The following is a 53183-nucleotide window of genomic DNA, read 5'->3' as shown; positions in this document are numbered from 1 at the left end:
GTTATGCAAACATAATTTATCAAACCATGTTTCCAGCACTGGGGTTTTTGTCGCATGTACTGGCTGTGTTCACGGCCAGTGCTGTGGAAGGCCTGTGCTGTGTCTTTGGAGCTGTGTCTGGGCTGTTGAGAGCAGAGTGGGTGGCTAATGAATGACCTGTCAGAGGTAATGAGGTCCGAGCGCTGGACGCCTCATGGCTTCCTCCTCCCAACTCCGTTGACTCACTGCCTTGCCTCCATCGCCCTCTCCCCACTGGATGACTGGAGAAATCTGTCTTCCTGTTATCCCAGTGCTGCACTAAATATTGTGTTGAACACACTTTGTGTGTGTGTTACTTTGTGTATGTGGAAAGACTGGACATCTGCTGATAAGAGAAAGCGGAAGATGATATCAGTAATCTCTGACATTTATGATCCTTGCTCTTGCTCCATGTGTTTTTAATACGTCCAGCACCTGACTATGCTCTGCTGTCCACTTTTCCAGTTCTTAATTTCATAACCATAACAAATCTTCCTCTTGCCATGCCACACATTCCTGTATGTGAAGCTTTAAGTCACCTAGCTGTGAGTCTACTCAACTGCAACACCCAGCCTCTCTCCTGTGTGCACCTGGAATGTAAATATGGGCGATAAGGTGTGGCTCTGTGAGCTGGTTTCTTGGGCTTCCTGGTTGCAACTCAGGAGGTGACGTAGCTTTTAGGAAGCCAATAATTTCGTGTGTCTCATCTTGTGTCAGATTGTTATTTACAAAAGGCACCATGTCCATTCATTTGTTTGTTTCATTTCCTTGTTAAACATTTGTTTACAAAGGGTAAGGGTTAATCAAGGGTAAATCTATATTCAATTTTGTAAATGTAACATTCCTTTACACTATACTACTATTATGCAAACATGAACAACTTGCTAATTCATTCATTATTCTTCTTACAGAAAAAGAGCAGAGAAGAGAGCTGTGGTGAAGGTAGTGGGTGGAGATTCTAGAGAACAAGCCCTACACAGATGGACCCGTGGGGCGGGCCAGTACACCCACAAGGTTTACCATATTGGCATGCACATTTCCCAGCTGGTTCCGCTCCATCCTGCCCAAAGCACTGAGGGTTGAAGGGTCCTGGAACGCCTACCCTTACTTACCCGCATTCAGGTGAGGTTTAGAGGAAGGCCACCTCCACACTTCTTCAGAGCAGGGTGAGTGTGCATACAGCTCTGCCAAGGCTGCACAAAACTACATTTGTTATTTTAAGAAAAATAAATGTTTGTGCCTGGGGTATCTAACTGCTGCAGCTGGTAGGTGTACCACAGTTATAGACAAAATTCATCCCCACCTGTTTAGGGGTTAATAATTCAAGCCCTTCTTATATTCAGTTTATTATACATAGAAAATGTGATGCATGTTGAGTGTAATCATGCCTAGTTTGAAGTTTTGCTCTAGCTGCTGTGTCAGGTGTCAGTGTGTTTGTCTGTGTGGGGCCTGACAAACAGAGATGTGAAGGTGCTGAACAGAGATGTGCTCTTGACTATACTGTCAGGATATTGACAGACTGCAAGTGCCTCCAGATGCAACAGGTGGGCATGGCTCACACGTTTCCTATCCTCAGCAGTGAGAGGGTGTTCTCACTCTTAATAAAATAGTAGTAGATCTTGAGCCATTGAGTTGAGAACTAAGTCTCTTAATAAAGGCAGAGGCCAACCCATAATGCAATCTTGCTTTATTTGGACATTTGTTCTGTTCCGTTGATTTTGTTGCCTTTTTTTTCCTTCAGATACACCTGCCCCTTTGTTGAGAGAAGTTCTCCATTGACATTGAGACCTACTACAAATCTGACACAGGCAATCAAGATGTCTTCAACATGTCTGCAACAGAGAAGAGGCAGAGGACTATTGGTGAGACAGTTTGGTATTGATCCTGAACCATTAGGACAATATAAACTGAAATATTAAAATATTAGTTGATGTGTATCAGGCTACTTTAACTCTTAAAGTCCACCCCATAGCAAGCTCAACATACATGCTGTGGTTCTCTAATACAGTAAGCTATACTGTATTAGAGAACCAATAAAGTACGTAACGACCTTTTCTTGCAATAGTTATTTAAGGTGACAGGTTAGCATTAGTAGGTTTAGTCTGACCGTGTCTTGATATTGGTCCTCTTGTGTCTCAAACAGCAGGTGAGGCCCACTTTGTGGCAATTTAGTGGTACTGCTTTATGTTTTTTCTGTTAGGTAGCATGCCCATTGAATATGAAGCTCCTCAGAAACGAAGCGGCCGTTTAGGCACATACAGGTCCCTGGCGCTGTGGAGATACAGTGACCAGGTTACAACATTGATTGTAATCATTTTAATGAATAAGTCAAATGAGTATGTCAGTCTGAAATTCAGCTATTAAAAGAATTTCCAAGCCTTTGAACACAAGTCCAGAAGTTCTACTACCCTGACCATATGTCCGTTTGCACTAATGTATGATATTGAAGACACAGAATATGTTACATAATTCATACAATATATTCAAAATACTACCTGGGTCCATTAGTGATTGCTTTCTGGATTTTTCTGTCTTTGGCAGACCCAATCGACGTGTGACAGATCCCATCCCCCCATGAATACAAAGCAGAGGAGGACACACGGCTCTACAAGTCAGCCAAGACCAGAGGGGTCCTCTGCAGGACGACTGGATAGAAGAGTACAAAAATAACCAGGAAGACCCCCATCATGTGTGCCTACAAACTCTACAAGGTGGAGTTTCGTTACTGGAGCATGCAGTCTAAGATTGAACGCTTCATCCATGATGTTGGTGAGTATGGCGTCACAGATCAAGTCTTTTATCTAATGTAGTAGTTTCTTCGCCTCTACCAACAGTGTATTTTGACAGGAATCTTCTGTAATTTTACATCTAAATGTAGAAACCTTTTGATTGTTTCTCTAGGATTGAGAAAGGTGATGGTTAGTGCCCACCCGGCAGGCCTGGTGCTGGCAGGATGAGGAGTACGGTCGGACCATGGAGGACATCCGCAGTTGAACTGAAACCCAGCTGGCTCTGGCCCGCGAAGATGGCCCGGTCCATCCAGGCAGAAGAGGCCACAGAGGCCAACGGAGATGCTCCGTCCCCAGGACAAACACCAGGGGTTAAAGGCGATCAGCTCCATTGAAGCTGAGGAGGTGGTTGTTCACTCAGGGAGGAGAGACTCTCCAGCCCACGGGTACTCACCAAGCAGTGGTCCACTTCATCGATCCTCCCGCTCATCCAAGAGGAGGTGAGGCGCACAACTACTGCTAGTAGGCTACTGCTACCACTCCTACTGTTTGTAAACGCCGCGGTTCAAAGTTGGTCCCCTCTCCCTGGCTCAAACAGCCAGAGAGAGAGAAACACAGCAGTGGTCGGTGAGTGAATGAATGAAGAGAGGGAGCACTGTACAAAGCAGTGAATCTGAGATGATGATGTCTACGCAGCGGTTATGTTCTAAAGCACAAATGAACACACACACCTTTGCGGGATGGCGCCACAGTGTGTGTCAGGTAAACTTGTGCGGCGACATGAGGCGCTAAGGGGCAAAGGGCAGTTGGGGAATGAGAATAGGCTGCACAACCAGCACGCTGTTAATTGGCTGGGGTTACACACCCACGTGGGGCCCAAAGACTGTGCTGAGCCCGTTAACATCCCGCATACAGAAAAATAAGAAAAGAAAATGCAGGCAGAGGGCAAGGTTTCCCCAGATACAGACACCACCACACAGTGGGTCACTGATTATTGAGGAGGGATTACTTTTGTATTAGTCTATACATTTGTTTTTAAGGAATTGGTTACATATTATATCTTTGTAAGCCTTATTTGTTCAGTCTGCCACGGAATCTTTTTAACCTTAAAGGTTGAGATATACTAACCGTAAAGTCAAACAGTTCCATAAGTAAACACAGCCAGTTGTGATATTTGAGACCTGTTCACACTGGCAGCTAGTATGTTAAGCATATGAGGAATTCAACAAGGTCATGTGTCAAAATACCACTTTGCTTTTTTCTGTTTGTATGATTTTCTTTTGTGTAATTCTTTTTATGTAGTAAAGTGCTAATCCTCCCAAAATTACTATTTTGAGTAGTAAACACCCACCCCGCTTTAAACTTGGAAGGTGGCTGTTAAGTTACTGCTTTGCTTTTGCATTAAGAACTGCTGGTGGTTGAACTAATGTGGGTTAAATGGTTCCTAAGAAAGACAAGATTGCCTCAAAACTCTATGCTCCACAGGAAGTACTGTAATGGCTAGATTTAAAAAAAAAAGAAAATCTACCACTATCAACCCAGATACATTCAAGTTAATCACAAGCTACAGTTTTTAGTGGAAGCCAACTAAAAACTTTTTACAGCCACACTTTTCAGGTGTTTGATACTCAGAAGATCTGACTCCATAAGAAAAGTGAATTGACAACAGTGGGCTAATTGGTTCATCTCTTTCAAAAGACAGTAGATATTGTAGAAAGATACAAACAGTCAGTCTTATGGTTTAGCTGTACACAGGTATACACACTAATGCTGCTCCCAAGCTGAATGAATCAGAGTCTACTGAAGAGCTCTGAACTCCAATTGTTGAATTGGTGTTAATAAGATCAAAACACCTCTGAGACAGCTTTTTAGTATGCAGACTTTGTGCCACGCTTAGATTTTTTTTTTGTCCGGTGCCTGATGTTAATTGGAATGTTTTTACTCTACTATTCTTACTGGCCTTCTCCACATTTGCTGTACTATCCATTACCTCCCTCACCCCTACAACTCAGTGGAAATCACCTGGGTTATTTTGGCAACAACTTTGACATCACAAACCACATGTCCGAACACCCATCTCGGTGTCACCCCTACCGCAAAGGCCGCTCACTGTAGCTGCCACCTGGACCCTGCCTCTCATCCAGCGTGCCTTGTTTCACCCCGTAACTCTCCCTGTAGTTTTCTCCTGGGCTATTTTTGCAGCAGTGCTGATGTCACAGACCAGAGGAGGCTGACGCTCTTTAATGACCCTGCCCTCTACCACTGCTGTTTTTCTCCTGTGCACTGACAGCTACAGCTGTGCCCCCTCTCACCAGCCTGCCCCTTAGGCGCGCCCCCTCATCCTCCACACTATTTTTATGTGGAGGCATAGTCTGAAGACGGATAGATATTAGACGAGGCCTGTTTGTAGTATTGCCATTTTCCGTGACTGGCATTTGGTTGTCGGAGTGTTTGTAGCTTGTCTGTGTTACATTGGGCCTCACTTTTTCACACAACCCCCCAGACCACCAAGCAGTCCATCTGTGAAGAAGTAATGCACCACAGAGAGTGTTGCATGTTTATATAACACTGTGTGTGTGGGGGAGAAATGTTTCTTTGTCGTAGTGTGTGTTTTTAAAAAAAGAGAGGCTGAAACACATGTCCCAAAATAACAGTGATTTTTTTTTTTTTTTTTTTTTGTCTTTCAGTGAGCCCATCACGTCACAGCATCTCAGAGTGGAGGATGCAGAGCATAGCGCGAGACTCAGGCGACAGCTCGGACGAGGAGTTCTTGACGCTCATGGTAACCACAGTTTTTGATTTTAAATTGGGAGTCCACAGTTAGATCAATAGTGTCGTGTTTACTGTGTTCAGTTTTCCAAGAACCTGCTTGTTCTCCTCTCCCCTGACTCTGCATGCATCTTTTTTAACTACAGATCAGTTCTTAAGCTTCCCAGATACCCAGCATGCTTTGGGGCTGCAGTTAAAATAGGTGGGTGTGGGACCACACCCATGCTCTCTGCTGGATGAGTTGTGGCCGAGGACACCATCCTGACGTCTAGTTCAGAAATCACTATCGTCTCTGCCCATCAGTCCCCCTCTCACCAACACAATCCAGTTCCTGCATCATCATTTACACACACACACACACACACACACACACACACACACACACACACACACACACACACACACACACACACACACACACACTTTACAATTCATGATATGTCCAAGCAATGAATGACCCCCTTCAAATAATTCACCAGTGTTTGTATGGTGAAATAATTCCATGATGATGAAAGAAGAATAAAATTGTGATGTCATTTATTATATTGATACTGATTTAGCAGCAGTCGTGAGTCCATCTATTTCGAGTGCAATACATTTCTGCTAATATCATTGTACATCCGATATTATATTGTGTGTTGCAGTATTCATGTGTGTATGGATTCCTTATTGCATTTTGGGTGCCTGGCGAAAAGCCCATTACATTTCATCAAATGAATGGATTAAATGAGTGTGAGTTAAAAAAGTGTACATAACGCTCTGTCTCAGTGACAGTTAATACAGTGATTACTGATGTGTCTGATGTATACAGTATATGATTTACAGATGTTCCTACACTGCACAGACGACCTTATGAAATAATGATTTCATTATGGTACATGTTGCAGAACTCACTGCCACCGTGGGTTACCCTCAGCACAGATCACAGCCCAGACAGACAATTTACAGGCAACAGTATTTATTCTGACTGCGCACACTTTTAGCACAGCTTTATAACCACCAACCGTGCACTGCTGTTTGCTCAGCTACTGGGGCAGGCGCACAGTCGTTGCTCACGTTTAACAAAGAATCAACAGAACAATATCTCCCAGCACGGTGTCCTGTCTCTGTGGTGTGTGGGCAGTCATCTGAAGGTCCAGCACGCTACTGCATATAAAGGGAGAGTTTAATTAGTACATCAACAACAATCAGCTGAGACAAATAACTCACCTTGGCACTGATCTCCTGATCTATCCCACCCTCTCTCCACTGCAGCTGATTGCAGACCAAGCCCACATCCACAGTACATAAATGAGATTAGTATGTCAAAATGAAGATACAGTGTATGTGAACACGTACATGTGCTTTGGTGCCTGGATGAATCTCATGGTGGTGGTACAGGAATACAATTTGGAAACCGACTGACTTGATTGATTAGATTTCTATCTTTAAAGTTTGTTTGTGGTCATGGTCCTCTAGTAGTAGTAGTCCTCTGTTACAAACACTTGAGATGCAAGTTTATTTATGACTGTCATGTTCCCCTATTCTGTGTGGCAGATACATTTTTTTTTTAGTGCAAATGACTAAAGGAAAGCTTCATGAGAACTCCTCAAAGATGTCACATTCAGTGTCTGGTCTATCATTGTTTATTAATTAGATGTGTAAATCTACGAATGACGGTACAAACTTAACCTTTCTTATAAAGCTAGTATTGCACTACTTATTCTTCAAAACTAATATATCTGCTACAATTACAATTTCTATAATCTTAACTACTAAACAACTTGCAAATGAAGCTGGAATAAAATGTTATTTATTGATTTACCTTCACATTTTTTTATTCAGTTTAAGACTGGTTTATTATACATGTTTATAAATATGAAAGAAAATGCAGCAACTAAGAACCGTGTACAGGACACATTATCTCATACAATTAATGACCAAAGGGTTTGCATTTCTGAGAAAGTGGCTGCAATTTACTGATTGCAAAGCAAGTCACTATGAAATAAAATGATTTCCATTTCTTTACAATGGTTGTGTTATTTATTTGTAGTATAACTACAGTGGAAATAAATGGAATTACATGACATTTTAAATTCAATTTTAGATTTGATTTTCAATAGTTTAATACAGACTAAAAGTGAACAAGATGTGGCAGCCTCTTCCTCAGAAATGAAGCTACGGGCAGTTTAAGAGAAATTATGGGATATAAAGGGATGTTCTGTCTTACATCTTGAACCTTCCTTTTTAAATCACAGATGCATGTCAGTGGATGGATAGCCCAGTCCATTCATATGTTAATGTACATTCAAAAGATACATACTAGTTTTAAGCTGTTCTCGATAGGTATTTGTTTGGTAAAAGATTTGTTTTCTACTTTGAAAACCATGGTAATAAAAAACCCACCCACTGTCCTCCAGCACACATGACATGTACTTGCCTATTTGAGATTGCAAAATAACATGCCCTCATCAGCCATAGATGAACACAACCGTTATACTTAAAACATGAAAATACCCAGCATAACAATGGTACTTTAAACAGTATTTAATGGCCACCACATTTACATCAAGTAGTTATGAATACAAATGTATCTATTTGAATAAGTTATTTGACTGATCTTGATGGAAAGCTTGACAAGGTTCCTTTCTGTTGGTCACCTGTTTTATTATATAAATGGATTAGCAAATGTTACTCATACGACCCTGTTAATCGTTGGTGTAATGACACCCTGAATAGCACATATGCTTTAGTTGATGATTTATCTTGTGTTGCCTACAGAGGATTTCTCAGGCGGCGAGGAGGTCTTCCAAAGGAAATTTCAAGTGGAACTCCAACGACCTCATAGACAAGATTGACTCTGCAGACACAGAGGAAACTCCTGGTATGATGAAGACCATGAGCACTTTATTTTGGAAATTCACCTGCCTCTGAACTTTATGTTAAGAATGTGTGTGTTTTGCAGGTGAGCTGTTCAAGGAAATGACAGTGGATTATGAGAGAGCAACCAGTGAGGAAAGACTAGATGAGGTGCGTGAGTGTGTATTTACAAAACACAACCCTAACCAGCAGAATCATGTCTTAAATAGATATTCATGAAGAACCAGCCACAGAAAATGCCCTTCAGCACCAAAAAGCTTCCGTTAAACTTAATTTCATTATAATGAACATACATAGTCATTTGCATCAGCTTTTATAGTTTGGGGGATAAGAGAAGGGCTGTTTGTCCTGAGCCTCTCTGTCCTCTTGTGTTCAGATGCGTGGCTCTGTTAGCGGCCAAGCTGATAGCTCTCCCATTCCCACCATCACAGTAACAAGGCACCAGTCAGTAAGTAAACATTTTGGCCCTAGTGCGCTGTGGGCTACAGTAGCTCCACAGACCCCCGATCCCCCTGCACAAACCCAGTACTTACTGCCCCTGCCCTTTTTTCCTGCCGTTGCCAAAACCCAAATCCATGTGTACTCCTCAACCCCAACCCCCTCTGTTTAACTTCTGTGTACTTGCAGCTGTGGCGTTGAGTGTACATATAGTGCTTCTATGAAAAGTTTTGTCTTAGACTTCAAAGACAAAACTGCACATTATGTTCTATTTAATGTGACTTGTCCTCAGTATTGTCCTTGTTTGCTGTTGAACAGTTGTCTGGGTGGAGTGTAGGTGGGCTATGTTTTGTTTCCTTCATGGTTCTCCGCCCCCTTCTCTGGTTGTGAAAATAAGTTTGTACAAACATTTTGTTGTGCGGTCCATGTTTGAAGAGACGAACACAAATATGACTCACAAATCTGTCAAAACACAAATAATTTGATGCGCAATAGCTAAGGCAATATTATTTATCTGTGATTTTCCCTCTCAGTGAGCATGTCGTCTTTGGTCATGCTGCTAAAAAGGATGTTTCTTAAGTAAATACAGTACATCATTTATTGAACTTTCTGCCAAAAGCTTTTCCTTGTCATCCCCATCCATCACCCTTTTTTTATTTATTTTTTATTTTATTTTCTGTTTTCAGGAGAGCTCGTCCCAGCAGTGTCTGCAGCCCTCCAAGATCCATGTGCTGATCTTGGTTCTGCACGGAGGGAACATCCTGGATACAGGCGGAGGGGACCAGAACAGCAAGCAGGCCGACGTCAACACCATTAGTACAGCTTTCGAAACAGTCATGCGTGTTCACTACCCCACAGGCGCTGGGACGCGCCGCCATACGCTTGGTGCCCTGCCCTGCCATCTGTGCCGAGGCCTTCTCCCTAGTTTCCAAGTAAGTGGACACACGTGCATGTGTTCTTCTGCATGCTGCAGGCATTGTGAATAATGATTGACGGTATCCGTTTATTGACTGATTGCTGTTTGCTTTTGATGGAACAGATCCAGGTGCAGCTCATAACCGTCGTCCCTCCTCCTGTGTTTGTTTCTTCACACTCCTCTGTGGACTGCCTTGGTCTTAAAAATATGTTGATTTAATTTTGTTAATTTGGCTCTTTTGTGGCAGCCTGAGCCCATACAGCTACGATGAGGGTTGTCTGTCCAGCAGCCAGGACCACATCCCTCTGGCAGCTCTCCCCCTACTGGCCACCTCTGCTCCACAGTACCAGGAGGCCATTGCCACTGTCGTTGTAAGAGCCAACCAGGTGTACGCAGAGTTCATAAAGTCTCTTAACGGGGCAGTCTTCTCTGGCCAGGTCAGTTACCGAGTATTAGATGCCATTTTATAAGGATTTGTGTGTTTTTGTTCTCAAAGATACAGTATATGTACATAATCACAGTATGACAGCTAAGCCTGGTCTTTAATTTTGTATGCATTGTTACCTTTTTTTTCTGAATGTTATGATGGGCATAATCACTTTTGTTTGTGTTATTGTTGGAGCAGGTGTATAGACATTTTAGGCAGACCTAAGGCTGTATGTCAAAAATCTAATTATTGTTTTATTAACTTTAAGTCTGGACATTGACCTCTGTAGGTATGCCTCATTGGGGACTGTGTGGGAGGAATCTTGGGATTTGATGCACTGTGCAGCAGCAACCAGACAGTTAATGAAAGCCAGGACAGCAGTCGCAGGGGCAGTGTTGTCAGTGTACAGGTAAGAGACAAAGCATTCAGAGTCATAAAAAAACAAATGGTTTATTACTTTAATTTTTACCTGCATCAAACATAAATATGATTATATCAGAAATGAGTATTATATTGCATATTCAACTTTTTTTTCTCTCCTTCATATTAGATATATGGACTGTTTCTAAAGTGCTGTACGTTTTCATAACAAATGTTCCTGTGTCCACCCTGCAGGACCAGGACCTCCTTTCTCCTGGAATCATTATCAACAGCGGGCACGGGTCAGCCTCTCTGACTCTGGAGGGCAGCCGCCACCTCAGTCGCAGTAACATTGACATTCCTCGTGCCAGTTCAGGTGACGACACTAAGCGACAACTGCCACGCAAGAGAAGTGACTCCTCCACCTACGAGCTGGACACAATAAAACAACACCAGGCCTTCCTCACCAGGTGTGTTGAGTGTGGGATGACAAAAATCCTTACCTGGGAGATAACCTCCTTTCTTGTGTTATATTCTGTCTGAGTGTGATTTAGTTTTATGACTTTGTGCTGTCCTTCCAGCTTACACGCCAGTGTTTTTATGGAATGACACAGTCTCACGCAGGTCGAGTAGCAGCGCTATGCTGGATGGAGGCTCCCTGGGAAAGTTTGACTTTGAGGTCTCCGACTTTTTCCTGTTTGGCTCTCCACTGGGCTTGGTACTTGCCTTGAGAAAGACTGTCATTCCAATGCTGGATGGTAAGCTAATTAAGGCAGAGGTTATAATGTAATCAGTGATAGCACACATTGTTTTTGTTGTGTTTGTTGTCATTTGACACATTATGCAAGAGTGGAAAAAATTACTTTTCTGTCTACATAAGTGCAAAGGTTTACCTTAGGTGCACAAATTAGCATAGTGACTTGTAGAAGACATACCTGTAAAGTTCTTTTTCATCATAAAGTGTTAATTGTACGTATGGTTGTCATTACCAATATTTAAAATCTAATTATCCTAACCCTAACCCTCTCCTCTCTCATGTCTTTTGTTCGATTTCTCCCCCTAGTGGCCCAACTGCGGCCTGCCTGTCATCAAGTCTACAACCTGTTCCACCCAGCCGATCCCTCAGCCTCCCGCCTGGAGCCTCTATTGGAGAGGAAGTTTCACCTCCTGCCTCCCTTCAACGTGCCCCGTTACCAACGCTTTCCCCTGGGTGACGGAAACTCTGCCCTACTTGGTGAGCCCTCTGCACCGATGATGTCTAAAAGCCTCAGTTATATCAATTCAGTAAATATCCTGTCATGAATTAACAGAATTTACAGTTAATATATGTAGTTGTGACTTGGATTCACACTTGCAGACACAAATGCAAAATTCCCTCTAATAAAATGGCTGTTTTTATTTGTCCTTCAAGTTAAGATCACATGAGCTGACACTCGAGACACTGATTGTCCCGTTTCCCAGGAGTGCTTGCCATAGACAACACCTGCCTTAAAGACACCTTTGTAGCACACTATAAGTTCCTTCACACACCAAGTAAACATTGTCTCAACTACTGTTTGTGCTTCAACTTCTTTTGGGAAGCGGTTTATTCATCTAAATGTGCTCATAGTCCTGCTGGTGGTTTCTGTTTGGACACTCATTATAGTGGAGTAACCCTTAGAGCCTCATCCTACCCTTTAATACAAATACTGTATCTGTCTGTGATTCCCCAAGAAAAAGTACACATAAAGTAGTAAGGTAACTTTCTAGGTTCAAATACATACATTACATTCACCATTGGACCAGGGCTTCTTAATGAGCCACATGAGGGTTAATAAGCTGCACAAGCAGCTAAATGAGATAAAAGTAAAAGTAGTAGTAGTAAAAGCATGGTGATATTTCTTAAGGACTTCAGGCCAAGGTTTTGTGTCAAAGTAGTTTTCATCAAATGAGCTTGTATAACTTATTGACAAAGTTTTCAGTACAAATTAAGTTTTAAAGACAAATTCGAGATAATTTTTGAGTTAAGTATGTGCAAAATGTTTGAATGAATAGCCGATTCAGGGCATTTCCAATCTTAGAGTAGTGTTATCGACGGTATATGACTGACTAGCAGTTGCAATTCAAAAGAAATGGAAGCAACTAAGGGCTTGACTCTGCTTTCTTGTCTCATGTTCAGTTGTTCTTGCTTCATATGTTTTTTGTGTCCTCTTGTCTTCTTTCCTCTTTTTCTCTCTCGGCCTCCTGTCCCCATATCTGCGAATGTGGCTCTCTACCTCCAACCCCCCTACCCCCTCCCTGACCTCTGCCCCTTCTGCCCCTCCACCTCCCTCTGTAGTGGAGACAGTCCAGAACAACGCTCAGCTGCTACTTGACAGCGGGCCTCCCCTGTCCCTTCGCTGTCAGGAGGCCATCAGTGAGACCTGCATCCCTGTGCCTGTGCTAAACTGTCCGGAGGGCTCCCTCAAAGCCACACCCGCCACTATGGAGTGTGTGTAGCCTCTCCCATTCACCTGCATCTGCCCTCACCCCCATTCACTGTGTCTCTTATTTCTGTTTGTTACAACCTTCTTGCTTCATACCCATCATCGCCTTTCTGAGTATTCCCATCGCTGTTGTTTCAAGAGTCAAGAGCTGCATTCATGTTTCTGATAAATCAGATACACCGATAGACCATTACATATACTGCATACACCTTTTCTTGCAGCATCTAGTCTTTTATCTAAATTACTTTGTATAAGATGTTTAATTTCCTTGTTGAGTTCTTAGCCTCATTTCTAGTTAGAAATAGAAATAATACACAATTGTTACAACTTGCCATGGACATACTTTGGAAAATCTGATTAGCATCTCATGTGGTGTTACATTTTGTTATGTTGCCATCACATATTCATGCCACATTCAATGTTTTGAGGACACAAGCATTTGTGTTTGTGCTGTGGTTTATTAAGCCAGGTCTCAATGTGTCTGCATCACTCCATAATCCATAATATCAGACTACTGATGTCGGCAGAGGGTATTTCTACTATCATCCACATTTCAGAGATGTTTTGATGTGAAGACTGTGCTGCTTGTGATGTTGTGTTTGCACAGTGCACTGTAGAGTGGAGCTCTATCTATGCATACTGAATGTACTGTTACCTATTTTTGTGAGAATAGTCAGAGGTCATCTGATTAAAAAAAAAAAGAAATCATAATTATCTCCATAAGAGATACTAACACGTGGGTGTGATTGTAACACATGTGCACATTTGTGATTTTAAGTGTTACATGTACCCATACGTATGTTTCCCAGAGTCAGTTACAGAAATCTGACTTTAGCCACCATGCGGCACCTTTTGGTTTCACATGTCCTCTGAAACTATGGTGTCTGCCGTCACATTTCTCTGCTGCCACCCTAACCCACATCTCCCTCCCCCTCATCACTGTGGGTTTCCCTTACCTGTGTCTCTGTCTAATGGGATCTCCTTGTTTCGATAGCGGATGTTGTTCAGTCTCATGGTGGTGTCTTCATGGACAGTTCGTACCCCTCATCCCCGTACTTGGGCCCCTCTCCCGGGGCCAGCGGAGGGCCAGTGAAGTCAGCATTGCCAGCCAGGTCTCAGGAATGGCAGACAGTTACACTGCCACCAACATAGCCAACAGTAAGTGTTCTCAACACCAAAAAAGCCTCTCTCTTTCTTCCACTCACACAAACACTGGTCTAGTTATTCTCCCTCTTTCGCTTTCTCTTTCTTTCAGTCTAAATCTTATCTTAATCTATATTCCTATCTTGTTTGTTTTTCCGACTCTGCTCCCTCAACGCTCTATCTCTCTTCTCTTCTCTCTCTCTCTCTCTCTCTCTCTCTCTCTCTCTCTCCCCCCACTACTCTGACTCTTCATACACCCTGCTTTCCAGCTGGAGCAGTCTAGTCAGCCAGATAGCTTATTTTTCTACTTAGCCAGACTTAACACCTGCATTGTCACCAGACTGTCATGCAGAGAGTTTTACTCCATCGTGTTGAAATTCAAAGTCCCAATATGAGCAAGCAGAGTCCTGAAGAAGAGCAAGTTTAGCGCCACTTTTCACTGTCTGTCTTATCCTTCTCCACTGTCTAAATGTAAATGCAATGAACGAGTGCTGCATTTCTCTAATGTTGCAATGCATGTAGACACCTGCCCCCTGTCAGCCATTCCTGTATTGTCCACTCCCTAGTGTGGTGTTTGCAGAGATGACTAGTATTCTATTGTTTTATGTGAGATTGTCCTCCAAAGTCCCCCTGTCCCTCACTATTTCACTTTTGTTACCAGTGCATTTATTTGTACCTCAAATTATTGTTCTGTCCACTGCTGTTTTAGCACCTACAGTACAACCCTGGAGATGCACATGAACTAATTATAACAGATTGTTGTTCATGCGATAACAGAGCATCAGAAGACGTTCAACAGCATCACCCTGCCCTTCTGCAATAACTGTTACTGTACTAACAATTATTTTTCAGCTTTGACATTCACAGTTCTCTTTACGACAGCTTACTAACACCGGACTCATCAACAACATCACTCAACATCACTCTTCAAACTGTTTAAACTGTCATAAACTGTTACATACCAACATACAATCATTTTCATGTGAATTCTTTATTTCTCTTTCTTTTCTCCCCATAGCCAAATCACGCCAAATTAACCAATTCAAAAAGTTCAGCCTTTTGTCCCAACTCGCCCTTTCATCACAAAACAAATTCTTCCTGAAAAGTCCTCCTAAGTCCCGTAAAAAAGCGGAGGCTGGCAAGGCCGCAGGATCTCCTGATGCAGATCTAGTAGCAGAGCTGGGCGGTGTGGCAGAGACTAGTGACCGTCTAAGTCCCACTGGCCAGCACGAGAACTGCCAGTCACCTGGGCTGGAGCGTGCTATATCTGTTCTGGTCTCACTGGACTCCCAGGCTGAAGTGGACCAAGGTATTTTTCTGAGAAAGGGGACTTCTGAAATCAACGTGAAGCTACAGTTCTTTTCTGTGTGCTGTACTATACTGTGTCAAAATCCAAAAACTCAACGCTTCTCCTGCAGAAAGCCTCTTTTTCCTCCCCTTGTATTCTTTCAAATTTGAATTTATAAAGGGGCGCCTGGGTAGCTCATCTGGTTGAGCTTGCACCCCACGTACATGGGCTCAGTACTTGCCGCAGCGGCCGCTGGCTCGGTTCCGACCTGCGGCCCTTTGCTGTATGTCATTACTCCTCTCTTCCCCTTTTATGTCTTCAGCTGTCCTATAAAATAAAGGCCTAAAATGCCCAAAAAATTATCTTAAGAAAAAAGATTAAATTCATAAGGATATGAGGCAATCACTTACATTGATGAGGAATAATACTTTCCAAATCCATAATCTTTTTTCATGTTCATACTAACATGAATAACATCTTCAGTTGCTCATATCATCATGTGTCATTAACTATCTTTTTCTTCCTCCTGCACTTGATTTTCCTGTTAATAACTAATTCCTTAAATTCCTTCTTCCGATTTCCTTCTTTTAGCTGAAGAACTGCCGAGATCGATGACAATTTTGTGGTTTAAGATTGAAATTGTTTTTTTTTTTGCTTTAGCTTCAGAGCTGTTGCACCTTCGCGTGGCATCGCATACCTCACACTGACTCTTACAGTTTCACCTTACGTGCCATTCACTCCATTCCCAACGCGGTTGCAGCACGTTAATTGGGGCACAAAGCGGCTGGACTTTGCCCTGTACTGCCCGATGCTCTCACCGCTTTCCCCACAGTGGCTTTACCGCACCTCTTCCACGCATCATACTGGGAGTCCACTGATGTTGTGTCTTTTCTCCTGAGACAGGTGAGTCAACATAAGAATACTTACCACTCTTTATGGCCTGTTCATAAGTGATCAGCAGGCTGTTAGTCCTTTTTCAGAGATACTGAGGATGAGTCATTGAAATTTCTCCTGTAGGTCATGAGGCATGAAAACTCTAGCATCCTGGAGCTCGATGGGAAAGAAGTGACTGAATTCACTCCCTCTAAACCTCGAGAGAAGTGGCTCCGCAAGAGGACCCTAGTGAAGATCAGGGTAGGCATCAGGGTGTCAGAGTTAAGTGTCAGGGGACACAAAATCCTGATTTCTTTCCTTGTTTCTGACCTTTTTTTCTCAACAAATCTCATTAAATGAAGGAAAAATGCCAAACAAGAAAATGTGTTAAGACAAGTCAACATTAGCAACTTGCTTTTTGTTAAATGCCATGGAGAAAATTACATTTCAGCATGTATCTTTCTTTCGCTCCTTTGACAGAACGTGACTGCCAACCACCGCATTAACGACGCAGTGTTCACAGAAGACTCCCAGCAGGTCGTGACAGGTCGCTTTATGTACGGCCCTCTGGACATGGTCACCTTGGCCGGGGAGAAGGTGATCTCTCTTTCGCCACCACAAGAGCACACATAGACAGATGTCCGTAATGCCTGTGTAGTTTTGTGCTCATTGTATTGTAATCCTGTCCAGGTTGATCTCCACATCATGACCCAGCCCCATCAGGAGAATGGGTGTACTTCAACACACAAGTGACCAACAGTAGTGGCCGTGTGTCTTTTGCCATCCCAGAGAAAAAACGTCTGGGCATCGGAGTCTACCCAGTCAAAATGGTTGTCAGGTGAGATTAGTTTGACCATTTCAGAAGGCCATTTGGCGAATAAATCACAGATTCAAAGCAGATTTAAATAGGTGGGTTTTGAAAGACGGGAGTGAAGGTAACCCTAACCCTCCAGACGGTGGTGTGACATTGGCAATATTGTGCTAATGTTTTGCAGTGTATTTTTTCCCTGTCCTGTTTATATGTTGTATATGTTCTGTGTCCTTAACTTGACATGTATATATGATTAAAAAAAAAGAAAGATTTCCGACATCTTTCATTTTACTATTTACAGCTTAAAAGGACCTATTCCCAAACCCTGATGGCATGTCATAGTTTACTGAATTATTCAGGCTAGGTGCATTAATCAAGAAGCCTGGTTTATATTTGGTTTTAGCTCAGTTTGTTTTTGCGTTTCAGTGTCCTCAAGAGGATTGTTGAGATAAAAAAATGTTGACTTGGTCTTTCTCCATTTTCTTACTTTCTGTTGTTCTTTTCATTCCTCAGGGTGACCACACATGTGCAGACAGCTACGTGACAGCTGTTCCACGTGGCACAGAGTTTGTTGTATTCAGCATCGACGGGTCATTTGCTGCCAGTGTGTCAATCATGGGCAGTGATCCCAAAGTGCGGGCAGGAGCCGTGGATGTTGTCAGGTACCTAGCTGCTCTTCTTCTCCTGTTTTCTTGGGTTTGAGTCTCTTTCAGAGCATGTAGAGAGCACATTAGCCTTTTGCATTGTTATTTATGTCTTAATTCTGTTATCTTGTCCCTCCTCGTTGCAGGCACTGGCAAGATTTAGGCTATATGATCATCTATGTGACAGGACGGCCAGACATGCAGAAGCAGCGGGTAGTGGCTTGGTTATCTCAGCACAACTTCCCTCATGGCATTGTCTCCTTCTGTGACGGCCTGGTCCACGACCGCTCAGACACAAGGCCAACTTCCTCAAGTCCCTGACAGAGGTCAGAGTGGGAGAAAGGGAGGATTGAGGGGGGTCTATGTGCAGTACCATAGTGTGTGCATGTGTAGTCTAGATCTTTGTGGAATGTATAAGGAATATACTTTTAGAGGTGAAAACAAAAGCAACAGTTTTAACATTGTACAACTATGAGAGAAATATTATCTCAATCGATAAGGAAAATACAGAGTGCTAAACAGTTCTCTTGTTCATTTGGCTGATCCCAGGTTCACATGAAGATTTTCGCTGGCTACGGATCAACCAAAGACATCTCAGTCTACACCTCCGTTGGCATCCCTCCCTCCCAAATATACATCGCCGGAGACCCTCCAAGAAGATGCAGTGCCAGGTACTATTTGATTATTTCATGCATTGATCTTGCTTTTCAAATTTATATATTAACTTATTAACTTATTTCAAGGATATTAAAGTAAATGCCAAAACCCAGATGAAAATGATTTACTAATACTGCCACTATTACAACCAATTAACTCTTTTAACTAAATTAATAAATATCAATTAACTGAACCAAAATTCTCTTCATAGTTGACAGAATGTCTCTTCTCTGATCCTCTCAACAGTTCATCACAGAGGGCTATGCGGCTCATTTGTCCCAGCTGGAGTACAGCCACCGTTCTCGGCCAGCTAAGTCCAGCAGTGCACGCATGGTACTACGTAAAGGCAGCTTCGGCTTGGGTGCAAACAGCGACTTCCTAAGGAAGAGGAACCACCTGCTGCGCACCATCTCATCCCAACCGGCTCCCAGCTCCCCAACAGGCAGCATCCACAACAGGCCAGAACGCACACAGAGCCAATCGGACGGCGAGAGGCTGGAGCGGGATCGGCAGGAGTGCGCTCACAGCTACAGCCAGGGAGCAGCACAGCGCAGCATGAGCATCACAGCCAGCTGCTGGGGCCGCAGCAGCAGCACCAAGCTGGAACCAGGCGTTCTCAGCCCCAAATGAGATTAGGAAGACAGAGTACCTTCGGGAGAGTGATGAAAAGCATACAGTGCTGAGGAAGAGACCCATGACAAAGATAAATGCAAAGAGTGAAAAACAGTTGGCTTGCACCAAATGGGTAAATACCACAATGAAAACAATAGGTGCTACAAACCACTCTTTATAAACTAATGCCGGTTACACTCTACACAGATATTTATGAACAGAGGCTACGGCTATATTTATTACACAACACACACAAAACTCAACAGGCATTTCAAGGAGCATCTTCCTGAAACAGAAACGTGCACACAAATAGACAAAGCATATATTGTAGGGATCCAGACTGTTTCTACTGTTTAGTACATATTTATCACACTTGATTACAGGGTCAGTTTTACTCCTACAGCGGGCTTTTAGATTGGAGATGGTTACACATATAAGCACCCCATTGCTGTATACTTAGTTAACAACACAAAGTGGTTATAGACAGCCTGTATCAGGTCCCAGTTCGGATACTGTTCTGATCCTGAGCTGTAACTGACACTGACACCACAAGCACAGCAGTTATGATAGTTTTAATGCTATGTCCTTTTTATGTGATAACCACATATGTTCACGTCTGGGAGCTGAGCGGAGAATCAGGTAAAACTGGATTGAATGTGTTTCTATTCTCAGTGTGACCAAACAAACACACAATCATTTAGCCCAAATGTATCTTTTTCAGATTTGTTTTTAGAAAAAAGCTTCATTTATCAACATTAAACAACAACCATTGTTCTGTAAGCCAACATGAACGGATTTTATCAAGATCTACTACTTGTTGCATAAACAAAGACACAAGCGATGACTAAATAATGTTTTAGCAAACCATACAGTCCAGTTTAGCTTGTTTTCTAGTCGTCCATCAGACCAAAGAACCATCCAAATATCACATGAAGCAAACTGCGAAATTACCCTTTAATGATGGTTGCAGCTTAAACTGTTCCTGGGATTTTATAGCGTTTCACCACATCTCACCACACTGCGCTGCTGAACCTTCCTGAATCAGTAATGTTTGACTCGGCTATAAGGAAAACTCCTACTACTGTATGGTTAATGTGCCAAAGTAAACGGTATAGAATGATATGCTGTACATGAACAGAGAGCAAATGATTATGGTCTCCTTTGAAAAAATGGAATAGATTGTGTAAGTATGTAGTTGAATGGTTTAACAAGGCTTGTACATAATTGTTACGTGACAGTGCAGATCTGGTATCTGGCCCACTGAAGACCAGTTTTAAGTGTCTTCTTCACTCTGGGGGTAGACACCACCTTGTTCGGGATACATTTTAATGATTGATGATGATTATTGTTATTTAAGATTATAGATACTTTAAAATGTATTGATTTTGTGAACAAAAGGTGTTTTTAATATTACTTTAACTATGTTGTGTTTTTGTTTTTTTCTTCCTCAAACTTCAGTTGCAGCAGCCAAAACTCAGAGGTCTTTGCCTGGCACAGTATTGTATTTTTATTATGTTATCTTGCAGATCACCAGAATTGTATCAACAGAACTGCTATCTTGTGTCATATATTGTATGTTTATTATCTATTTTGGAAATTTGGGATATGGCTTCTCTCTGGTTATCCCTAAGCTGTACATTAGGCATTGAATGTGCTCCTAGATAATTGTCTTTAGGTTAAGGTCTCTTTTCCCTGTTCTGCTTTTGCGCCTTTAGAGGAAGAACAATCTGCAAATTGTAAATTCTGTACAAAATGCTGTCAGAAGTAGGAGCACAGAGCTAAGACTTAACTTTATGCTGTTTCCATTTTTTTCCTGACAAGGTTACATTTGTGATTTATTCATTCAAATGATGTTTATTTGTCCCTCTGATAGGCATTTATAAAGTTGACTGCAACGGACCAATATGGGCTCAAATGTAAGGGAAATGTGCAATATTACTCAACTGCACCACAAGATCAAACCAACTGTGTTGAGGAACACAGCACAGTGCATTGACAATCAGTTCAACAGGCACATATTCTACAGATGTCAAATTGCAGAGGGAATCTGAACACATCTTAGCACTCAACGAACACACAGGGCACACATGCAACATTTGTAGAGTCCATTTAAAAAAAAGAGAGATTTCTCACAAGTGCCACTGACCTGATAATGGTGTGAAATATTACTGCAGGTTTTTTTCCTGTGGACAGACATGCCCTGTCTTAACTTTGTTTTTGAGGTTTAGATGAAGTCACTTAACATTTAAAAGTGATCCAGAAGTCAACACTCAGTTGCCATTTTATTAGGTACACTTACAGTATGTAAAAAAAGAAATGAAGTCCTGCAACAAATCCTACCTTCATTACAACATTTTAATGTGTTAACTGTTTTAGACGGGATCAATTTAATGGTCATTTTAAAGGCTGTAGTTTGTGATGCTGTTGAATTGTATTGTGTTATACTGAGAGGTGTTTCTAATAATCTGTCCACCCCTTTTATATCAATGAGGGGAGACCTAATGCTAGATAACTAAGTGTACATCCCAATGCATAGGTACCTATAACTTGCTTGACCAGGGCTGTTTCTAGCTATCCTGGTGAAGAAAAGTGTAATTACAAACTGTTTTACAGTCCCTCTGCATTTTGACCATTTTAGAGGTTTGGCTTGAAGCCATATATAAAACTCTTTTGAAAGCTGCTGATCGAGGAATGGCTGTTTGTACATTGATAGTATTTGGAAAAAAGGAAAGGCAATGCTGTAAAACATGCAGCATGGTTATCTACTGAACCATATTATGTCTTTCCTCAGAGATCTGAATTGCCTGGATATCCAAATCCAGAGAATGTAAAGACAAAGTGGTGCAGTTATCTGTGAAGTTTGGATACCTCTGGGCAGACAATCACTTTGATTCTGCTACTTACACACACATTACCAGTAGCCTTACATTTCCCTTTTCTGCCTTACATTGGCCATTGTGTTGTGAGGCCTAGAATGAACACTGCTCACTCCTGAATTGACTTAATTGAAAATGGTAGACTGTTTACTTTTTGGAAAAAGGAAAAGGCCATATTTTTTCTTAAAAGGCTTTGGCTTGTTTTCACTTAAAAGGAAATGTACAAAGGAGAACTCGGTTCGACATATTTCACTAACATTAGGCAATGTGCACTGTCTTAATCTCTGTTCCCCAGGTTAACACAATGTTAACCACTCTTACATCAATAGTTAGCATTCATGGGCTGTATATATATATATATGCAACATACCTTGGTAAATATTTTCATTGTACAGGATATGTATCTTGTAGGTTTTTGGATAACTTAATGTTATCCATTCCTTTGTGCTTTTATGTACAGTGTATAAAGAACATATAAATAACAGTTCAGTCATTTTGGCCATTTTTCACACTCAAAATGGTAAATGTCATGAAAATAATATGACAAGGATAGTCTCTTCAGAGATCAGGGCGTATTCAAATATAGGATGATTCATTACAGGTAATAAAAATTTTTTATTTTTTTGGAATCAGTTCACACAAATGCAGTTTTGTTCTGAGAACCAAAATGTGAGATGTAAAGATGAGCAGACCTTTACAAGTGGGTGTAGGGTATGTAGCCAAAAGAGTCAGTCAGACAAGATACTGAACACCTAAACAAGATTCGTAATGTCTTTGATTTAAAGTACAACATGAAATGGTTAATTTCCAATTAAGAAAACATTTGAATGGTCTGTTGCAGTCACACATCATCTGACTGACAGGTACAGAAAACAACCGTACTTGCAGTCCATTTAGGATTGAACCTTAAATGTACTCACTGAAATGCTTTCAAACATGGATGAAATAAATTAGCATTAATCATCAAATGTGCAAACTATGTGGGACCTCTTCCTTGCGTAGAGTTCCTTTTGCAGATCTCAGTAGGATAAAAACATTAAAATCTCTCACTAACTCCCACATAGATTTAAAAAGGCAAATCAGTAGGAGATACTGGCTTTTACCTGGATTAAACTCATTACTATACATGACCCCTATAATTTGTACCTCCACTACTGTACAGTGAAATCAGAGGCAACCGTTTGAAATTATGATATAAAATTCAGCTCCTTGAGGTCGCTGTCCTGAAGAAGATCATGGCATCTTCTACTTGTTGATTCCCAGTTTCCTCTGGAAGGCATTCCCGTCTCCCTTGGTGGCTTGCTATAGGATGAATGGAAGTTCACTGTTAGATACAGTAGATTGACACCACAAAGTTATAATTGAAACTTTCTCTTGTACCTTGTTGATGTCTTTGTGTTTCTCTCGGCTGACTATCTCCTCTATGATCTCTCCTTCTCCTCTCACCAATCTGGAGGGAAAATTGTCATTCATTATTACATCATAATGTTAGAATTATGTATTTTACAGTATGTATATGCTCTTCTGGGAAATTTGGGGTTAGGCTGGAATGAAAGTGTTTGATCATGCTGTGAATCGGAACAGACATCTGAACAGGTGAACTGCTCCTCTACACTTACCTGTTGTGGATTGTAAACTATGTACTCTGTAGCTTACCTGGTCCGTCCGGTTTCTGGGTCTACCACCCTGCGGATCACACTCTGTCTCGCCTCATACTCCTCTTTGGTGAGGGGCCTTTTAGTGGAGAGTCGGGCCTTCTGCTCATCTGTCATGACTGCAGAGAAAAAAAAAAAAAAAAAAAAAAAAAAAAAAAGAGTATAATGCACTTGTGTTCCTTTTCTTCCGATATTCATATTAGGTGATTATGATACTGTGAGAAAATATTAATTTGTCAACCACACCATTTATACTTTTAATGGTGAGGTATTTAATTCACTGAATTATCCACCTATCTATTTAGGTGGAGAACGAACATCAAAATTAGGGCTGCACCTTTTATTTATTTATTTATATCATTTAGACTATAAATTGTCAGAAAAATACAATCACCATTTCCAAAAAGTAAAAACCTAAGGAGACTTCTTTAAATTTCTTGTTTGGTCCGACCAACAGTCCAAAACTCAAAGAAATTCAATTTGCTGTGATATAAAACAGAGAGAATTAGCAAATCCTCACATTTGAAGAGCTGCAATCAGAAAAAGAAGTGATTCTGATCCTACATTACTTTAACAACCAGATGGTGAATGAAAAATGCCATAAAGTATGTATATGTGTATATATATATATATATAAACAAGGTGTGGAGTGATGTAATGTCCCACCAGGCCCGAGCTCCACTGTGCCCTCTTCGCTCTGCCACACCTCCAGGTAGGATGGAGGCTTCTCTGCTGGAGGAGTGGGCAACACCACCACCTCTGCTTTCTTCTTCTCCTTCTTCTTCGGCTTCTCTTTCTTCTTTTTCTCCATTTTCTTCTGTTTCTTCAGCTTCGCCTTCTTCTTCTTCGACTTCTTCTTCCTAGCTTTACTTTTCTTCTTCTTTGTCTTTTCATCACTCGACGAGGATGAAGACGATGAGGAAGAAGAGGTGGATGATGAAGAAGAAGAAGAGCTTCTTCTGCGCTTCTTTCTTTGTGTTTTTACATCTGAGGGAAAGAGAAGAAAAAGTTAAACAGAGGGATTTGATAATAAGGCTTTCCGCTGTCAAAGCTTCTCATTTAAATAGTTTTTAAAGTCCCAACCTTGACTTTTGTGAGATGATTTTTTTGACGACTTGCTTCGACTCCTGCTGCTGGAAGACGAGGTCGATGATGATGATGAAGAAGAGGAGGACCGTCTCCGTTTCTTCTTCTTCTCGTGTCTTTTCTCTCTGCCAGCTCTGTCAAGTGACCTGTTGCGATCCATCACTGAGACAACTGAGTGAACTTAAATCCACACGGAAAACCTGGTTGAAGATCATATAAAGTAGAAAGTGTGCTGCTTCAGCCATTGAAGACTGGCTCCTTTAGTTTACGGAAGTATACGCGTCTCCAATTGCCTTCCGTCAGTATCCGGAAATACAATATAAAGGTTCCTAGTTCCTACGTTAGTTTAAACCATGGTTTAAACAGCATATCGACATGCTGAGGTATGGGTCATTTTTTTTACCAGATTGGAAAGTTGTAATCAGAGCCAATACTTTATTAAACTATCAATAAAGTTTACTTTGTTACAGGTAATAATCTTTTAAATTTTAATTTAAATAGAAGTACAGAAGATTTATCAGAAAGGTGTGCTTAAAGTTTGACAAATAAACGTAGGCCTACTCATTATGCAGAATGACCTTTCTTAGAGTGTTATTGGATTATTCATTAATTGATTAAAGATAAGAAAGGTTGTTTTTAATGTTCCTTTTTCGTGACTATTTTCTTTTTCTTGTGAAATACTGGATACTTTCACCCCAGTAGAAAACCTTAAATGTATACAATGTGAGAGGGGAAACGCCCTCTTTGGTTAATCTGCTCTACTTATCCACATTAGAGAGTAATTGTATTTAGTTATGTTCTACGATTGTTTTTTGTTTGATAAATGACATTATTGTTCTATTCTTCACTGCTTCACACCACATTCAAATACATATTTTATATAATTCTGAAATGTGTTAGAGAGTTGGTGTCGCTGTTGTCCTTTAAAAAAAGAAACATCTTACTTTGAATTTAGCCTACGTGGAAATAACTTTTTTCTTATTTAGTATGCAGATTGTCTGTTTAGTATGCAGATTAAGTATCATATTACTATGTCCCTTGAGTCTATCTTCTTCTTTTCAACATATTCTATTAGGCAATGAAAACAAGTCCAAGTAGTGCAGCAGATTAGAAAGGCCCATCCTATAAATCTCATGCAGAGACCCAAAGAAAACCTTACAAACTCAGTGAACCCACACAAACCACACCACCTGTTGACCCCGATAGGTTCTCTCCATAAACCTGTGGTATCTCCCACAGCACCAATAAATAACCTGAGGGGTCAGCTCAGGTTGAATGAGGTCAATGTTAAGGGGACTTTAAAAAAGGCCACAATGTTCTTATCAACAGATGAAAAATAGTCTCAGTGGGAGAATCTGACCTTATGTGTGAAGGAAAGGTGAAGGTCTGCCCCAAATAAGTTCCAAGTGTATCGGATATTTGGGTCAAAGTAATCATTGAGTATTGTTGTCTGTCTCTTTGCTTCCATGTCACTTAAACGGGTCAGTACGTTAAAGGAATGGCGGATATAACTGTGTGGAATCTTTTTTTTTTTTAAGATAGAGATAGATACTTTTTTTATAATATAATTATAGAATAGGTAGATAAAGAGAGTCAAAAAAGAGGGTATGGTGTAGAATAAAATTTCCGCTATGAAGAAAGCTAATTTCTAATTAGGTGGTGATGATGCCCATATCATGCCAACTACAGACGGTTGGATCAAAAAGGTGGGGGCAGGAATATGTGGTTATTCAATACTGGTACTAAGAGGCCATTACTTTAAATGATAGTGCCTGAAAAGTGAGTTATATTTGGAATGAGTGCATCAGCGTAAATCTGACACTGTAAAGAGAGTAAGAGAACAACATTATGGTCACTGTTCTACAATGTACAGGACAAGAGACAGTCTGTTTGCACAGAAAGCATCAATGTGTAAACATATTTAGAGTATTTATTTCAAAGTTTTTACAAAGGCAATTGTGAATCTTTAAAGCTTGTATATTGATAAATATAGGTGTTCCTGATGATGTTAGCCCTTATCATTCTTGGTACATAAGGCTAAACTAATGGAAAAGAAACACAATAGACAGGCCTATATGCTGTAACCTGCCTGCATTCAGGTTTAAATATTATGTCAATATAGTAATAAATAAAATAATATTCCTCCCATAAGATTCCTTAAAACCCCCCAAAAATACATTGCAAATGATAAATACTAAAAACCTTGTTACATAAAACACAGCTGCATGAGTGAATGTAACAGTCTACACATGGCTGAACTTGAAGTTAGAAGAGGTTAAAGATGCCAGCAGGAAGAAAGTCTTAAAGCTATCATCTTTCCAGTCCGTGTGCAAATGAAGGTCCTCAGGTTGCTCCAAGTAAAAAATAACAGGGGTGGAATGTGTCACTCTGGCTTGGATTTTCTGCTGCCCATTAGGATGTAGCCGCCATGCGGATCCTCTCTGGAGGAAACAGCAGAACGTTCTTAGCTGCCTTGACAGTGTTCTTCATTAGCATTGCCACTGTCATGGGTCCCACACCTCCGGGCACAGGGGTGATGAAGCCCGCCTTCTGCCTCACGCCTGAATATAGACAGAAAAGGTATGATGTTACAGACACCCGAGACACCATGCATGTCGATGCAGAAATATAATCATGTTAGTTGTCCAGCCTTACCTTCAAAATCCACATCTCCAACCAGTCTGCTCTTTCCTGTGACTGGGTCCTGCACTCTGTTTATTCCAACGTCAATCACCGCTGCTCCCTCTTTGATCATGTCGGAGGTAATGAGGTTCGGAATCCCTGATAGTTCAGTAAACACAAACAGAACAGTTAGACAACAGAAACAAATAATCTACTGAACAAAGATTTGAGTTTTACACAGTTCAGTCATTGTCACATGCAAGCAAATAAACGGTGGCACAAACCTGCAGCAGCCACGATGATATCAGCGATTTTAGTGTGTTGGCAAAGTTGCTCCTTTGGGGTGTAACGGTGAGAAATGGTTACCGTGGCATCACCTGCAACAGAAAAAACATTTAGTGTTTATGCCGTATATTTAAACCCTCCATCTTTAAACACCCAGATAAACACACATGCACAGTAACCAACCTCCGGGCCTCTCATGACGGCCGTCTGTATGCAGTAACATGGCGATGGGCATGCCCACATTCTTGGAGCGTCCTGCAACCACGACATTCTTCCCAATAGTAGGAATACCTAGAGGACAAGAATTCAATAAATACTATATCAATTTTATTTATAGTGTCAAATCATAATGGATGTTATCTCAGGACACTTTACAGATAGAGTAGGTCTGGACCACTCTTTCTAATTTACAGAGACCCAACAATTCTCCCAGGAGCATGCATTTAGTGCGACAGTGGTGAGGAAAAACTTCAGACAGTTAGTTGACATAGTTTGGCCAGCAGCAATTCAACCCAAAAAGGCAAAGTAAGCGATCACTCCGGTTGTTACCTGTGCGTTTAATAATTTCCATGACTCCCCAGGGAGTGGCAGGGAGCATGGTGGACTGATCCAGGCACATGCGACCCACGTTAACTACGTGGAAACCGTCCACGTCCTTGGTAGGGGAAACTGCGTTACAGATTGTCCGCTCATCAATGTGATCTGTCAGAAAACAAAGACAAGTTAACGTCAGGACAACTCGATCTCAAATGTTTTGTTCTAGAACACATATAGGTTTGTTAAAGTTCACAAATGCAACTTATTTAAGCATAGATAGGTGTTGTTTAACAATAAAGAAAATCCTAACAGAGAGACAGCATGCAGGTTGGCAGATTTAAGCTCTAACGTATGTGCTGCCAACTCATGCTGACTGATACTTGCACACACTGATTTTTATCCTGGCTGACAACGACAGCCCATACCATGACACAAAACAGCCACTTTACAGTGGATGACACACAGCAAAGGGCAGCAGGGCGGATTCAAACCCTGCGCCGCTGCAGGACTCAGCCAACATGGGGCAAACGCTCTTACTGGGTGAGCTAGAGGCCGCCCCTCTACTCATTGTTATTATTTCGGTTTCACGGTTCCAGTTTCTCTGTACCTGGGAGAGGCAGCTGGACCAGCAGGCCATCAACACGATGGTCTGTGTTAAGTTTGTAGATCAGGTCTAATAACTCCTCCTCGCTGATGTCTGAATGCTTGACAATGGTCTCACTAGAGATTCCTGTGGGAGGTTGAAGAGAGAAAATAACTAAAAACGCATTTTGTTCTTTTATTGTAGAAAAGTGTTGTTTACACATACGTATGAGGACTGTGGGTGTTTTTTCTTACCAACATCAGCTGCAGATCGTGTCTTATTCAGGACGTAGGAGTGACTGGCTGGGTTTTCTCCCACCAGAACCACACTCAGATGGGGTCTCCTGTGGCCGGCTAAAACCCATTTATCCACATCAGCCCGGACCTCTTCTCGAATCTGTCGTGCTAGTTTCTTTCCTGAGATGACCACCGCCTCCTGTCTGAGAGTTGGCATGCAAAAAGACTGGGATCAGAGCACAAACAGTCGATAACTTACATTTTAACAAGCTGCGTTTCTGCTGTTATTCAGGCACAGAACTTATCAACTAGACTCAGACTCTAGATTGCCTTTGAACATAACTTTTGACACCAGAAACCTATAACCAATCTCAACCATTCAGCCTGGCCAAGCACCAATTTTGCTACCAAAATTAGACACAGCACAGCATGTCTCCACCTGACAGAGGAGCCATGTGCTTCATTAGCCCTTGTACTGTAGAGTTGTACACTACCATATATTCAATTACAGCAAGATAAGTCCAAGTAGAGTCAGAGGCCCCTGATGGTTAAAACTGATGTAGAACATTCTTATGAATATACAAACTGGGTTAACCTCCTGCTGCTTTGTCTAAATTTCAAAAGCGTCAAGATGGTTATCCGTTATATAACAACAAACAGAGAGCAGTAGGCCTAGCTAATAACTGAAGAGTAATGAGCCATCAACAGTGACACAAGCACTCTTGTATTCTGCAAACTAATTAAACCTCACAGAAAGTATCACATCTTTGGGCAAAATGGGGTGAGACAACGGGGCCAAGATTGCAGGGCAGCAAAGGGCTCTTTAACCTCATATGAATTCAAACACAAAGCCGGTCTACTGAGGAGATAATGCTTATTTTTAAATGTATGGCCACAAAGAGATGTTAAGTGAGAGAGACCAACCTCAAAGGAGAGTGTTAAAAAAATAATGTTTTCTTCTTTTGTTAGTTTAATTTTTTAAATACAAGTTATTCTTCTGTGCATGTTGCTTGTTGCTGTGTGTATTTTAATACAAAGCCAGTTGTATTTATGTGTAATTAAACTTTGCTTTTAAATTGTATAATATTGTGATATAAGGTAATAACTCATGCATAACATGTCATAGCTTTAAATGATCTATCCTGTGCCTCTGGAGCTGCAGGGCGTGTGTTTAACATTAGATTATTACATTTATCTCAGTCATGCTGAAGTCAGCACGTTTCCAATAAATACCTGCACGAGATGCTGCAAATTTGCCATCTGTATGATGTCCTCTCATAATAAATACCATACATTATATCTGCCATAGGTCATCCAGGACCAAAATGGATATGCATGTATTATTTTCCTTGAGTGCAGACCAACACCTCGGTCTCCAGCTGAAACCTGGGTCCTCAAGCTTCTGGGTGCAAGCACTGAGTCCGATTTCATCAGCCAACCGGCAGCTGCAATGTTACCGGCATAACGCTAGGGGCGCACACAAATGTGACAAACTGCTGACATTTAGTAGCCTACAATAACATCAAACTAACAGCCCCATAAGAAAACGCGCGATCTTTTATCCGTGTTTACACAACTTTACAGAAGACCGGCAAATAAAGTAATATTTTTAATATATATTTAATATTTATGAACATATCGTCTCATGTTGGAAAGAAAACGCGCGGAAAATTAGAAGTGGGATTCAATTTACCCAAATTAAATCAGATTTTCGAACTGGTGGTCGCACTCACCTCGAGGCAGATGTGTGCAGTTTACAGACTTGATGCTGGGAGTGTTGGCACAGTTTCCTGAGAGCCCTGATCGCTGCCATTGTGACCGGCTGAGAGGAGAAGAGAAGAGAAACACGGTTACGTAACACACCACCACCACCAGGGTTGACAGTCAGCGACGTCTGTGGAGGAGGAAGATGTGGAGCAGAGATGCTTTAAAGCCCTCCCCCCTGCACGTATGGTGCCTGCGTCACTGTTATCTGGGCTGCCACACCTCTACTGCATAGATAATAGTAGGTGTTCAATGACGTGAACCGTCCATACAGCAGCAGGAGAGGTGTAGTGGAGTAAAAATAAAAAACATAAATACATATTTTTATAACTATAATAATTATAGTGGAGTAAAAGTAGAATATTTCCCTCTGAGATGTGGTATAGTAGAAGTATTAGGTAGTGCGGTATCCCTCAAGTAAAGTACACATACCTCAGAATTACTCAAATTGAGCACTGTACTGCCTAATTACTTCCACCATGGACGATATTAGTCAATATTTGTCAGCTAGTTTCTGGTAATTTCTGGCCCCAACCCACTTTTCCCAATATAGGCAATAAAACCAATTAACCACGTCTATCTATCTATCAATCTATCTATCAATCTATCTATCTCTATCTATCTATCTATCTATCTATCTATCTATCTATCTATCTATCTATCTATCTATCTATCTATCTAGAGACCTACATTTTAGCTTAGGTGCATGCAAGCATTATTTTTTTTTAAACAAACAAAAAAAAAAAAAATATGGTAATCAGACAAAAAGTGTGGCGAGTGGTAGTAGCTACATGCAGCCGGGAGGGGGCGACAGTCTGCCTGCCGGGCTTCTACAGAGAGCCGATAGAGGAAGAGCTACTGTGGGTGCAGTTCATTAGCCTAAGCGTTAGCTACTATTAGCAGGCATCGCTGACAAGTGGTTGTCTATTTGTAAAACAAATATCTGTTTACTAAACCAGAGTTAGGAGTTGTAATCGAGGCTTTCCGACGACTGCTTCGCCAAGATGAGCTTCCTGTTGTAAGTAAAGTTAGCAGTCTTGCTAAGTTACAGACGGAGCTTGCGGTTAACGTTAGCTACGCTTCTACGAAGTTCCATCAAGGGAAGTGACTGGCGTCAAAGTAAGACACCGTTACAGAAAACAAAAAGCTAACGTTAACCTCATTGCAATCCTAATAAGTTTAGGTTACACTTAAACCGCCTTTTTCTTACGTAACGTTAGGTTTATCATTCGTCGTCGCAACAGTATATGTGAGCTGTGTTTATTTATAGGTTCCCAGCACTCGCCAACTATAACTAAACTTAATGCATGCTCGCATTAGTCATCAATCATGCATTTCTTTGCTGTCTTGACCTCGTTGGGAGTTTACTAAACGTCGAGCAATGTGATAAACTGTCCCGTTGTTTACAGCGACACTGTCACATTTCCTGTCTGTTGCACCAAGTGGGTAATCACCATAACTCAATTTGCATGACACAGATTGTACAGTCACACTGAAAACGAGCCAAGACAAGTTGACAAACGTTTGAACGTATGACAAATGTGGCAGCGATTATCACCAGTAGTGGTCGATGGATATGGGTTTTTCCATGGCCGATGCCGATATTTAGACAGCAGGGCTGCTGATGGTCGATATGTAATGCAGATATCATTGTCAATGATAAGAAACATGTTTATTTTGCTTCTGCTAAAATTCAACAATTTATTAATAATAACAAATGAGACACTGCTGAACTTAAATTAACATTTAACACTGTTGTTGTCTCTGTTCAGTCTGTGTTTAGTCTAGTGTTATGTTAGGCTATAACTTGCAGCATAGTTTTACAAAACACAAAGGAAAAACGTGTGGACAGCGCCTAAAAACCTTTTCAGTTACACTTGCTTACATAAATGTACTCCTCAGGCGTAGGAGGAGGGCTAGGGAGGTCCTTACAATAGTTTTTTGAGCCCTGTAAGCTAGTTTAGTTGGTTGAAGGCTTGCTACCATGACGCTGAAGTCCTACCTGCAGATGTGTCTGGAGACACTTTTTGTAAATTGGCCTTGTGAGTGCAGGTATTGGCCGATGCCGATTATCTCAAAATGGCATTAGTCAGTCTGATTGATCGGTCTATCACTAATTCACAAGTATCATTTCAGTATTCATTTAATAGATGTTCACCAGCTGCTGATTGCACAAACCAGACAGGAAGGACCCTCACATGTGAAGGCCCAAGAGGAGCTTCTACCCCTACACAAGCCTTTTCAAAAGGTCACTGTCCTGCTAGCACACAGACAGTTGCTCAACTCCATGTTTGTTTCTTTGCAGTGGCAGTCGTTCATCCAAGACCTTCAAGCCGAAGAAGAACATCCCAGAGGGCTCCCATCAGTATGAGCTCCTGAAACACGCTGAGGCAACACTGGGCAGTGGGAACTTGAGGCAGGCTGTCATGCTGCCTGAGGGAGAGGATCTCAATGAGTGGATCGCTGTCAACAGTGAGTTGATGAATGCAATGAAGCTATTTATAGAAAACATTATTCAGTCCACACACTGCCATTTTAAATTTGCAAACATAAATGATCCTTGTACAGAGGTTAAACATTTGCATCATCAAGTGGTAAAGTAAGAGAGGTGTGGTCAAACAAACTTTAAAAAAAAACAACCTGAAAAGACAGTTTACCAGAAATATGAAATGGTCATGCAGCATACACATGCATAAATGTGACCATATTTGGTTGTATTCACATCCTTAATTTTACCGCAGGCCATACATGTGTACAGAAATAGAGATGGCTATGTATGGCTGTAGATAATGTATTCTAAAAAAGAAGGTCATAAATTGTCTATATTATATACAAAGACCAGATCAAACCACTGTATGTATAGAAAAGTGACACTATTTAGTTTATTATTGTTATGAGCATAAACATTCCTAGAGAACAGAAATATAATGAATCCTTTCTTTCAGCGGTGGATTTCTTCAACCAGATCAACATGCTGTATGGCACCATCACCGAGTTCTGCACTGAGACCAGCTGCTCTGTGATGTCTGCTGGACCAAGGTAACAGCCCACAAAGTCCTGTGTAAAGAGAGTGTTATACACAGCAGTGGTGTTTTTTTATGTGACACCTGCATGTGTAATCAGGGCCTGACCTTTGATTTTAGCTTAAATACTCCTGTATCTGTAAGGTCCAACTACTGGTTAGTCAGTTTCCTGGCAGAAAATACACGATAGAAACATAGGAAAGTTACTTTTTAGTAAAAAGGTTTACTTAAGACTTGTCAAGGTAAAGGATGAAATACATGGTAGGGAAAAGACTTTTTAGTTAATTTATTTTATCAAGACAGCAACCCCAAACATAATTTAACATGTAACGTATAATCTTAGCTAAATCCTGGCCTGAACAGCACAAAATAGGCTAAATATCATTTGGCAAGTTCCATTTAAACAAGGGAAACATTTTGCTGAAGTATGCATTTGCACAATTTTAGGAAACATGGAACATATCATGAGTTTGCTGAGACACGAGCTGTGTAACACAAAGCTTTAAAGAACATTAGAAACATGAGTAACAATTAGAAATAAATAATGACAGATATGACGCTCTACAGCACAGTGATACAGGGCTTTCTAACACACCTACAGTAATAAACTCTACCACAATGTTTGTTTACAATAACTTCCAGGTAGAAAACTCCTGCAGTCACGTGCATACAACTTACCGGTGCTGAGCAAACGGGGGCGAGGAACAACTGGATATACTCTCATCTTATTCATATAAAATGCATGTTTGATCCTTTCATATGTCAATACTTTCACTAATGTTGGGTTGGAGGCCTAATTTACCGGTCGGGCCACAGACTAAAGAAAATGACACCACCCAAACTAGCAGTTAGTCCGACGGGCGGTGGGCTGTTGCTGTTCGCATCGCTAGATTTGGTTTATCAAAGATGCTAGCAAAGCAACACAGTACAGAAAATCAGCACAACAGAAACATCAGATAGGTCGGACTTCCGTGTTTAACTATATATCTTTAAATGTTACAGTTATGTCTGAAAATGGTAACAGACATAAACAAGTATGCTGATTTCACATATCTCCGCAATTGAAACCAATGGTTATTTTTTTACTTGGAAGTGATTTTTGTGTTAGCGCGACATCACGGTGGTTCAGTCTATATGATTTTATAAAACAATTGTCATGAATGGCACAATACCACAGGCAGTTAAGCATTAGTTTACAAGAGAAGCGTACCAGAATTGAACGATAAGTAAGGATTGCGTGTAATGATTACAGGCATTTATGAAATAAAGGTAAAGAGTTTAAGGCAGTTTAACGGAGTCCAATTTTAAGTGTAAGTGAATGAAGGTGATTATGCTACCAAATGTAATATGCTACCAAGTGCTGAAACAAAGTCAGAAATAATCTTAGACTGAACCAAAATGTACACTAACAACTGAATTGAGGCCTTGTGAACTGAACTTAATTGAAAATAAGTTATTTTTGTCAAAATCACCTTCATAATATAGTTTTGTCCAGAATTGGGAAATGATGTGTCGTGCAATAAAAGAACCCAACTATGTATTCAGATTTTGAATGGCTATAACGGTTAAAGTGAATTAAATTTAAAATGCATCATCTGATAGTCACATGCGGAAAACAGGAATTAAACTTTGCCTGTGGTCCCTCCCTGTAGAGGCTGTTTGGTTAGAATCTAGATATGGCACTTCCTCTATCCTCTCTCCAGCCAAGACCGTCTGTGTTCAGTCTGTAATCCGGAGGAAGAGACCTCAGTTCACTTCCTGTTGACATAGCTGCTATCAAGAACATGATTGCAGATATTTTTGCAATTTTTTTTTTAGCTTATCTAAATGATGTTATGTCCTCACAGAAAGGCAGAATGAGCGCCTGTTATAGCTAGAGCTTTCATGTTTATGTCTCGTAAGGCTGCTGTAACTAATGAACCCAGTCAGTAATTCGAGAGGTGCCAATTTATTTTGTTCTCTGTAGATATGAATATCACTGGGCTGATGGCACCAATATTAAGAAGCCCATCAAATGCTCTGCACCCAAGTACATTGACTACCTGATGACCTGGGTGCAGGATCAACTGGATGATGAGACACTTTTTCCCTCCAAGATTGGTGAGTTCAAAGCTTCTTGGGATGATTTTGGATGCAATTTCACCTTTTGTAAAAGTGTATTACGCTATTCTCTCTAAATTACCCAGTAGCTTCCTGTCAGTAGAATAAAACCAACACCAAACAGGCTGTAGTTACATTGTTCTCCAGCAGACCAGGCAACTATATACATCCCTTTCATTTAATTTTTATATTGTCTTTCCCCCAGGCAAAGTTGACAGCTTTTTTTTCTTTTTTTTTCCTTTACCCTTTGGGGATTGACTTCTTGTCTTTGATCTCTTAGAACTATATTTTTCTGTCCAACAATCTAGACTCTGATATGTTTGTTATTTTACATATGATCTATGCTATTCTGTGGTTTCTGAATTTCTTAGATATGTGTGTAAAATGTGTTTGGCTCTGTGAGAAAGAAAAGCCCAGACAACAAACCTATTGCTACAGGTTCTGGCCAGTGCACTTACAGAGCAGTCAGAGAGTATTTGGGCAATTCTGTTGTATTTAGAATGAAACAATGATTATGCAATTAATGAGCTGATTTCAGATGTTTACAGTGTATGGATGGATAGATGGATGGATAGATAGATAGATAGATAGATAGATAGATAGATAGATAGATAGATAGACTTTATTAATCCAAAATTGGGAAAGTACTCTGTTACAGAAGCAAGTTACAAGGACATACACACATACATAAAAATAAAATACAAGAAATATACTAGAAATAATAAATAAGATTAAATAATATAGCAAAAGATAAAATGCCAGAACTACTGAAACGGATATACTTAGAGGAATGAAAAGAATGTATATACAAGTGTAGAATAAAATGTTCAACCTACATATATAGTACAGCCTATATAACAAAATATGTATAATATAAATATGAAGTAACCGGTGTGCAAGTAGCATAATAGTGCAATATTGTAATGGGAGAGTTATCTCCCACACAGCTGTGAATTGTACCGTTTCATGGAATGTGGCAGGATTTTTTGTAGCGCTCTGTGTGACATCAGCTGATGTGTCTCACATAATGAAGAGCCAACTGGAGCAGTGAGCCCCCAAAACAAACAAGAAGTGAAGATGACTGCAGTCCATGTGTCGTAGACTTTACACATGATCATTTTTTTAAAGTTTATGTTAACTTGTCGCGTTTCATTTGGTCCACCGGAATTGAAGGACAGTGTATACAAAGATTACAATTAAACAAAATGGACAGTGTAGGAATTGTGTGAATGTAACATATTAGAACTGAAAGTTGCCACTTTAAATCTCATAGTCGTGGTGGAGTACAAAGAAAACGCAACAAAAATGTGTCACTGTCCCAATACCCTCTGACTGCATGGTATCTCCCCTGTCTGCAGGCCGTGTACATTTTTGATTTGTAATTTTGTGTGGATGGAGAGATTTTTCTGCTACTGTCCATACTTGTGCTAGAATTTTGATTAGAAACAGCACATGCTCTTCTTTTGACATCAGCATTTCCCTGCACCCACTGTCCCACAGGAGTTCCTTTTCCCAAGAACTTTATGTCTGTGGCCAAAACCATCCTGAAGCGTCTGTTCAGGGTTTACGCTCACATCTACCACCAACATTTTGACTCTGTGATGCAGCTGCAGGAGGAGGCCCACCTCAACACCTCCTTCAAGCACTTCATTTTCTTTGTTCAGGTAGGATTACCCTGCTACAATGTAGAGTTTAATCACTGCTGTGTATTTAAAGCCCCATCCAGACATGCACTGTAATATAGGCTCTGCCGATTTTACGTTATGTTTTCCATAAAAGTTGCTCTGGCAATCTGCCTGCTGAGGAACTAGTAACATGCTCGACACTGATCCTACATTTAAATACAAGAACTGTTCTCTCTGTGCTACGAACAAGGTAACAGGACATCTTAATGGGATTTGGCAGTAAATAATCTCTTGTTCTATACCAGTGGTTCTCAAAGTGGGGTCTGGGGTTCCAGGGGGTCCCCAACAAATAGGGGGATAATTTATTTTCACTATATTTCATCCATAAGTAACACAATGGCTGATTGTGTGACTATGTTGCTCATGGGTTTCATTCACTTTCTGTAATAACACATCTAAAAAGCAAAACTTCAGTTAGGGGACCCTGGGACATAGTCTTATCAGGTGGGGGCCCGTGGTCTAATTTGTGTCAGTTTAGGGGTCCTTGATGTGAAAAAGTTTGAGAACCACTGTTCCCTACATCGCACCTAACACCCTGCGACGCCTATTCTCGTCTTTGCCAGATGTCAATTATTATGCAAGCATGGTAACTGCAGCAGTCCTGTCATGTTTGAACAGAATCCGCATGGATCTTTTTCATAACCGACACCTATGCATGAAAGCCAAAATGTCATTACTTGAGCAAACCAATTAACTCAGCAATTTCCCAGATTATATGCGTAAAGGCGGATAAAGAAAACTGGACATTGCAAGAGGAGTTTTGCCTATGTGGTGTGAAAAATAATTTTATGCAAAGTGTCTAGTTACACTAACGTAATTGTAAGTTAACTCCATTGAGTGTTGGGGAATGTATTGGGCCTCTAAACATGTCAATGCTACAGCAGACACAGTTACTGACCACACTACTCTAGATTGTGTGTGGGCAGCAACAATGTGTCATATAAACAGTTTTAAATGTAATCAATCTGATATTAAACGTTTTTTTCTTCTTGTAGGAGTTCAACCTCATCGACAGGCGAGAGCTTGCTCCCCTGCAGGACTTGATCGAAAAGCTTGGATCCAAGGACAGATAGACATTTCATCACACATCTCCCCTTTTTTTAAACCATTTCTTTTTCCTACTTTGTCCCTCTCTGTGACCTCAGCTACCTCTATGACTTCTAGTCTCAACTCTTCAAATCTGTGCCTTCTTTTCATTTCATGAAGGTTTGTACTGTACTTGTCCTTTTATTCATTTTCTTACCTTTTATGCTGCCTTTGAGCCCTCTCTTCCATTTTGCCACTCTAGATCATATGAAATAGTGTAGTGTGTGATAAGAATATTTTTTTCACAGGACTGTGGTTAACAACTCTGTAAGACCAACCTACTGAATATTGTATATTGGGCCAAGGACATTTGGAAAAACCAGCTTTTTTCTTCAGAAGTTGGTATACAGTGTTTTGATTGTCTGAACATAGGCAATTTTCTTTTTGCTAACTTTTAGCTATTGTAATTACAGTGACTGACCAAATATCCCAATCTCAGCTTTTTGAAATGTCCGTCAATAGCGTGAAGTGGAGAGTAAAAACGTCAAGAAAAGTAGTGACATTGAACATGCATGACAATACAAGTTTGTGGAAGGTATTGTCAGTATTGTCAGTCAACATGAAGACGGGCACAAAAATGCACAGGTATATACATAAGTATATAGCTCTCTGTCCAGGCTGGTTGTGTATCTGATATCCCACGTATGCTAAGATGTTTCCTGTTGACACCCTCTTTGACACCGTTGCATGTGAATAGATGCAGTGATAGACAATTTTGAAATGCCTTTCTTGCCCCACAAAAAACACCACCATTGACTGCATTATAGCTATGTTAATTTGGTCATGCAATATTGTGTTTTGATATTTTCCTGCTAATTTCTTCATTAAAATAGTAAAATGCAAGATATGGTGATTACAGGGATACTTCTAAACTGCTAGATAGTGATTACTGATAGCCACTTAAAGCTTTTGTAATCATGACCCCATAAAGGAGCTGGTAGAAATCATTGTGTCAACAGCAGAAATTGTCTAATGTGAATTATTTGTTTTAATGTCATTTTAGTTCATTTTTGTGGTGCCGATTTACTTGTGGAACCCTGCATATTTGATATTTCAGTGCTGGTACTTCATTTTATTTTTTTTACTAAATATTTCCCCCCTGGATTGTAAAATAGAGCAATAACGATTGCACCTGTGCACGATAAGGATGAGTGACCTGAGGTATATGTAGTTTTTCCACAGATGTCTTTATTAGTCCTGGTGCATGTATCATGGTCATTTCCTGAGCTTAACTCTGGCTACAACAGCAGGGCTGTTTGTACTGCCATCCTTTTACAAACTAATGCAGCTAGTATTCCTGATGAATGTTTCATTTAGCAACTTTGAGCAAGGATATTAACCTTAACCTTCTTCATGTTGGACCGAAATTCTTATCAGACAATCGTGTAACCAATTAGGAACTGTTAGATAACTTAATGCATCACCAGGAACCACCCCAGGGATCAGCTGCAGTAGAGTGTCATTTTATAACGTACTGCTTTTTAAGAAATTGAAAGCCTTTCAACAATGTGAGGAAAAACAACCATTTTTTTACACTTTTAACTGCGATTTATCCACTCTTAGGCCCTTATTTGAATATATAACTAGTCCTTTCTTTGAATCTAGTCACATTTTTGAAATGTATTGCTTTTTCTTCACAATTTTGTTTTCAAACTTTTGGCATGGTGTTACATTTCATATTACATGTACATGTAAAATACATGAATGAATTTACCTTTTCAAATAAGGAACAAGGGCTTTGAAATGAATTAAAAGTTTTATATATTTACAATGGTCCAATCATTGGGGGGTCATTATGACGGAGGAGGGGCGAGGATATATGTACGAACATTTTTTTTGTAAATAAGATCAGTGTTTTATCTGAACAAAACTGTGCCTTACAAAAATGAAAATGTCTGATATGACAGTATTGGTAGATCAAAAACTCAATAAACACTGAAGGACAATATTGTGTTGATCTTAATTTTGTGTATGCCACATATCAGGAATTGATGGATAAAACAGTGAAGTATTGCTTCTTGTAATCCTTCAGTTTCCTTTTGCAAACATAAAAAAACATTTTCCTTGGAATTTTTAAATATAAATAGATTTAGTTTATGGCTACAGATGATGCAACCCTTATGCAGTGGTTCATTTATATATGAATTAAAATACAACGTGTCCACCCAACTATGAAGGCTAATACATATTTTATTTATAATATAATTCAGAGTAATTGACAGCAACAATAAGCCCTGGTTCACAGCAAAACTCAAGCGCCTTCGTTAGGCCAAGGAAGAGGACTACAGAAGTGGGGACAAAGAGAAGAGAAGCTACTTTGAAAACCCAAAGAACAAATTCTCAGCCAACGACAAAAGCCGGAGTCAAATTCTCTGTACGTTGTGTTTCCACTGTCTTCTTATTAAAGCTGATCGCGGCTTCATGGATACACTGGGCTGTGTAGCACGAGCCCGCTGTGCTTTGGATAAAGACACACTGTATTAGCACGTTTTGAACGGCCATTCAGACAACTTCTGTTATATCATCTTGTTATAAACGAATAATAAAACACAAATACCAACACATTCCGACCAGTCACCATATAATATTACAGTGCATATGACTAGCCGACGCACATCAGAGCTGTGCAGGAGAAATGCGTAAATCGGCGGCTGATGTTTGCCAGACCGCTTCGGAAGAAAGTCTATAATTTTCTCCCAGCTGACAGTCCTTCGCACTTTATGTTATATCATACACTAGTGAGATATTTGCTCAAATGCATGCGCAGGTCAATCAACAGGCGATCACAGGTAGCAGGTTAGCAATGGGCAAATCCCGATTTCCGATGTAGACAGGAACTTAAAACACATATAGTGACGGAGTCGGTGCCTATTTTTTTTTTTACATTATATGGTCGAAGCACTTGTTTGCTAAAAGGCCATTTCTGTATATATCACTGACACCTTTATCACAGTTTTAGAAGCTGTGTTAGTAAAATAAGATATTGGATAGAAATAAAAAAGCAGGAGTGTCACCCGAGACGTTTTTACAAGTGCACGGTGTTTACTCAACCAATCAAAATCGTTCCTGGAGACTGAGATACCGAGTATATTATGCCCTGAGTAAAGACGTACAGGTAGCTTTAACCATTAACCTCAAAATATGCATGTCCCTTACAAATTCAGATCACAATTATGTTGCGTTTAGACGCAATAGAGTGGAATTATCAATTGCTATGGTAGGATTTGGTTTGGTCGTGCTCATTTTAAAGTTGCCGGAACCGATGTGTACGTAGACAGCCTGAGAGGCCTCGCTTGGGGTACAATCACTTCTGTGTGTGTACAGAGCAAGTAGGAAATAACGAACTGTTTTCCGAGATATCAAATAGCTGTCGTAATCGGGTTTACTTTTCTACAGAGGTGAATTAATTGACAAACGGTAACATCACAACGACTGTCAGGCTTGGACTGGGCGCCACATTATTATCCTTAACGTTAGCGACTTAACGTAAGGAGTGTATTAAGTTAGTTAGGTTACCGTTAGCTAGCTAAATCAACGCTACGTGGTGGTTGCTAACAAGGAATTTAATGTTAAGCTACGTAGCTAGATAGCTAAAGGCAACACTGCTAACGTTGTCCAACATTTTGAGGTAGTTCGAGATGCTTGTTGACTAACATTAACGGTTAATCCAGGCCATCGTTAGCTATCGTTAATGTTACATGCCTGGAAACACTGGGTGAGCAAAGCGTAAGAGCTGTCAACCAGTCTCTCATTTGTTAACAGTCATTTAACAGTGGTGACGTTAGCTACCTGTACTCTTTAACGTTAGCTACGTTAGCCCTGATTATTCATGGGGCTGTTTTAACAATTAAGTAACTTTATTTAATTGCGTAAACGTTAGACGTCAACGAAACTGTAAACGTGTTGAACTCAACCAAATTCCTTTTTTATAAACATCAGTAAAGCTCGCCAAAACAGTGTCACTTTCTCCTAACGTTACATGTCAGTCAAGCTATTTTGTGTCATTAATAACTAACGTTACACTTTGTCCATAGGCCTCGGTAAAGCCATGGCAGATGAAAATACACAGTTCTGTGGAAATTGGTAAGTATGAATAAGGTATATACATTGTACACACAAGCCAATGAAGCTTTGCGAAGTATTGAAGCTTTTCAGCAAATTGGTTGGTAAAAACAGTTCATTTCTTGAGGCTTTATGTGCACACAAAACCACCCGTTGGTCAACAAGTGTAAAACAGGGAGATATATTACAGATGATCTCAACCATCCGTGATGGACGGTATTTTGCGCCAGTAAGGGCTTGGGAATGATGAACGTCAACAATGAAAACAAATATATCAATTTTGATGTAATTCATTTATAGACTATCAATATATTGTCTATTTTCTGACAAGTAGGCCTATGCTTGTACAACATCACTGTATCTGTCTTGTGAGTAACCATCAAATGTGTGTAATCAATCCTTTGGTAAATAATTGTTTCATAATAATGGCAGGAGGAGCAATATTTGCAGGGCTGCAGTCAAGACCAACTTAATCAAGTACAAATCAAGTCCAAGGCAGTGAATGTGCTTGTGTAACTAGGAGGGGAGACTTTATTCATTTTATTCAGGAACAATAATTTCTCAACTGTGTTAGGGCTTCGGGCATCATCAATGACACCATTTGTCTAAATGATCTCGACTGGGGAACAGTCTTCGACGCAACACCGGAAAAAAACTTCCTGGATTACTCGACACGCGCTCCGAAGCCCCGGCACATCGCTACAAGTGATCATTTTGATATGGTGGTGAAAACAGGTTTTCATCATTTTCTTTACCTTCCTAGCAAACATGACATTCCAGAGGCTAATTTTACTACCCATGAGATCCACTGCCGAAGAAACATCGCACTGTGTGATGTATGCCAGGAGCCAGTGCCCCGGTCAGATCTGCAGGAGCACAAACAGCAGGAACATACTCAGGTAACATCTGAACAGCAGTATGGGAGACTTTAACATAATTCCTGCAGTAGATGTGTGTTGCTTTAAAGGGCAGGCCTAGTACCAAAAAGTGGAAACAGTTATCTGCATAGCCTGGAAAAGCCAATCAATATGTGTGAACATTAGTTAATCTGTCCCAAACCCAGAAACCAGTAAACTTGTGATTGTAATATCTCAGTTATTTATCTTGAGTAAGTATCCGTGCGATAAGGGATCAGGAAAGGACAGTAAAACTCTAGACTCTGTGGGAGGAACTATTGTATGTTGTGGACATTTTTGACTCTGCCTTATATTAATTCACTACATGCAACACCTCATTGTGCTTTATTGCTTATTGAACAATCCATTTGATTTAGGATAAAGTATATGTATTGTCAATATCAGTTACTGATGCTATTTCTAACACGCCAACTATAAACTGGCAAATGCAGCCTCTGTGTCAATCGAAAAGCACGTCAGTAACCTCAAACCTCATTCTAAAGAAAAGGCTAACAAGAAACTAATGTCAGACTGTTACTGAATTGCAATTTTAAAAGCATTTTCCCTTTCATTTCAGATTACATGCAAGTGTGGTTTGAAGATTGAGAAGAATCATGTTGATGTTCACCAGGTATTTCGGAAAAACATTTCCCTATTCTTATTTATCTATTCCCTATTGATGCTCAGCCATCTTTCGTAAATCCTCAAATTGTGCTTCCTTACAATTGTTTCTTTCAGAGCTCTGAATGTTCTCAGCGGCTGGTCCCGTGCCAATACTGTGAACTGGAGATAGTTTTCTGTCAGTCCAAAGAACATGAGGATTATTGCGGTACACGCACTGAGCCCTGCGCATTCTGCAAATGCAATGTAATGTTGAGGGAACAAGCTGTGCATCCGGTCTTATGTGGAAGTCTTGCACCGCCCCAAGAGAGGAACAACAGCCGGACAAGTCACAGTCCAGTAGAACCACAGGCTCCAGGGGCATGGTTTGAAGCCCACTCCATCCGAAACCTCCTAAGAGCCCAAGAGAGAGGCCCAAAGAATAATAACATCAGTGCAGCGGAACAACAGGCGTTTCCCCTGCCATTCGATCCCAGGGTATATAACACTTCAAGGGGACCTCAAGGCCCAGGAGACTGGAAGAATACTGCCCCGAGGAATACATTTAGCCACTGTGAGTTTATCAAATACCTATTGATTATTACATTTCCTGTTGGGGGGGGAAAAAATGCCCAGCCAGCTCAATTATTTTAGTTGAATATATCATTATTGGCCAAAAATGTACCAATGTAGCTTTAAAGGACCATAAAAGCAACTTAAAGGTGCCCTGTGGAGTTTTCTTGTGAACAAACAAAAGTTATGTTTACATCAAGTGTATCTTACCAAAACACATTGTTTGCATCCATGAGGTGTAACAGACATGTCGAATGCATTTCCTTTCCCATACGATACAAACAAAACTGGGTTACACACGTGTAAAAACATTGCTCCAAGCACCACTAGTGGTCAAAACCCCCACAGAGTACCTTTTTAAACTTCCAACTCTTCTATAGTACCACAACATTTGACATGAGCTTTACATCTTGTTAAAAATCACTCAAAATTCGAGTCACACAGAAATATCTCACTGTAAATGTTACTTTCAACTTTGTAAGGCCATCTTTATAGAAATTAGTTTTGCAGGCAGGAGGAGATGCAGTAGATGCCCCTGGAAAATATCCTATATTAATTTAGAGAGATTTTGCTAGCTCAACATAAGGCAAGGTAATCCCTAACAGAGGGCCAAAGAACACATTGCATATGTTGCTAACCTTTATTGTGTGTATTTAAATGTTATGGTTTGCCTGAACTGCGATAATAAACTTTAATATTGTGGCTTTAACATTAGGGGTTTGTCAAAACATTAAACGCAACAAATGCTAAAACATTTAACCCTTGTGTTGTCTTCCCGTCAACCTTGAAAAAATCGTTTTTGAAGCCTTTTTTTCACAGTTTGAAAGTTTCAACGTTTTAAATTGTAAAATTTTTCTTCTACACATTTTCAGCGCTTATTTCTACATCCCATATTTTATGATATAAAACAAAAATTGAAAATTGGGTCAATTTGACCCGAAGTGTTAAATGTCCTTTTTTTCTCCTTTACTGTACTTGTAGTTGCAGCTAAAATTGTTTTCTGAAATAACTATAATACACGTTTTCTTGTAGTGCTGGGGCAGAGGGATTTTCTCAATAGCAGCACCAGTAGTGCGTGGCCACAAAGTGAGCTGACACTGGGTGACGATTCATCAGGCCTGGACTACATGTTGGCCCTCAGCCTGCAGAGTGATGGAGAATCAGTGGCTGGAGGCGTCGAGGGAAACCTGTGGAGTGGTATCTGGGACCACAAGATTGGGAAGACGTCTAACACCTCTGTAAACTCTCCATTCTCACCGCCCAACAACAACTTCCCAAACTTCACTACAGGAACAAGCACAAGTGCAGTCCAGGAACATGATCAAGCAGGTAAGATAGTGTTGATTAGAGTACTTTGAGTTATTCTGTTGTCAGTTTTTGTTAATGATTTTAAATGATTTCCACAGATTCCATGCTTCCTTGTGAGTTTTGCGAAGAGCTGTTTCCTGAAGAGGACCTCATTTTGCATCAGGTTAGAGATGTCATTTTATTCTTTTGGTTACACTGTTGCTCTTGGGGGTTGACTCATGGCTCATCCTGCTGAATAAGTGGTTAACCCGATATTGGCCGATATGAATTTAATTTAGACAAACATTTTTGACAAGGATCCTTTTGTGTTAAATCATGAGGCATGGTAGAATCTAAACCACTAACCGCATGCCTACAAACCAATCAGCCCTCTAGAAAAAGGGGTGACTGTGCTCACATGATCCTGATATGGACAAAAGCACTACATTAACAATACATTGAGAAGAGGCCTAAAAAAAGATTGTCACATTTATAGACTTGTAGAATCTCGGCTTTCAGTGATAATAAAGCTCTTCAATTTAGTTTCTTGCTGATTTTTATGGTCACCTGAAGTTCATGTCCCCATGCCTCTAAAGGCTGTTGTTCTTCCAGCTATCAGAAAACAAGGTTTTCTTGTAGTGAGGGCAGCGCAGACCATACTTTAGGAAGCGAGAAAAACAGGAGAAATATTCCAAAAAGTAATTGGATTGTCTTTATATACACATTTAGGTACTCCTTCATGCTCTTTCTTTTCAATATATGCCTTAAGAAGGATAAAAAGGCTGCAGATTCCATAGCTTTTTCTTTGTGGTTTATGTGATATTATCTGTCCATCATGTAGTTAACATTTTTAGTCAGGTAACCGACAGATACCCTTTTGTTTTTGAACTTAAGAGCCTGTTATCAATAACAACGCTAACATCATAATGTAATGCTAGTTCTCCTTTAAGAAATGCATGTCCATATTCAAGTAAAACATACATATAATATTGGAGAAAAACTGGAGGGCAGACTCCAGGGCAATTCCAGGTCAGTGCATCATATCTGCAAAATACCCAAAAGCCCAAAATGGCGTACGCCGAAAAAAAGTCTGATTTATAAAACCGTGTGTACACACTCCTGTAAGCAACGTTCCCTTTATAAATTGGAGATTACCTACAAGCGTGCGTACGTGAATCAGCCTCTTATCCCGCCCTGTACACGCCCATTTTTAACCATAAATAGTCAATGCAAAGCACCTCGTGAATGCTGATCAGTATGTTAATGACCCTTGTAGTTGTTCTTTTGTTACACCGAATCATGACGACTGGCGGACAAAAGGCAAAAAAAACTCTGACGCTCGGGAATTGCTGCCAGTGTAGGGAAACCGGATCTATAGACTACCTTTATTAATAATATCTTCCAAAACGGTAGGTATTACGGCAATCGGGGACAGCTTCGATATACCAGACCTACTGTATATGATAAGATTTAACAGAACTATAAATTATATCCAAACAAGCCTTAGTGATAAAGGTGAAGATTATTATTATATATATATTATATATATATATATATATATATATAAACAAACAAACAAACAAACAAACAAACAAACAAACAAACAAACAAAACACTTAGCTGTCTGATATTTCCCTCTGGAAACAGCCGGTTTCCCCAAGAATGGCCAGGACCTGTATTTGGACCGGGATGGCATGGTTTCCGCTGCGTTGCCCTCTCTACTGGACCCAATTCAGTACATAGATAGGTAGAGCAAGGGAGAAGTGAGAGAGTGACGGTGATTAGCTTCGGAGCGAGTACCGACTCTAGAGTCATAGTGAGAGAAACAAAGTGTCTCCCCTGTGTTTTCTGACCAAGGTGGGAAATCTTTAGGAGGAAAAGTTAACCCTCTCCTTGATTTCATGTTTATGGAGAAGGAGAACCAGGAAATGAGTCAGGGGAAATGCAACTCTACCAAGCCACGGCTGAGACGTGTAGTTACATTTTTTCGAGAGGTGCACATCAGTCTACGGCCTAGGGTCCGGCATAGACGTAGAGGGGTCTGCGGGGGTATGCCGTCGATTCGACGCAAAAGCATAACACGGCCTTAACAAACCCTGTTCACTCTGCCTGCTGAATTTAGGATTATTTGCTGATGTTTTGAAATATTTTAACCTGATTCCAGCCCCTCCTTTCAGTTTTAAGTTCCCTTAATGTTAGACAGACCTGCTGTGACCTACTTGCTTTGTCATGGTGCATTCTGTTTTTTTTCTGTCAGACGTGACACGGCATTCAAACATTTGCATACTTTACTTTATCTTTGTTTGTTTAGACGGTTCCCAGTCCAGTTACAGCCTTTACCTGTTTGAACAAGAAAGAGGCTGTTATCTCCATCTAGTTAGGGACACGAATGATGACTTATTGACTTCACAGAGACTTCAACTTTTTTGTATACCTTTCTTCTATTGGTTTCAGACTGGATGCAGCCCCGCCTCCGCCTTTGCGTCTTACAGCAAGCAGCCCTTGTCTCCACCTAAAGAGGACAGGATGAGCAGGAATGCTTCAGGGCTGATGCACAACGTCCCTGACACACTCGCTTCAAACATCCCCACTTTCCCTCGATCAGTCTCCCCGGCCTCCTACAGTCCTCCAGCCAGTCCACTAGAGGGCGATGTGGTCATTCCGTGTGAATTCTGTGGCGTTGCTCTGGAGGAGGCTGTCGTCTTTCACCATCAGGTATGTCAGTAAGATAGCCGGTGTAAAATGAATGACACATTTTGAGTGACTATTTCGTTGCCCTTGAGGAAAGTAAATTATTTTGACCAGTTATGGTATCTTAAAAATGTGGCAATTAAACATATTTCAAATATGTCTTCTATATCGAGCTCCACAACCAGCCTGTTATGACCATTTCAGAATATGTGTTCATGAATGATGAATATTTAACAAAAGTGTGGCAGAAAAAGAAATAGACAGATTTGTAATTGCATCATGGCTAATGGCCAATTTAATTGTGTTTTCTTATATCTAGGACAAATGTGATATGCGTCCTCAGACTGCCCCTCCACTGAATAATCTAACAAAAGCATCCGTCAAAAAACCACTGAGCCCTGCTCAAGACGCCGTTGGTCAGATGTCTCCAGATTTTAAAAGGAGAATGTATCCCCAAGGTAATGTAAAGAATTTATTTAGAAAATTAATAAACTGATAAAAATTTGATTAGATAAAGTATTTAGTATTCAATTCAGAGCCACCACAAACTATGACCCTATATTTTAACTTGCACTATTTTCTGTCTTAGATTCTCATTTAGTTTGTTTTACTTGTGATTTTCTTTTTATACAAATTTAATTAGCATTGTTGGAGGGAGCCTGAGACCCAAGACTTTCAGTGACGACTGCTTTTGTAATTGTTGTGTATTGATTTAAAAAAAAAAAACTGACACGTACAAAGATAGTTTGTGTGGATTTTTTGGGGGAAATTTTGTTGAAGTGTTTTCTATTCACCTTGTACATTTATGTTTATTTACACATTATGTGTCCTATTCCACATATAGCTGACTTCTCAGATGGGGACTTTGACAGAAACACACCACCAGGACAAAACCCAAGGGAATGGCAGAGAGGCTACATTGGACTACCAAGTCAAAGGAAGACATCCAACTGTGATGCTTCTGTAAAAAACAGAACTCAGCAGGGCAGGGAAGCAGAAGGGGCTCATTCATCTTTCGGTGACACTGACAAGTCTGGTTCTGCATCTCTAAAGGGGTAAAAGCAATCATTAAATCATATGAAGACTAAGTTTTGAATCTCATTTGAATTACTTAAAGTGGCTATTTGCTTTGGACAAAAGCAGTAGTGTTTTTAACACACCTGCTGTCGTAAAGGTCTTTTCTTTACAGTGCTGTATTACCGAGTTAGCGTTACCGAGAGGTCATATAGTCGCAATGAATATTTTGCTCAGACAGAAAATCATTCATTTACAATAAGCGAATACGTTACTGATGCATCGATGCATTTCAACTGTTGCATACGGTAACTTAGCCTACTTTGGATGTACCGTGAGCTTAACTGGTTATCACTGTCACTGTGTCATGAGCCAAAGCATTAAGAGATTGTTGTAGAAACCAACGTAGTAATAACTTATATAGCGCATTTCATGAAACCCAAGGACACTTCACACAGGTACAGGGGGACAAGGGAAAAGAAAATAGTTGGCCAACACAAACACAGACTAAAAGGAATAAAACATCCACGCTTAATGGAAGGGGGGCGTAATTTAATGTCCGCTACTGTCGACCAACACAACCCGCATTGTAAAGTTATTTTATGAATGAAATAGACATATTATATACCTGAGGGCCAATTCGGGAACGTTTTTGAATAATTTAAAGTCCCATAATTGTGTCCATCTGTTGAAAGCCCGACCGAGATTGAGTCGATATCGCTTGTCGTCTTTCACTTCCCCCTTTCTTTTCTGTGATGGCCCTGCCCCAGTATCAGCTGTAACTAGAGCAGATAACTTCTAAAATAAAATTAAAATACAATTAGGTCTACATACAGACATCAACTGCTACCTTTTACCTGCATACCCACTAACGTAGGTTTATCCGGTGTTCAGCCGAAATCTGTGACCCGTCAGAATGTGTGTTCTGTAGCGCAGTCTACCGTCCGTAAATCATTTTGTGACTTCAGACCTGGGCAGAGGCATTAATAAAAACTATATAAAAATAGTGTTCTTTACACTGTTACAGGTCATTTATGATCATTAGATGGAACATTACAGTTTCAGAAACGTGTACAAGTTACATATAGTAACTAATGTGCTTTTTTGTAAATAGAATGTTAAAGTATGTTATTCATATTTTGATTTGAATGTGTTTGTCCACCAGAGTACATCTACCAGAAAATAAAGAAGGGAGAGGGAACAGAAGAAACTCTTTGACAAAGGTAACCTTCAAGTTTAAAAAATGTTTTATATTTAAAGGTATAATATGTTGTAAGTATCGCTTACAGTTTGCAAACACAGCGTTCAAAGTTGGCCCTAGCTCAGCGAGCCAGAGAGATAGGTAGCGGCGAACAAAGCAGTGAATCAGTCGCTGGATACATTCTAAAGCGTGTGTGTGTGGGTGGGTGTGGGTGGGTGTGGGGGTTTTAAACTTGTGCATCGGTATGAGACGCTGAGGGGTGAAGTGGTTGGGAATGACAACGAGCTGCACACCCTGCATGCTTTTATTGGCTGACGCCCATAAACGTCCCGCACACAGAAAAATAAGAAGAAAATGTAGGCAGAAGGCAGGGTCTTTGCAGATACAGACGCCATCACACACTTCTAGTGGGTTGTTCATTGTTTAATACTGCATATTATACCTAAAGTAAATAAAGTGAAGTACCTAAAGTAAAAGTAGTAAAGTAGCTGAAACTGCAGACACCGTCATGCAGGCAGAGAGAGATAGAGCTGCCCTGCAGCCAGGCTTAAATAACCTGGGAACACTCAGGTTACACTAACATTCCACCTGAAGAGTAGAGTAGTTTGTTTTTTTAACATTAAAGCATGTAAACATGTTATAGTAGAAACCCAAAATACAAGTATGAACCTCAAAAAGAGCATAATATGGGACCTTTAAGGCAACTCAACACATTGTTGCACTTGTAAACGGATTTCCAATTGTATTCTTCCATTTGCAGTTGCCCAAGAAGCAGAATGAAGAGCAGCAAGAGGAGTGAGAGCAGGAACATATGGAGAAATGCAAAAACCAAATCTGCTACTCTGCTTTTCATGTATCTTCTTGCACACTTTTGAAAACAAAACACATACCTATCTGATAAGTGCCTGTCTGAGTATTAGTTATCTTGCAGTTTATATTTTAATGAGTTTTACTATTAAAATCGAAGTATGTAATTTGGTGTATTAATGCATATTCTGCTTTATTTCAAGATTTGTTTCAAATGTATGTCTAACATCTAGCCTCAAAAGATAAATTATAAAATGGATTTTATTTGTGCTGAATTTGATTAGTTTTTTTTTTTTTTTACTCTACAAGTCGTGTCGTGGCTCATTAGTATTATTGAGAAGATCAAACAGACACATGGCTTTGTCGGTGTGCATTTGTCTAACTTAATCTTTACCTTGTTACTTCAGCCAAGGACATTTAGTTTTCACCCCCGTTTGTCAGTTCTTTCAGGGTCTTTCACAGTGTTCCTGTCGGTATCTGCATCTTTATGTAACCTAAAGCACTTTGATAGATTATTTTGAGAAAAAGGGCTTGAGGAATAGATTTGATAAATTTATGCATCTTGGACCACGAAAAAAACAAAACTGTATAATTGAACATTTGTCTTTTTATACTCTTCAGTAATATTTTGATTTTTTAAAATCATAACTATAGAACTATATATGTGGTGTTACGATAAAATTGCTTTTGAAGCAGTGTCTCCTGTCCAATCTTCTTTTAAGTAGTATGAACAATTTTGTGTGCTGCTCCTCTGAATAGGATTTAAGATTCATAAGAAGTATTTTGTGTGTAACATAGGGTCCACTTTAGCAATACATATACTGTAAGATAGACAACCAACCGCTTTTAACTAAAGCCAACACCAGAGCATTTTCCTGATTAACATCTGCTCATCAACCTCAACTAGTGAGGAGCAAATAATGAGTGAAATCTCCTGGTGTGGTGTTTGTTGTTGTGGTTGGACTGTGGGCACTCGCAGCACATGGCTGACTATTCCTGTTTAAGAACAACTGTCTTGATGCTCTTTGTCTTGTGTGGCTATTAAATGTTTAATGAGGACATTCATGGCTCCAGTTTGTATTCTGTCAGTGTTTCATACATCTTTATACATCAAGCTCACCTCGGTTTACCAGTCATGGTACCAAAACTCTAACTAAAACTTACCTGGTGCCCTTTGTGAGAGATGAGAAATGCCACAGAGGAGCAGACGTGCTTTGAGAACACAAATCCTGCTACTTTCATTGTATTTGATGTTGCAATGGGCAATTTTTCAGTCACAATAGGATCAAGCAAAGGTTTGTTGCGGGCACCTGGGTAGCTCACCTGGTAGAGCAGGCGCCCATATACAGAGGCACAGTCCTCGACGCAGCGGTTCAGGGTTCTAGTATGTCCTGCGGCCATTTGAGCATGAGCATGCATACATACAAAAAGCTCCATGAAATGTTTTGGACCTCAAAATGGTCATGGTTTTGCATACTAAGGGTAGTGCACTAGACAGTATTTGG

General features: G+C 40.4%; 4 protein-coding genes and 1 pseudogene across 12 annotated transcripts; 3 read left to right on the top strand and 2 right to left on the bottom strand.

Moving 5' to 3' along the window:
* Nucleotides 1–890: 890 nt before the first annotated feature.
* On the top strand, nt 891–22953 carry LOC114555470 (membrane-associated phosphatidylinositol transfer protein 2-like; annotated as a pseudogene).
* Nucleotides 22477–24938, bottom strand: arl6ip4 (ADP-ribosylation factor-like 6 interacting protein 4). The gene is made up of 5 exons (XM_028577518.1): nt 24624–24938; nt 24207–24527; nt 23542–23659; nt 23266–23335; nt 22477–23187 (listed from the first exon to the last, which is right to left on the bottom strand). The coding sequence occupies exons 1-5, from the start codon at nt 24784–24786 to the stop codon at nt 23131–23133; spliced, it is 729 nt and encodes a 242-aa protein (XP_028433319.1). The 5' UTR covers nt 24787–24938; the 3' UTR covers nt 22477–23130.
* A 1592-nt stretch (nt 24939–26530) lies between these two features.
* Nucleotides 26531–30807, bottom strand: mthfd2 (methylenetetrahydrofolate dehydrogenase (NADP+ dependent) 2, methenyltetrahydrofolate cyclohydrolase). Its single transcript, XM_028577425.1, has 8 exons — nt 30623–30807; nt 28908–29092; nt 28678–28800; nt 28083–28235; nt 27717–27824; nt 27533–27625; nt 27282–27407; nt 26531–27187 (listed from the first exon to the last, which is right to left on the bottom strand). The coding sequence occupies exons 1-8, from the start codon at nt 30700–30702 to the stop codon at nt 27039–27041; spliced, it is 1017 nt and encodes a 338-aa protein (XP_028433226.1). The 5' UTR covers nt 30703–30807; the 3' UTR covers nt 26531–27038.
* Nucleotides 30808–31457: 650 nt separating this feature from the next.
* Nucleotides 31458–40495, top strand: mob1a (MOB kinase activator 1A). Its single transcript, XM_028577427.1, has 6 exons — nt 31458–31671; nt 32959–33125; nt 33599–33692; nt 35643–35776; nt 37277–37440; nt 38457–40495. The coding sequence occupies exons 1-6, from the start codon at nt 31658–31660 to the stop codon at nt 38532–38534; spliced, it is 651 nt and encodes a 216-aa protein (XP_028433228.1). The 5' UTR covers nt 31458–31657; the 3' UTR covers nt 38535–40495.
* Nucleotides 40496–41586: 1091 nt separating this feature from the next.
* On the top strand, nt 41587–52743 carry trafd1 (TRAF-type zinc finger domain containing 1). 9 transcript variants are annotated; one of them, XM_028579034.1, is made up of 12 exons: nt 41587–41662; nt 42582–42630; nt 43373–43508; nt 44083–44136; nt 44244–44679; nt 45711–46007; nt 46085–46149; nt 48420–48680; nt 48976–49114; nt 49501–49711; nt 50836–50893; nt 51632–52743. In XM_028579034.1, exons 2-12 carry the CDS (start codon nt 42596–42598, stop codon nt 51668–51670), a joined length of 1731 nt encoding a protein of 576 aa, XP_028434835.1. In that variant the 5' UTR covers nt 41587–41662; nt 42582–42595; the 3' UTR covers nt 51671–52743. The 9 variants fall into 9 exon arrangements, with proteins under 9 accessions (XP_028434835.1, XP_028434838.1, XP_028434839.1 ...); XM_028579037.1 differs by lacking the exon at nt 41587–41662 and adding an exon at nt 41681–41764; XM_028579038.1 differs by lacking the exon at nt 41587–41662 and adding an exon at nt 41821–41876.
* Nucleotides 52744–53183: the final 440 nt, after the last annotated feature.

The sequence above is a fragment of the Perca flavescens genome, chromosome 5 (genome assembly GCF_004354835.1).
Source record: "Perca flavescens isolate YP-PL-M2 chromosome 5, PFLA_1.0, whole genome shotgun sequence".
Lineage (NCBI taxonomy): Eukaryota > Metazoa > Chordata > Actinopteri > Perciformes > Percidae > Perca > Perca flavescens.
Note: the sequence above shows the minus strand (reverse complement) of the source record. Positions and strands in the feature narration are given on the sequence as shown.

Excerpts from the sequence above, each read along its gene's own strand:
- arl6ip4 (XM_028577518.1), bottom strand. The coding sequence starts at position 24,786 with ATGGATCGCAACAGGTCACTTGACAGAGCTGGCAGAGAGAAAAGACAC. Across the intron at positions 24,528-24,623 it reads ATCATCTCACAAAAGTCAAG|ATGTAAAAACACAAAGAAAG; the intron begins GTTGGGACTTTA and ends TCTTTCCCTCAG. Across the intron at positions 23,336-23,541 it reads CCAGAAACCGGACGGACCAG|ATTGGTGAGAGGAGAAGGAG; the intron begins GTAAGCTACAGA and ends TTTTCCCTCCAG.
- mthfd2 (XM_028577425.1), bottom strand. The coding sequence starts at position 30,702 with ATGGCAGCGATCAGGGCTCTCAGGAAACTGTGCCAACACTCCCAGCAT. Across the intron at positions 27,626-27,716 it reads CCGTCATGAGAGGCCCGGAG|GTGATGCCACGGTAACCATT; the intron begins GTTGGTTACTGT and ends TTTCTGTTGCAG. Across the intron at positions 27,408-27,532 it reads TATCATCGTGGCTGCTGCAG|GGATTCCGAACCTCATTACC; the intron begins GTTTGTGCCACC and ends CTGAACTATCAG.
- mob1a (XM_028577427.1), top strand. Across the intron at positions 33,126-33,598 it reads TGAGTGGATCGCTGTCAACA|CGGTGGATTTCTTCAACCAG; the intron begins GTGAGTTGATGA and ends CCTTTCTTTCAG. Across the intron at positions 37,441-38,456 it reads ACTTCATTTTCTTTGTTCAG|GAGTTCAACCTCATCGACAG; the intron begins GTAGGATTACCC and ends TTCTTCTTGTAG.
- trafd1 (XM_028579034.1), top strand. The coding sequence starts at position 42,596 with ATGGCAGATGAAAATACACAGTTCTGTGGAAATTG. Across the intron at positions 46,150-48,419 it reads AGGACCTCATTTTGCATCAG|ACTGGATGCAGCCCCGCCTC; the intron begins GTTAGAGATGTC and ends TATTGGTTTCAG. Across the intron at positions 50,894-51,631 it reads GAAGAAACTCTTTGACAAAG|TTGCCCAAGAAGCAGAATGA; the intron begins GTAACCTTCAAG and ends TTCCATTTGCAG.